At 43.7% G+C, this 60,948-nt stretch overlaps 2 protein-coding genes across 3 annotated transcripts; one reads left to right on the top strand and one right to left on the bottom strand.

Moving 5' to 3' along the window:
• Positions 1-12,817: 12,817 nt before the first annotated feature.
• LOC129333954 (cytochrome P450 7A1) lies at positions 12,818-22,353 on the top strand. The gene is made up of 6 exons (XM_054985884.1): positions 12,818-12,906; positions 15,652-15,892; positions 17,236-17,846; positions 18,596-18,726; positions 19,016-19,191; positions 21,418-22,353. Exons 1-6 carry the CDS (start codon positions 12,818-12,820, stop codon positions 21,715-21,717), a joined length of 1,548 nt encoding a protein of 515 aa, XP_054841859.1. The 3' UTR covers positions 21,718-22,353.
• A 12,352-nt stretch (positions 22,354-34,705) lies between these two features.
• UBXN2B (UBX domain protein 2B) lies at positions 34,706-50,804 on the bottom strand. Of its 2 annotated transcripts, XM_054986014.1 has the most exons (9): positions 50,682-50,804; positions 48,637-48,740; positions 48,135-48,206; positions 46,959-47,121; positions 46,039-46,125; positions 45,450-45,559; positions 40,306-40,443; positions 37,503-37,664; positions 34,706-37,275 (listed from the first exon to the last, which is right to left on the bottom strand). In XM_054986014.1, the coding sequence occupies exons 1-9, from the start codon at positions 50,802-50,804 to the stop codon at positions 37,113-37,115; spliced, it is 1,122 nt and encodes a 373-aa protein (XP_054841989.1). In that variant the 3' UTR covers positions 34,706-37,112. The 2 variants fall into 2 exon arrangements, with proteins under 2 accessions (XP_054841989.1, XP_054841990.1); XM_054986015.1 differs by lacking the exon at positions 48,135-48,206.
• Positions 50,805-60,948: the final 10,144 nt, after the last annotated feature.

The following is a 60,948-nucleotide window of genomic DNA, read 5'->3' as shown; positions in this document are numbered from 1 at the left end:
CACCCAGCCCTGCCCCCATGGCCTGAAGGAGCATAGGATGGGGACTACCACGGGGGCCAATCCATGTGCACTTCCGGGGTGGACGAGCCCCCCCCCCCAATCACCTGCTCACACAACCTACAAAACATTCGGCTGTGCTGCTCATAACCTCAGGTAAGTGAGCAAACAGTCAAAGGCTCTGCCTCTCAGATTCTGCTGTGGGTACTTTGAGCACGAGGCAAGAGAAGGTACTTATGGTGGCAGGCACTGAGTGCACTTTGGGGACTTTGCGAGCAAAGTGGGAGAACTTTGCACTCGCTCAAGGGAAGAAGGGCAAAGTCCAGAATGTATGGCTAACTAACAATAACCACTCAAATTTCCTTGCAGGTTCTCTGACTCTGAAGTTCCAAGTTCCATCTCAGTAAGGAGCAAGGTAGCACTTGCAGGTAAGAAGGAGATGGGGTGGTGGCTAACCCAGCTCGCTGATTTGTGCTGGCTGCCCCATCACCTGGACTCACCTGACCGCTAGCCTTGGCGGGGGAGAGGACGGTGGCAGCAGCCCCTGCCTGCCCCAGAGGCAGTTGCCCAGAAAACTACTCTTGACCAGGTGCTTGTAACTACCTGTTAACTTTCTCCCTTAAAGGTAAAATCACCCCAAGGCAGAGCGCTTCCTCGCCAGAGGGTCTTGCATCAGCTGGTTGCTAGCTGCACCTGTGGGGTTGCTGCTGCTGCTCTTTACTATGTGCATCTTCTCAGATGTTGAGACTGACATTGCCATTAGCCCCTCTCTCAACTCCCTGTCACACATGTCCACTCACACATCCCCACCAATGTATCAAGTGGCACCCTGTCCAGCCTCCCTGCCTCCTTCCTCCCCTCAATGTAACTTCAGGCAGTGGGGTGGGAACTGAAGTGTGGCCCATGAATGTGGGGGGGGGGATGGGGGAGAAGGTGCTGAGGATTTTCATTGTCTGATAGTCTGAGCTGCTGGCATCTGATAAGCCAGGAAGATGGTCGCTGTATGTGGAAAGCTGCTGCCAGGGGGTGGGGGATGTATTTGCAGAAGCAGGGATGGACTTGGCCAATCTGGCATGCGGAGGGCCTGTCAGCCCATGCTGGGGGCGGGGGCATCTCCCCAGTACTGGGACATGGCTGTCAAGGTCCAGCCCTCGTTCTCTCATTGTAGAGATGCAATGATGTGTTTAAGTGGTGCCGCAGCAAGTTTGTGCACGCTTTTCATTCCCCTCACTTCCAACAGCCTCTTGGCCTCCCACGTGGTTCCCAATGGGCATTCCTGTCATTCATTGAAGGCCCCGCCTCCCCCCACCTGCTTCTCTGGAACCTTGGAACTACTTAGAGTTGCCAGTCTCCAGGACATAGCTGGAGATCTCCCAGAATTACAGCTGATTTCCAGGCAACATAGATCAACTCCCTACTATCTGGCCCTACTTTTCAGGGAGGAGGAACCTATTTCTTGTAGTGGTTGCAGTGGTTGGGGGTATTTGCAGGTGCACCAAGCTGCAGCCACCAGCCTGGCCCTCATCGGAAACGGGATGGATGGGCAAGAGGGTGGGTGTTTGATCTGAACCTTCTCTGTCACCTCTGCCCCCCTCCCTGACAGGGATGCCTGCTCTCTGATGGGGGGTTCCTGTTGGTAGCAACGGGGATTGCAGCCTCCCTATTGGCTGCGCTGCTGCTTGCTCCTTGCCTGGATGTCCGGGGAGGGTGTGGCCATTGGCTGGTGTGAGCGGGCGCTCCTGACAGTGGCTGCACCTCACTTTCTCACGCTTGGGCACCGGTGGGACTCTCCTACAAAAGTCCATAGGGAGCCATGTAGCGGCGCCCCATTTATGCCGATGCACGAACGCCGATGCTGTGTTGGGGATTAGGATTGTGCTGTTCCTCTCCATGTGTACAGAACCAAAAAAAAAAAAAAGGTCGCATTTGGGTTCAAAGTCCTTCCTCAAGGGAATATATATCTCATAAACAGCATTCCATCAATAAATAATTCACAAGTGCATGATCTAGTGCAAAATAGTGCTTCAAGAGCCCAGTTTGGATTGGGTCTGCAGCCAGAGGCTGACATCTAGCCTACCTCCCCGTGCCATTACACCAATACAAAATTGCCCCTGTGTTTGTTTTATTTGCCCTGTTGAGTGGCTACATGTACATTCAATGTCTAATTTGGCCCTTAACCACTATACCAACCTGGCATTCAGCTGTACCGTCTCTAGCATCAATGCATGTACATGACTACCAAGAAACTGCAAAGTGCCACTGCACTTTCACACACCATAGCTGCCAAGATACAGCTTGTTGGTTTGGGTAGACAGCTATGGAATTTTATTTTGTGTAGACCTTAACTTCTTGGCTTTTATATAAATGAAGATAGCCTAGTGAAAAGTAAATAAATATACAGAAAACAGAGTTGTCAGTGATGTGTAAATAGTGGTGGGGAAATCTTGGGCAGTGATCTCCAGCATCAGAACTGGAGAGTTTCGTGTCCCAGTTTTCACTGTGAAATGTTGGAAGACATAATATGTCAGCAGCAGTCTTTCAGGTGCCAACCCCAGGCATCAAAAACAAACCTTTAAATTCCACCAAGAAATTAACTGAGATCCATGAGCAAATATTTCATCATGAAGTAATTGAATACATAATCTTAGTACAAAGGTTACAAAGAAACCTTGGAATTCATCCAGGAAAGAGGGCTTAACAGATTTTCTCCTGGAAGGAATGCTGTATGATATTAAATAGTCAAACATATTTCATGAAGTATTGCCTATTTTTAACATTCAGCGTAGGAAGCTCTCTTGCTTTCCCCCCTTTTATCCTCACAGCAACCCTGTGCAGCACACTGTGCCGAGAGGGGGGGGGTGGCTGTGAAATTATCCTTTCGTGTAAAAATTGGCTTTCCTGCTTGAATAACCTGCAATGACTTGTTCTGAAGATGGATCTCTATGCTGACTTAAGACATGTTGGAAATGGCAATGTCTGGTGTACTGCGTTGGCAGTACAGATGTAGTCATATAGCAAGGGCTCTATCCCCATCTCTCTCCTTCACTCTCAAGTATGTATTTCATAAATAAACTTTTTTAGCCTCTTTAATCAGCACAGTGTAACTTCTTTTCTCTGTTTGCACTCCGCTAACAAGACACACGTTGGCATTGTTTGCTTCAATATGGGGTAGGACTGCTTGGGTTAATATTCCTGTATTGAAGAATGGGTCTTCTTGATGCTTGTTTAATCTTTCCAATTTCTGTTGTGTAACATGGGATTAAAGGTATTATGATAAAGCTCTTTGGCAGGGCGGAATAATTCTCCATGCATAATTTTAAAAATAGAAAGTTGTGTTCCATCTTGCTACATTAAAGTCTGTATCTTTGGGCTGCTATTAAAACAAACAAACCATGTCCTAAAAGGGTGCCTTCAGACTTTCTGCTCCATCTGCTCAAGCAAACAACACGATGTATACTGTCACATGTTCTAATAAGAAGAGAGATAATTTCTGTAACTTGGAGGTTATGCAATTTCAGAGTTCCCCTTTCCACTTCGGAGTCATTTTAGAATGCTTAAAATACTGTTGTAAAAAATTCTGTGTTATTAACTCGCATGAAGTGTTTTCTCTTCCATGCACCATCCTGATTCCAGTGCACCAGCTGAACTGATCTGTTGCAGCAAAACCAACAGATACTCCGGACATCAACCAGTCTTGCTGATTTTTGCTTATCCTAAATCAGTGGTTCCTAATTTATTGGTATTATAAGGCCAGAAAAGTAAAAACAGAACATACCACAACTTGTATCATTATTATTTAATAGCCATTTTTAGAAGAAAGTCTGTTTTTTAATGTTCAAAGTTCACATAAGCATATCACAGACACAGTGTAATGAAATGATCATTTCCATCAATAGTGATCTTCAGGGCTTGATTTTAATAAGGGAGTGGAGAACAACTTACGTAGAACTCAGTGGTCTAACAGGAAAGCATGTTTGTTACATGCTGTTACATTACTGTTTTATCAGTGCTTTTTCATCCCTTAATTTCCTTTTAATATGTTGGGGCTGTAATTTCTACCAAAAAAGGGGAAAGCTAGCTAGACTAATTGTCTTTTTCTCAAACCCATTCAGTGACTGAAAATGACATTGTTCTCTAATTATGTAAATATGTTCATGACTGAGGGCTCTACAAGAACACTCTTAGAATGTTTGGCTATTCAAATAGCATTTCCAGTGATAAGATGCCCATGTCCTTAACTTGAAAGTTTAAGACACTGATTTAAACTGAAAAATTAAGTTTTCAAGACAGAGGAGAAAAATGTGTCTAAGAAAAGACCAATACTAGAGACAATGAATTTCTTCTTCAGCCTCTTACCTATATCTCGTTTTTGCTTTAACAGAGTTTTCTAGATTACCGAAATACACAAGAAATCCAGTCTATGGAAAGAAATCTAATGGCTCCCTCTACTGGAACTTCTAAACCCATCCTTTGTATGACCAAATCGCTTCACAGCTGACATTTTTCTTATATACTTCATAACTTCCAAACACTACCATTCATAGCAAAATAGACGCTTTGCATAATATTCACATATCACATGGTGGAAAGATTATATTCATAGAAACAGCCCAGTGGCCAATACAAATCTCAAATTGATGTCAGCTGACATGGAAAGGTGGTATTTCACCTATTCTTTAATCTGTCTGTTGACAAAAAGGCTATAGAGAGGGAAATGGGAAAATGGCCTCTAGATTTAAATAATCTTTTTCATGTAGTTGTTTCCATGTAGTTAGATGCCTACAGAGGGTTTTCCTCTCACAATTGTAACTGAATTCTTTATTAGTCTTTATTGCCTTTTCTCCTTTATCAAAAACATGAATACTCTTCCATTACAAAACTATGAACATAAATACAATTTAAAAATATGAGCAAATCATAATAATAGAAAGCACACGTACCGTATGCTTTCTGTGTGTAAAGAAACCATTGGACATGTACCTTGGACAAATCAAGCCAATGGTCTGTCTTGGCACAGTATTGTCTACTCTGACTAGTAGCAATTCTCCACGGATTCATGCAGGTAAAAGGTTTTTTCTACACTTCTTCGTGTGATCTTTTTTTAACTGGAGATATGATGCACTGAATGTCAGCATACAGAATGTACTCATTCATTGAACCCTAGCCCTTCTCCAACATTTCTACAGTTAACAAACTTTGTAACAACGCTCTCTGTCTCTATCGTACCCTCTGTTTCTGTTTGTCTCTGTTTTCCTTTAAAGTACCCTTTGTAATCTCATCTTCATATTCCCTTCCTCCCACTTCTCCAAAGCTTGATCTTGGTCCTTTTCACACTGGGACTTTAAAGCTCTTCAGCACCTTTTATGCTTCCCATGTTTGGGAGATTTTCATACTTGCAAGGTAGTCATGGGATGCAGAACCGATGTTTGTTTGTGACATCCCCAATTTCCCCCCCCCCCCTGCAAACATACCGCAATGTTATTTTGAAGCCACTGCCCAGTCACATCTGGCCCAATTATTGTCAGTGTGAATTCTCTACTCACCTTCTGTTCTCCTCCCCTCCTTTCCCCTGGGAGCTGATTGGTTTGTGCAGAATTAACCACTCCTACCCTCCTCAGGTCTCTGAACTCCTTGTCTGCCATTTTTTTTAGTAAAGCAAGGTAAGGGTCATAAGGCTGCTTCTCTGCTGGTTTCTTTCTTCCTGGTTATGCACACACATATATTTTTTCCCAAAGCCAGGAACGATTCCTAAGCTTCCTGCTAATTCCCTGCTGGCTTTAAAAGCCAGGAAAGGGTTAAGTGGCTGCTTTTCTCTTCCTCCCTTGGGTATGCACACACACACTTTTTTTCCAAAGGCAAGAAAGGGTTGTAAGGTTGTAACATTGTTACATTGTAACAAATAAGCAAACCCAGCGCATCCTTTCCCCACACACAGAGGAAAAGTGAATGGAAAGCATTCACATACAAAAGAAAAAGAAAATCAGAAAGAACAGAGAAGGCTTGGTGACTTACAGGTCAATCCTGAGGGGGATGAGGGTCTGAATGTGATCAGGAAGCCAACTAAGGGTTATTCTGGCATATCCTGCACATATGGCTGTGTAACCCCCCCCCCACAACTGTGGTGGCCACCCAGAAACAGAACTGGGGCATAAGTCCCTGCTCTGGCACCCAGGGAGGTTTGCCAGGGGTGGGGCACAAGTTAGTTGGCTCCCAAAGTGGCTCCAAGCCCAAGCACACTCCCTGCAGCAGCGGAAAGTTATGCTGCAAAAAACGGCGCTGTAACCCATAGGTGCATTGAACAGGAAAACTCACTCCCAGCCCCACCCAAGCAGCCCAGCAGAGCATAGGATACCAAGTTGCTCATGCCCCCGCTGCAGCTGAGCCTATGCCCTGTCAGCCAATCAGTCCCCCGCCCACCCAACATAACCTCTGGCTGGGGGGGCCATGGCCCTAGGTAAGTGGTGGTGAGGCCGGAGGCCATGCCCAAGAGCTCCCTGACATAGGGACTTAAAGCAGGAGAGGGTGCATACAGTGGTGGAGCAAGAGTGCACTGGGGGAACTTAGTGAAATTTAGGGAGTACTGTGAACTCTCTTAGAGGAGGAGAGCTGAGTCCAGAATGTCCAACTAATAATGTCCTCCTGAATTACCTTGCAGGTTTCCTGTCTCCCGAGTCCTGGCTCAGGGAGGGCTCAGGGCACACCAACAGGTAAGAAGTTGCTGGGGAGGCAGCTCATTCACATCAGTCTCCCCTCTTCCCTCATCCATGCCCCCCCCAGCGTTGACTGCCGTGGTTGAGGCCCACTGAGGGAGGGGTGCTGCTCCTGCCAGGATCCTGGCACAGTGCATGCTTACCAAAGAGTCAGTCGCCTGAGGAGCCGTGCTTGACACAATTGTTGGGGAGGGGACTTCTAGCAGCCCATGTCAGGGCTCAATTCAATCTCCCTCAGCCGGGCTCCCCCCTCAGGCAGAGGAGTGAGTGCGTCCATGGTCAGGGTGACTGGATACTCACTCTTGTAACTCCCTGTCAATGGTAGGCACAACACCCCTCGACTGTCTCCTGCACAGGATCAGAGCTGCAGGCAGCCATGGGAGCAGATCATCTAGCTTTAGCGGAGGAGTACTTTCTTGCTGAAGGGGCATCCATCAACTGATTGCTAGCAGCACTTACAACAGTGGAGCCACTGCTGCTGCTCCCAGCCATGGACACCCTCCCAGGATGTGGCAGACTGGGCTGTGGCTTGCACAAAGCCAGGCTCCTTGCCACCTATGTGTCTTTCAAGCAGGCTGCGACCCATCAGGGAGGCTGAGCACAGCTGGTCCAGCCCCCAGTGATCCACCGTGACTGCTATCTGAACTTGGCTGCAGGAGTGGTTCCCCGGGCAGCCCACATCTCCAACCTACTCCTGAGAAGGCAGCACAGGCATCTCTATTATTCCTGTTTTTGCTCTCTGGTGGCTCAGGTGAACTGAGGGAATGTCAGGGACGCTCGCCCTAGCAACCGTGTTTTGGTGGGAACGCTACTGTGCAAGCGCAGTAGGGATGAGCGTCCCCTTTAACAGATTTTAAGTTAGAAAAATCTCTCCGTGGCTTGCCTGCGTGTGAGCAGTCCCCAATGTGGGGCTGCACAGAAGGACAAAGACGAACCCAGAGATACTGCAGGTGGTCCGTTCATCCCTTCATCCTGACAGGATGCTAGCTACCAGGGTTCCCGCGAACGTGAGTTCCTGCGCTACGGCACAGGAATTGTCACAACTCAGCGCAGAGGTGAGAAGCCCCAGCACATGGAAGGCGCTGGAGGAGGAGCCTCAGCTCTGTGGGAAGAGCTGCGGCAGGCGAGGGAAAGGTGTAGCCTTTCCCTCGCTGGGCTCTGGAGGAGGCACTGCAGCAGCCGCCAGCATGGCCTTTCCCCAGCCCCTTGCCAGGCTTGGGGGAAAGAGCCTCGGGAGGCGCCCGCGCACGGCCTTTTCCCAACCCCTTGCCAGGCTTGGGGGAAAGAGCCACGGGAGGTGCCCGCACACAGCCTTTCCCCAGCCCCTCGCGAGGCTTGGGGGAAAGAGCCGCGGGAGGCGCCCGCGCGCGGCCTTTCCCCAGCCCCTCGCAAGGCTGGGGGGGGGGAAGAGCCGTGGCAGGTGCCCATGTGGCCTTTCCCTGGCCCCTCGCTGGGTTCTGGAGGAGGCAACGCAGCAGCTGCCCTCATGGCCTTTTGCCGGCCCCCCACCAGGCTCGGGGGGGGAGCCGCAGCAGGCACCCAGGCAGCCTTTCCCCCCCCGGGCTCTGGAGGAGGCACCGCAGCAGGTGCCCGCACAGCCTTTCCCCAGCCCCTCGCCAGGCTCGGGGGAATGAGCCACAACAGGTGCCCGCGTGGCCTTTCCCCCCTCGCCAGGCTCAGGGGAAAGAGCCGTGGCAGGCGCCCGCGTGGCCTTCCCCTGGCCCCTCGCTGGGCTCTGGAAGAGGAGCCACGGCAGGCATCTGCGCGGCCTCTCCCCAGCCCCTTGTTGGGCTCTAGGGGAAGAGCCAAGGCAGGCGCCCACGCGGCCTTTCCCAGGCCCCTCGTTGGGCTCTGGAGGAGGCGCTGTGGCAGCCGCCCACATGGCCTTTCCGCAGCCCCTCGGAGGAAAGAGCTGTGGCAGGCATCCATGCAGCCTTACCCAGGCCCGTTGCCGGGTGTGGAAGAGGAGCCATGGTGGGCATCCCCAAGGCCTTTCGCCAGCCTGCCAAGCATCCTCTCTGGCCCAGTGCTGGAGGAAAAGGTGGCAGAGGCAGGCACCCATGCTATTTCTCACCAGCCCAGCGAGCAGCCTCTCTGGCCCAGCGCGGGTGCTGGAGGAGGAGGAGGAGGAGATGGCGGTGGTGTTTCACACTCCTAGGGTTGCCAGCTCCAGGTAGGGAAATACTCTTTTTGTGTGTGTGTAAATTCATGACTAAGGAAATCTATTTTACATGCACACCAAAAATTGACTTCCCAGTCACAAAGGCTTGCATGGAAAGGAAAATTCATGACAGAGCTAGGGTCTGAATCTGGAAATTTTACACGTGCTGGTAAGACAGGCTGTCCTCTAGTTAAATTACTCCATGGGGAGTGGGGAGCTGCGGCCTCAGTTTTACCAGTATTTTTGTACATCAATGGCATTCTGTTTATATCTTTAGGGGAGAATAGATCATTGCAATACAGTGTAATAAAACAGAATGGCAAGCAAGGAGAAGGCAGGACTTCAATGCTGACTTTACGCTTTATGACAATTTCATTTCAAAGATTCCATGACCATAACTCACAAAGAGAAAAGGAAAGAGTTTTAAAGCCATGAAGCCTCTAGGGTGACTAAAGGCCAGTTCTAGGCTGTTCCAATGAACAGCTCTCAGCTGGAACCTAAATAGGTGCTCCCCCTGCAACTTCAGCCAGCTTCCTTCTTCTTTCTGCAGACCTGGCCACAGAAGAGACAGGAAATGCCAATTGACAGAGCAGAGGTAGAGGGAGGAATGACTGCACATCACATTCTGTTTAGGATTTGCTTGTGGGCAAAGAGGAACCCTTACTGAAGCTCATCTTCCTGATGTTGCCCAAAATGCAAAGAAAACTGTGGAAAGAAATGGTGTCTGAGCCATTTGCAGGCATGCTTCACAACACCTTTTTATATAAAACATAGAAGGGAATAGCCAGAGAGTGAGTGCATTGCGGGGCTGGATGATGCACAATTCTTCTCTGTAGATCCAGAGGAGTTAGCCATGTTAGTCTGTAGTTGCAAAATAGTAAAGAGTCCAGTAGCATCTTTAAGACTAACCAACTTTATTGAGGCATAAGCTTTTGAGAACCACATGCCTAAGTGGGTGTCATCAACATATTGATGGCACCCAATACCAATGCCTCAGACAACCTAAATCAAAAGTCTTTTAATCAATCAATGGATTCTGGTTTTCGAAAAGGCACGCTCACAACTTGCAAGTTGCTGCTCACAAATTGGATTTCTGGCTCACAACACTGCACCGCTTAGAGGGAACATTGCTAGCTACTTGCCTGTTTCATAATAACTTTTTCAAGGAATGTTATTCATAACCTATAGTATAAAGAACACACTGCTAATATCATGCCTTAATGTAATCCGATTTAAACAAACAGTAAAAAAAAAATCACTCACAAAAGGCAGTCTCCGCTTCTTCTCACTACCTCCCTTTACTTGGTCAATGAGCGTGTGAATTCTAATGTAAATTGATCTCTTTAAAAGGGAATCTACATCCTTCCTCCGACTACATGCGATTCTCTTAAAGCTAGATGCCCCATTCTCCCTTCTGTATTTGTAGTCCTAACCAATCGTCTACAGATAACAAGAATAATCTATCATAAGATTCAAACCTTGTGGTGTCATGGTATTCATACATCCAAAAAGATTCTCTTTTGAGAAGTTTCTTATGTTGATCCCTGGACCTATCTGTCTTGACAACCTGTAGTACTGAATATCTGAATTGTGTGGCATCAGTATGGCACTCCAAAAAATGCTGAGTGAGAGGTCTTTCCACTATTTTATTTTTAGTCCTTGAAATACATTCTTGGATCTGGACCTTCACTGCTCTTTGAGTGCTGCCCACATACAGTAAAGCATAAGTACACTCAATAATATACACTATGCCCATGGAGTTACATTTGGAAAATTGGTTTAATTGTGTGTCCTGTACTAGTGATTGTAAACTCTGGACCTGTGGTGGCTACATCACAGATATTACACCTACCATAACGAAAATGCCCCTTTGGAGACATTGCTTCCTCATTTGTAGAATGAAACACAGAATGCACTAGTATGTCTTTAAAATTGCGGGTACATCAGAACCCGATAGCTGGTAACTCCGCACACCCAGGTATATGCCTTACTAAATGCCAATGTCTTCTAATGATTCTGCTTATGCCACTAGCCAACTGTATGTAATCTAATGCCTACTTCAGGGTGCTCTCCCTCCTCTGATCCTTTTGATGGAAGAGGTCTGATCTATTTACTCTGGCTGCCCTGGTAACTACTCTTGAAATAACCTTTTCAGGGTACCCCCGTTCACAAAAATCTTTACCAGTTTGGTGTAGTGGTTAAGAGCACGGGACTCTAATCTGGAGAGCCGGGTTTGATTCCCCACTCCTCCACAAAGCCAGCTGGGTGACCTTGGGCGAGTCACAGTTCTCTTGAGCTCTCTTAGCCCCACCCACCTCACAGGGTGATTGTTGTGGGGTAATAATAATAACACTTTGTAAACCGCTCTGAGTGGGCATTAAGTTGTCCTGAAGGGCGGTATATAAATCAAATATTATTATTATTATTACTGAGCTGGTCTCTCTCCCTAGCATAATCTAGTGCACTGGTAGAATTTTGACATAATCTCAAATATTGCCCGTATGGTAAATTATGACTTAAATGGTGGAGGTGATAGGACTGAAAATGTAAGTCAGAATTTCTAGCCGTCCCTTTCTTAAAGGGCTGGATGCCAATTCAAAGACATCCTGAAGGTAACTGTATTAAGAAAGTTGACAAATTTAGAGTTGTAATGCCAGGTAAATCTGATATTTGGATCTAGTGTATTCATCCAATTGACAAATAGCTCCACCATTTCCTCCCACCTGCAGGCCTGGCGGGAGGGTACATGGGGGGTGCCTCTGGCCAGCAGCCAGACCCCTCATCCCCAAGAGGGGAGGCACCCCACTGTCAGGACCACCGCATGGGGCCAAAGTCAACTGGGGAGGGTTGTTCCATTTGTGCTGATTGGGAGTTTCCTTGGGTCGTTGAATTTGGGAATGTATAACTCCAAGATCCATACTGCAATCTTGACCAAACTTGGGTGGTGGATGGAGAAGAGCCTGCTGCACATTCCCTGTGAATATGGGCTCTCTAAGTGCTAAGGGGGCCGCTCTGGCACCAATGAACACCAAACACATTTGGTAACGGGACATGTTCGGTTCTGGTCGGCTGTTCGTGTTTGTTGTCTGGAACGAACTCTGAACAAACTGTTCGGGTTTTTTTCCCCGTTCGTACCAATGTCTAGTCTATAATAATAAATACAACATAGCCATTTATTAAGCTTGTGAATTCCAAACTTAAGATAAAATTATTATCTAAATCACTTTTGACCAATTTCCTAGGATTCTACAGGACTAAAAGATCACATCTCAATTTATGCAGGTACAAAACTTCAGCTTAAAAAGTGTAATAAAGAAACAGATGTATATAGAACAGCATTTTTTTGTTGTGCTGCTACTCTTAAGAGAAAACCTATAATGACTTAGACATGCCTCAGTTTCTCACTCAGTTGTGCCAAATTGGTCCTGTAAGATTCTCTCAGTTTTGTCCCAATCCAAGCCTATATCCCCTCTACCTTGGACCAGCTTTTTCCCCACGCTCCTGGCACCACACCAGTGTTCTTGAAATCAAAAGTTGGCAGCGAAGCAGAAGTCATGACATAGTATGTCAGAGGACCACATCATTAAAGCTGCGATTGAACTATAAACTGTACACAGTCAATCTGCATGTTAGATCAAAATACATCTGAGAGACCTTTAAATTATCAGCTGTCACAGCTCTTTGATTACTTTCTACCTTCACTGATAAGTGTTAATCAGTTCAAGGCCACTGCTTCAATTATCTAATACAGCTTTGTCCTGGTCGTAGCAGAGATTTAGGTCTGGAAGTGTAGAAATTCTGTCCAGAAATGGTTAATTAATAGCTTACATAGGTTATTTCAGTTCAGTGAATGGCCACTCTTACTGAATATAAAAAGTGGCACTTTCACATCTTCTGAATCATTCTCGGACTTTGGTGTAAACTTGTAAATTTACAATAGTTGCTTAAAATGCCTGCAGCGTCTGCACTGCTTTTGATATGGAAAATAGTGGTAATTCTGTGCTGTAATTTGTTGTTTGTTCTAGGAATAAGGCGGAGGTAAGGAGGATTCTTTTTTATTCGTATTTTGATGAACTTTTCCCCTATGATATTGAATATGTATCAATTTCTAAAAATTGGTGTGGTTAATAAAAATAGCCTCTGGTAAAAATAGTGCCTATTAATAACTATAATTACTAGCTTTCTAGGTGAGCATGCATTAAAAATTAGTAGAGATAGACACTTTTAATCCTTCTCACAAATTTCAAGAGAGAAAATGCACACAAGAAAATTTTTTTGTATGTGATCAATTAAATTATACGACTCTAGGATTTTCAAAAGTGGTGAGCATTGCAGTTCAGTTGAAATCAGCCGGTGACATGGTCTGTAAAATGTATTTAGGAATATTCTAACATATAAATTAACATTTTGTCATGTTTGCATCGTATTTTCCTAATTAGATCTGTAATTTATATAAGATAATCATTATAGTACTTAGTTTTTAAAATTTGATTTACTAATAATTAAAATTAATAAAAAGGTTTTAATTCTACAGAGTGAAAGAAAGAAGTGAATGTATATATTTGATATTTCTTCTGTATGCCTTTATCTTGTTACTGTTTTAGTTTCTTGCTAAAAAATAAAAATGTCTATATGTACCATCTGTTAAGTGATAAGGGAATGCACCACTACACAGTGATTTGTTCCTAATGTTCAAACAAAGGAGTGTATGCATTGGTATTGTAATTCAGTATATCCATTAAGCATGTATTTGCTGTTCTGTGCTCATAGCAGTACAGGAAAACTTCATTCATTTCGGGAATGAAGACCAAAGTCTGGAAGCTATCGATAATGCTCACTTTGTCTATCCCTAATGGGTTCAAATAAGTCAATATAATCTGGAAATGTACAAGCCAGTCAATAAATAATTTGATCTCTACTCATTTACTCCACTAGCATGCCATAGTATCATCTTTCTTCCTGATATCTGATTTCCTGCCTATTTTGCATGGGTCCACTATGCTTTCAAAGGGTACTTGGTTTATAATTATTTTATTTTGGGATTCATAGAACAATGTTTTCGGATATACTTCTATATATTTATATGCAATACCGAGCACTGCATGGTATAATATTATTAAGACATTCCATAAATGATAATAATAATAATAATAATAATAATAATAATAATATCCAATAATAATATTATTATTAAGACATTCCATAAATGATATTTCTTAATATGGATTTTAAGGGTTGCAGCTGGCAAACTAAAATTTATATGGACCACTATAAAGGTGAGCCCTGAAGCAGCTATACTAATGGGCAATTAATTGCATTTAACAATTGGTAGCTCTCTGGATGGATCTGCATGTCTATGTTCACATTAAAAAATGCAACTAGTCAGTTCAATGAGATTTGCAATGACCCCCCACAGCCCCACAGTTCTATGTTCACTGTATTTTATGCTTTTTAAATGTGATTTTATTGTGATATATGACATGTGATGTTATCTGCTCGGAGGGCCGACTAAAAAATTTAATAATAAATAAATAAGCAAACAAAGTCACACCCTTCTCAACCCAGTGACTACAATGGCTTTAGACGGGTGTAACTCTGCTTAGGATGGCACTGTTGGAGGAACTGTGGTTGAGTTATACATGAATATATGCACATCAGCCTTAGCAGCATATGTTTTTTTTTTTTATAAAAATTTTTATTGGAATTAGAAATATTTGGTCATTTATAACAATCAAAATACTCTAATATTCCAGTTCTAACCCCCTCCCTTCCCCCCCCCCGTTTGTTGACTTCCAACAGTTTTCCAACCCTTTGTCTATTCTTCCCCTACTCATTTCAACTTATTTTGTCAATTAAACATATACTTTCACACTCTTCTAAGCTAATCTATTATAACACAGTGCTAAGTCAATTTCCCTTCACTTATCAACTAACTAATATATTCCTGGCATATTATTCAATAGTAATAATACTGGTAATATTCTCAATATCCTGTACTCTAACTTATTCATTCTAATGTCATCAATATGGGACAAACAATTTATCCCTCCCTATACATAACTTGAGTACTCATAAGTGGCCTTAGCAGCATATGTGAAAGGGTGCTTTCACATATTGATTTCCTTTGGCATATTGAGGCAGTAATGCATCTGTGGATTACTCAAGCAGGTAGGCACGGTTTCTAAAAAGAAAAAAAGCATATATCAGCATTACCAACCGACATAATGTTCAAATGAGCAAACAAAATGGAACTGTCAAAAGTTAAACCAAACAGATGTTCTATTAATTTTACCAGACAGCAAACTCTTGGCAAATTGTCAAGGTTCACCCAGATATGGCTTCTTTTACTCAAGAAGGAAAACATCTGCCACAACACTCACCTGCTGCCCAATTCTCTTCTGCAGTATTAATTTGATAATAAAATGTATCTTGGAAAATATTTTGCCATAAAATTCTATCTATGTTAAAAATGACAAGTCATAACCAAGAGTGAATGAGGCAGTTGTGATATGTTTAAAATGGAAGATAAATTTCATTGAATTTGATTTAATGTATCTGGTGAATTCTCATTACTGAGGCTATAACAAGCTTCTGTATTGTGCACAAGTCATTATTTGCTAGTTATCTATTGCCTCCTTAGTGGATTTATTACTCAGATGAGGGCAATTCCTTCTAGCAACAATGGAAACTGTGTGTTGTAAATAGAAGCTGGCTCAACAGACCTGAAGGTCAAATCTGAATTTACAGTCCTAATCTGCGCTGTCTCTCTATTGCCGTTTGCAGACGCCTGAATGAGCCACCCTTGGAGAATGGGATGCTGCCATATCTTGGCTGTGCTTTGCAGTTTGGCTCCAATCCTCTCAAATTCCTCAGAGCAAGGCAAAGGAAATATGGCCCCATTTTCACTTGCAGACTGGCAGGAAAATACGTTCACTTCCTCACAGATCCCTTTTCCTACCACTCTGTGATGCAACAAGGAAAACATCTAGACTGGAAAAAGTTCCACTTCACAACTTCTGCAAAGGTAGCACGTTCAGAAAATGAGATTGTTTTCAAAAATAATAAAACTTACCATAAGTATTTTAAAAAGAAAATGGAAATCCTAAAAGTACTAGCAAATAACTAGATAAATCTGGCATTGTAGCCAATGTCATAAAGCTCATAAAGCAGCACCTGGTACTATAGACATAAGGACTATTAGTTTCAATAGATTCAAGCTTAATTTACCCATAATGTCTACAGCTCCATAAGTCAATTTGCCTTCAAAAACGTAAATTTTCTTTTTCACAGAAATAGATCCAGAAAGCAATTTGCCACAGGCCAGTTTGACTAGGGATCCTGATGGTATTTTGCAATCTTCTAGGCATGGAGCAGGGGGTCACTGGGGGTGTAGGAGGAAGGTAGTTGTGAATTTCCTGCATTGTGCAGGGGGTTGGACTAGATGACCCTGGAGGTCATCTAATCCAACCCTATGATTCTATGATTTTGCTTACAGATGCAGACTAATCAGGATAAGTTCTTTTAAGAATAGTCAATCACAGACAACTAGAACATTTACTGTATAATGTTGTAGTTCTCTTGAACTATAATGTTCACATAGCTTCTAAAGGTATCTTACAACAGATTTTTCAGAAACAGTTGTGATGGATTCCCAGTATGTTCCAGGTTGTCGTTTACATGTCCATGTCTTACCTATTTTCTTCTATGAGATTGATTGCTACTCTGAAAACTGGTATCTTCTACATATCGACATGGGATATCTGGCTCCATACATATAATCCTGGGAGTTTCAGTTCATATTAGAACCAGGGCACAGGGCAAGGCTTAGTGCCATCAAGTTTAGACAATCAGTTTAAATTCTAACATAACCTTTTCTAATCAAACACATGATAGATCTTGTAAAATGGAAGAAAAGCTTTAGGATGACTTTCATATTCAGTACTTAATGTCATTCCCATCTACTCTGGAAAAATTAGCCCATTCGCTATTCCAGCAGGAGACAATGAACAGCTTTCTTCAACTTAAATGGAAGTCAGTTAAGGCCATAAGCAGCCATATTTTATTTATCATTATCTATCAGTAGACTGTCTTTAATAATTTCTCGGCCTTGTGTTCTTCGTCTATATCTCTGTTATAAATTATGGATAAAATCATTTGCCTGTGTTTTTTCCTTGTACATTCATCCAAGTTATGGGTTGGCCTCCTCTCCTGTACGGGGCTCCTACTTCTTCTCTCTTTCTCCAAAATCCTCCTAGTGTAATGGGGCTTCTGGCCAGGGTGCATTGGTGTGATGAGAAAGGGATGAAGAGGGTGGAGGATCCTAATCATAGGTTATAATCAGTTTTTATTTGATAAATTTGATGACAGGCTTTTGGACATGGAAGTATTGACCCAAAGGATGGGAACACCACTGAAAATATGCATCAGACCTTCACAAAAACCCTGCAGGGTAAAGCTTTGAACTTTCTCAATGAAGCCATGATGGAAAACCTTTCCTATGTCATGCTGGAATCTACTGCATCAAAAATGAACTCTGGTGACTGGGTAACAGACAAGCTTTATGAATTCTGTTGCCGTGTGATGTTTGAATCTGGGTTTTTGACACTTTTTGGTACAGAGATTAACACAAACTATGATAAGATCCATTCTAACCAAGAAGACCAAAAAACACTTATTCTAAACTGTCTGGAGAATTTTAAAGAATTTGATCAAATTTTTCCAGCACTTGTGGCAGGCTTACCTATCTGCATATTTAAAGGTGCCCATAGTGCACGCGAGAAGCTGGCTGAATCTCTGCTTCATGAGAATCTTCAGAAAAGAGAGAACATTTCTGAACTCATTTCTCTCCGCATGTTTTTGAATGACACACTCTCCACTTTTGATGATAAGGAGAAAGCAAAGACCCACCTAGCAGTCCTATGGGCTTCACAAGCAAACACAATTCCTGCTACTTTTTGGAGTTCTTTCTACCTTATTAAGTAAGTAGCCACAAAAGCCATGCTACAGGAAACAGGATATCTCTATACATGTGCTGTTTCTTATGGCAGTTACCTAAATTCTACCCTTGGTTGATTGCACACCATGTGGTAGCTTACCACGGTGTGCATGTTAATATTTAGTCAAATGCCTGCATCTGCATTAATGACTTTCAGAAATGGTGTTCAGTCATCTCAATGAAAGTTGACTGCTCCTTTTGGAGCAACTCCTTTGCATACACTAGGGTTCAGATCACTTTAAAAATGTGTTAGTTTACTCTATAACATTATGACTTTAGTTCTACTGATCAGTTTATTAAATTGATGCTAAAGTATGGATACCCAAAGGCTTGGACCCCAGAACTTGATTCGTAAGGCATCTGAACTAGGATTGTATTGCCTGCGTATTCCACTTATTCCTATAAGAAGTGCACGAAGTCTGGGCAAGCCAAGCTGGTTGTAGAGTAGGGTACTTGCTGAGCAGCTGTGATGGGCAGGGTACATTTCATCCTGAGGTGGAATGGAGGGTTGTAGCTTGATCATCAGGAAGTTTTGAATGCCGTCCTATTTTTTGCAAAGGCTCCATACTACCACCTGATAATCAGACTACTGTTACTATATAACACCCAGCAGAGGATGTACCTCTGAACTGTGAATGACAGTGATAACTACATAGTTGTCCTTTCTGGTGCCCACAGGTAAGCATTAGGTCACAGCCACTGTTTGCATTGTGACCAGTATGTCTGTTTCAGGAACCCAGAAGCAATGAAAGCAGCTATGGAAGAGGTACAACGGGTGTTGGAAAATCCTACTGAAAAGATGGGCTTGAATAGGAAGTGTGTTTCCTTGAATCGAAAACAGCTGGATGATATGCCTGTATTAGGTATGCTTGTTTATTACTTCCAAGTACTACTCTACTAATAATCAATGAATGATCTGCTGGTATTTAGGAACCATTAAAAATTAGGAAACATCAGTTGTATAATATTCTTATTCAAGATCACATTATAGCAAATGTGTTATACTAGTCTATTTATAGCTATAATAGCATTTGATGGGAAAGAATAAAATCCAAGGAATATTTTCATCCTTGTTGTCAATCATCTTCAAATATATACTGTCTAGGTTAAAGTCTCTCTCTCTCTCTCTCTCTCTCTCTCTCTTTTACACAGACAGTATTATTAAGGAAGCAATAAGACTCTCTAGTGCATCCATGACAGTCAGAGTTGCTAAGGAAGATTTCTGTTTGCAGTTAAGCACTGGCTCCTATAATGTCCGCAAAGATGACATCATAGCGCTTTATCCTCAGCTATTACACTTTGATCCAGAAATTTATTCTGATCCCTTGGTGAGTAATTATGACTTCAGATGTAGCTACACACAGTAAAAGAAAATTGTATCCTTTTTTTAGCAGTAAAACATTTGCTGTCAATACTGTTATTCTTCTATAACTCACAAATTCTATGCTTCTGCTAGACAAACTGCAGTCTGATGAGAGATTTCTCATGGTGCATTGGGATGCAATGAAAAAGAAATATGTGGCAAAGCACGCTGTAACTTTATTCAAAATTAGATTAAATAGTGTAAAAGCATTTTAATTAAAGTAAAGAGAATATGGTACCTAAGGGCAAATTCACATGGCCAGCTTAAAGCACTTTCTAGTCCGTTTCCTGCTATACAAGCGAGAAAAAACAGAAAAGCCATTTTAAATGCATTTGTACATGTATGAAACTTAGAAAATGTAATTGGGTTTTTGAATCAATTGGTAGCCATGCAGGAAGGCTTACTTATAACTGCATTTCAACCTTACCACACTTTACAATACAGTGAAATTTCAGTCTTTGTTTTGCTTATTGGAGTCTAATGCTTCATGATCTGTCAGGGCACATGGACCCCAGCAGTGGACCCCCATGGCTGTTTCTGCTCATGAAAATGATGCAGGAGAGAAAGGCTGAAGGCCCTCCTCTTATGCACCATGCTCTGGAGCAGAATGGGGCCCTGCTGAACTTTTTAAGGTAAGTCCTCCCCATCATTTGTCTCATGACTGTGGGTCATTCGTCTCATGTAGCTAGGGCTTCAAATACTTCCTTATAGCAACAGAGCACCTATGGAGCTTTAAAAAAATCAGAAGGTGAAACTTTTCAAAAGTCCCAGTGGAAATTATTATTTAATGTATTAACTAAGGAGATTCCCTGCTGAGGATGAGCAGGGACCCTCATCCAGTGATCCATTGCCTAAGTTTTCCCTAAACTCCAATTTCAAAAGAAAAGGATACAAAAATATCTCCTTCCATTCTAGAATCCCTCTGGAGAATATCCAAATGCAGCGAGAACAAAAGGATAGAATACAGTGGTCTCTGTGCTCATTAGGCTGAATCCTACTATCTCATTCCATCAGCACTTGTGTGCTCCTCAAGTGCATGGTGCCTTATGCTGATACAAGATGCCCTCTGTTGATGCAAGAACACCTTGCAAGGATCTTTTGGCCAGCAGAACACACTGGTGCTGACAAAATGAAATGGCAGGATCCAATTCAGTAACTGATAGACAGCAAAAACCTTCTAAGATCCCTTTTCCTGCCCAATATCAGAGGCCAGAAAATCAATGGAACTTCCACTGAGGTCAATTGAAAGAGGTTGTTCATGTGTTCTAGTAGTAATAGAACAGGAGAGGTCTTTCAGTTTAGTTGCAAAAAAATCTTTCCTAGAAACAGTTGGAAAGATTTTAGCAGTGGTTTGGATCCTGTACACTACAAAGGCAGTTATGTTCACGGAACAGAAATTTCCAACTGCCCTCTTTCCCATAAAACCTAGCTTGCTTCCTGAAATTCTGTCTGTGGATCAAATCTCCACATCTGCTAAAGAATGTGAACATTATTTTGCTATTGTACCCAACTCCAACCTGCTCAGGCCCAGTATGGTCACGTATATATAAAAAAACAGATGCAGAGCAATATTTTTGTTATTCTAGAATTGACGATTTTAGTCAAAGTAGAGGAGTCACTATGGTTGCAAAACTAAGTACACTCTCCTGGGAACTGAGTACAACAGGACCTACTTGTGAAGACACCTGCTTCGGATTGTTCCCTTTGAGCTCAATGTTTAGAACTCCTCAACATTTTTTCACTTTAAATGCCATTGACATGTGCAGGTACAATTTGGATAGAGACCATGGCATGGAAGAGAGACAGGCTTAATCCTTTCCCTTCCCTCTGTTTTTTTTTGCTTTTGACCCAAAATGGTTCTGCCAATCTGCTGTTTGTTTTGTTGGGACAAACAGATTGGTGCTCCCAGCATCTTATCTCATTTGGTGCTTGTATCTGTTTTAATAGTATGTGTTTTAATAGTTTTGAAAGTTTGACTTGCTTGATGTCTATTGAAATAGAGCGGTACAGAATAATTTTTAGAAAATCTGGAAATCAGAAGTTGTAGAAGTTTTCCATATACAAAAATTTATATTCAAGTATTTAGGAAAAGGGTTGAATATTCAAGTTTCATGTACAAACATGAAATCATCTAATGCTGACCTTAAACAACATTGTATTTATAACTGCATTGTTTTGGACTTTGTTACAGACATTCAAGTATGACCGCTATCTTAATGAGAATGGAGAAGAAAATACCATTTTTTATCGCAATGGTCGGAAGTTAAAATATTACTACATGCCGTTTGGAACGGGGCTTGCCAAATGCCCTGGAAGAATATTTGCAGTTCATGAAATTAAACAATTTTTGACTTTGTTACTTTCCTACTTTGAGGTGGAGCTTGCTGACAAAAATGTGAAGTGTCCTTCATTAGACCAATCACGTGCTGGACTTGGAATTTTACAGCCAACAACCGATGTTGATTTCAAGTACAGATTAAAACCTCTTTGAATATGTGGAACAACATATCCACTCAGATAGTTATGTAATGCACTAAGAATAATGAGAGTTTGAAGCAACTATTAACGTCACTTAAAATAGTTTGTGAAGGAAAGGCTCTCCTTTAGAAATCTAATTGAGGACCACATTTTTACAAGCTCTCAGACGATAAGAGTTATAGTTCAATATATTAAATATTCTAGTGCTACATCTACAGTAGTGCTCTTGAGCCCTGATGTGGTTAAAGTGGAGGGAAGTGTTTATATATACATGCCTCATATACTGGAGAGGTTTGTGAGCGTATAGCTTGCAGCAGATCTCTGGAGAGAGGATTACTTCATCTCTGTCTGGTAGAAAACCTTCCCATCCTGTGGCCCTTTATGTCCTTACAGACAAACATGAAACCAGAGGTTAAGACTGAGGGCTGTTGTTTGTACAAAGCTCACGTTGGCTGATCACAGCAATAGTACGGAATGTCTATATGCAGTACCCTAGACATGGGTGCTGCTGGCTGAAGGCTTCTCTGTGCTGGCTTTCTGTATAGTTCAAAGGGTCAACCTTTCAAAACAGAAATTTTTCCCAGTTGGAGTTTTTAAATTGTATTGTCTTAATGTTGATAACTTTAAAAAATATTTATATGTGTGTGTGTGTGTGTAAGCAAATGTATTAAATAAAAAATCTTTACCTCTTTGTAAATATCATCTCATAAATAGATTGTCAATGAATAAATGACCCTTAAAGGAAATGTTCATCCCTCAATCTAATGTGAATTTTATAATAGTCAATTCTCAGTCACAGTTCCCACTCAGTCCCACTTTGTGATGTCAAAAAGGCGTTGTTAATGTGCACCTTAAAAGATTTTTACACACAAACATTTAAAGGTAGCCTAAAGCCCCAAGAGTTTCAAATGCATTGAGGAATTCTTCAACACAAACGGATTACTACAGACTTGCATGAATTGTCTGTAGGAGAATTGTCCAAAGTACAGAGGGCGGATATGTTTAGAAACAAACATGCACGTATGCGTGCACACACATAGATATAGATTCCAAGGCATCAATAAAACTTCACAAAGCCACAGATAAAAAAAGTGGTTGTATGGATACAGTAGCTGCAACTTAAATTCAAGCTTTACTGTGCTTGAATAATATTGAGGGCTGCTACCTGACTGAAATAATTCAGTTGATTAATCATAGGAGTTTTAATTTCTTACTAAGTAAATCAGCATAAATTTGCATATAAATAAACAATGTTGACAAAAATTTGACACTTTATTTTTAGACTCTGAGTTGCATCAGATGCCAACTAAAAGGATGCATTTCCTCTTCCATGACACAGCTAGAAAAATGTCTCTTCTGAAATGGTACCTGCAATTTTTGGTTTCTGTAAAACAGCTTTTTAAAAAATGTGAAGAAGTTAGTTTTTTCTGTCTTTCCTGGAATGCTCAAGCAGTAGAGGGGTTGGAAATATCCTTCTTCGTCACAGAAATCTTGTGTGTCCCTTTTTACTAGAAAAAGATGATTCTCAAGCAGACAAGAATGCCCCTGCTTCTCTTTCTCCCTCTGGGATGGGATACAATATAGCTTGCCCTGGCCTCTATCTTTACTAAGCCATGATTGTATAATTAAGTGGAAGATAGACCATGGCTAGCCTCTGCTTTTACCCATCCATGCACTCCAGCTGCAAAGGAGATAGTCTGCTTAGTAGGGAAGAAAGCATGGTTCCTGGCACCTCCGGTAACACTGCTCTGCCTGTCTAACACTGGTACAAGCAAAGCATTGCCTTTGGCTTCCTAGCAGATAGGGATATCCTTGGAGAGACAACTTGCAGAGACAAGTCAGAACCTGTGATTATAGGAACAGATCATCCTCCCAAAGCTTGAGACAATCCCATTGCGGAATGCAGAAACCTTGTACACAGAGACCCATTATTCTCATTGGTAAGCAGATACACTAAACTGTTCTGGCAGGACAACATCTCTGTCATGTACTTTTCTACTAAGTCACTCTATTTCTCACTGCATCTGAAGTCATCCAATACATGGGATAATGAAACCAGACTGCAAGACATAACAGCTATAATATTAAAGAATGGGTGAGGTTTGTATCAGCTTTTGATTAGCGAAGTTCCAGTTGTGTGTGTGTGTGTGTGTTATGTGTCTGCTGGAAATGTGGGGAGGGCAGAATAAAAATCGAAAATAAACAAACAAACAAACAAACAAATAAATAAATAAAACTTGCTTCTGACCTAAGGTGACCCTATGAATGAAATACTTCCAAAATGTCCTATCATTAACAGAGTTATTCAGATCTTGTAAATTGGAGGACATGGTTTCTTTTATTGAGTCAAGCCATCTTGTTTTGGGGCTTCCTCTGGAAGTTCCAATTGTACATCCTTAATTAGGCTGAGCAAGGGTACAAAGTGTGCCTGGAGCTGATGAAAACTGGAAATGAGAAGGGAGTGTGATGGTTTCCTGACAATGGTAATAAGACTGATCTATTTTCTGTGGAAAGTTATTCTCTGTAAGAAGCTGAGCAGTCATAATACACTGCTATAGCAAAAAACTGTGTTAAGAAAACCTTTTGGCTTTTTATTTAGGGTACAAATTGCCTCACTTTTAATATCATTAGACAATAGTAACCTCAAACTGCCTAGCTCCTCATCCAGTGTCTGGCTGTCTTTCACTGAAGTCAATAAAACTACGCCCATTTACATCATTTAGCTCTTCTGCTCTTCTTATTTACATAACCTGTAATAACTTCAGCTTACAAGGTTCTTTTGCCCAAAACAGCCAAGAACAGATAAAGGATGTTCAGAGTGGTTCAGCAAAAGGTAATTCATCCAATTAATTCCAGTGGCTAAAAGACTCAAACTTCCAGAATATTAGCAGAGTTACATTGTTTGCAGTGAAACGCAGGGTGTAGGAGACTGAGTGGCTGGGTGTGCGTGGGAGAGAAAAAACAAACTCAGATCTTAAGGTTTAGAAAAAAATGAGAGTTCTTTACTGTATGAACTCCATAAGAAAGAGGAGAGAGAGATTTCTATCTAGCTATTTCTATTTCTGTCTAGCTATCGATCTAGCCGTCGATCTAGCTATCTAGTCTAAGGATGTGAGTGGATGGCAAGATGAGTGTTGCATCCATGATACAAGATGGTTAGAAAGATGGAGAGTGTGACAGAGATGAAAATGAGGTGTCATGAGGAGGAAATCCTGAGAATAGCAATCTACACTTCAAAGGATAATGTCAGGGCAGTAAAGAGCAAAGAGTAAACAGGTCCCTGGCCACTCTATCTTTCTAACTTTCTGGTTTGTCCCCCTCTGAAATCTGAGAAAGAGACAGCATTAGTCTATTACCATCTGTTTATTGGTTTGCAGTACATAGATATGCTTCTTCCTGTCATTGGATCACCTTCCTTCCGAATCCAGTAATTGTTCAGGTGTGTGCAATTCTGTGCATATTTACGGTTTGACCTACTTTCAGATTTATGTTCTGGTTGCCATTGTAAATCACTTCTGCCACCTCACTCAAACCTGAGGCTTTTCCAGGTGTTGCCTGATTCAAATAATGGCTAACTTAATGCTTCCAAGAAGTATTCAAGCAGGGCACAAATGTTTCCACAACATTTTTGACCCAGTAACAAGTATTTGAATGTATGCTACCTCAGTCATGGAAGCTGTTTTCAGCTAACATGAATATGTGTTTTCCAGAAGCCCCTACTGGAAAGAGAAAGATGAACAATGTGGATACTTATGTATCTTATGTTCTTACGGTGATAGACACAGGAGTGTTTCATTTATTCTCAGATAACTTCCTTGATAGGAGTTGAACAGTTGTGAACAATTAAGAAAAAAAGGGTGATGCAAAAGGTGTAACAGTTTACCCAGTCCCAGATTTGTTTAGAACTGAACATAAGAAGAGCCCTGTATGACCAGGCCAACAGTCCTTTTAGTCCAGATGGAGTGGCTAACCAGATGCTTCAGGAAACCCAACAAGCAGATCATAAATACACTAACAATCCTCTGATATTGCCTGCTTCAATACAACTGGTAGTCAAGGAGACAGTGACTCTAAATATGGAGGTTCTGTTTCCCAATTCTGTAGCCAGCAGGTGGCTCAGGGCTCTGTGGTGCTAGAAAATGGAGGTGGAAAATAGCCAAACTACAAGCTGCAAAAAGTTGGGGCAAAGTACCATGAAATGGTGTTAGGACAGCTCTAGTTCTCCTTTCCAGCTAAATGCAGATTGGATGACTGAAGTGAAGGACTGGATAAATAAACTGAAATTTAATACATACAAGATGGGGTTGAGGGTAATGCTGACAAAGAGATAGAAATACAACATGCTCGACATGTCAGGTTTCCAGTCAGGTGGGATGTAGATGGAGAGACAGCAAAGGTTGCAAGAGATACTTTTATCCTACTGGTTCACCAGTTGCTGCCATTCATAGGGGACAATGAAATGGCTACTGTTGGCTGGTTATAAGGAACAAAGCCCTCCCTGTGATTGACCTAAGGACTCCCCTATAATGCCTGCTTCTATTTTCTGAGTTTTCTCATTGTCGACACTGTGACCATTAAACCAGCATGTTGTAATGGTTAGAGTGTTGGAATACGATCTGGGAGACCCAAGTTCAAATCTTGGTTCTCCCATGGGAGCTTGCTGGGTGACTTGGCCAGTCACACATGTTTAGCCCAACTACCTCATAGGGTTGTTGTGAGGATAGACTGGAGGAGAGTTATGTAAGCCACCTTGCATGCTCATCATGGAGAAAGGTGGGGTATAAATAAAAAGTAAATAAAATAAAATAAAGTGTGCTTTTGACTTAATTAGTTGCTATACTGTTGCTGATCCTGTGAAGTTACATTGTATTATACTTGCTCTGCTATAGTATTTTTCTTTGTAGTTCAGAAGGTTTTTTTTAAAAAAAATGTGTTTGTTTCTAGTGATTCAATATATTTTAGCTAATTCTATGTCATTCTCTTTGGGGATTCACTAGGATTGAAAATGGGATACAAATATAATGGTGGTAGGGTACATGGACAGGGAGTCTGGAACCCTACTGTGGCCCACTTCTGATAGCAGAGCTTGGCTAACAAAGGGAAGTTAGGGAATACAAACCAGGAGTTGAGATTAGTACCCCATCCACTTGCTGTTTAAATTAGACTCCTTCCTCTGGTTTCCTATATAATAGCAGCAGATCTAGTGGAAAACATACACATCTTCCAGTATCATGTGTAGTTTGAGCCCCAGACTATAGCAATCACCTTACAGAAATGCATGTCTTTTACAATATGCCAGATAAGGCAAATGATTATTTGATGATAATACCCACCCTTGAACATATAGCCTTGAACAGTGCTAGTCAAGGTCTTTCAATACTACAGCTATCTTTAATCACCAGTATAGTAAACTGTACCATCAATTACCCTTGAACTTTTGAACATCTGAAATGCTTTCCATTAAATAATTCCCAGAAATGTTATAGTGCAAAGCATGTTATATTAACACAGAGAAAAATACAAGCAACACCTTACAGATAAAAGATGTTGATTATTGACACCTATTTAGTACATAAGGTGCACATTCATAATAGTGGTATTGACAGAGGCTGAGGCTTCAGGAGTTTAATGCTTACATTGAGAATGTTTACTTTTTATCAATAAATTCATTTTAAAGATGTAATTATATAATTGCAAAAAATGATTCTGAGGCTGGAATCAAATAAGCGTACATAGATGGAATAGTACCTACATATTTTATACCACCAACTCAGTGGCTCATGGCAAAGCATCACTATGAGATGCATCACACAAACAAATATTATTGAGTATATAAAATATTGTATACCGAATGGGTGAGGATTATGTTTCCAATTTTACTTCCAGAAGTTCCTGTTTTAGGGATGTGATTGTGTTAGTATTTTCAGAAAGTCAGTATTAGCAATATTAGCAATTGAAATAGGCCATCCTGACCTGGATAGTGCAGTCTACCTCCATGGAAGACCAGGGTCACTATGCAAAGGCAGGTAATGGTAACCATATCTATTCGTTTCCTCTCTTGAAAATCCCAGGGGTTGCTATAAATTGTCTATAACTTAACGGTACGTTCCACCTCGATCAGCTGTGTCATTTGGCAAAATGAGGCAGTTGTCTATTCACATATCAGTCAGGGCCGGATCTAGGGTTGCCGGCACCCGGGGCAACCCTAGTCTGGCCTTGTGCGCATGCACAGCACGCACGCGCTCCCAGCGCGGCATGATGATGTCATTTTGGTGGTGTCATCACACGGGGCGCCGGAGGCAGCATGCGGGGCTGGGAACCTGCCCACGCCACTCGCTTCTCCGCAGGCGAATGGTGCGGGCGGCCTTGCAGCCCCCCGCGCTGCCTTTCGCCGCGGGGCAGGCAAAAGGCAGCGTGGGGGGCTGCAAGGCCACCCGCGCCATTCGCCTGCATGCTCCGGCAGCTGGCAGCTGCTCCCCCTGCCCCCCCTTGATTCGGCCCTGATATCAGTTATTCTGTCATCGTGTCTGATGAAGGAGCTTATACTCTTGAAAATTTTTCTTTGTAAGTTGTTACTGGAATCTAATTTTGTTCTGCTACTAAAGAATTACACAGCTACCCACCTGAAACTGTCATAGCAGGACATCCATTTGATTTTCTGTCTCAAGCCCAATTTTTTTATTGACTTCCAAAGAGTCAGAATTGTCATACATGAATATGCCATTGATAGACATCTACTCTGAAGTAACTTATACCTGGATTTAACAAACAGAATTACTAGCTGATGATGCATTGTAGCAATGTGATATAAATAAGGCATCTTGCAGCTATTCAGAGCACCACTAAAAGCTCATGATGACCCAAGGATATTGAATTAACATAATTGAAATTCCCATTGAAGTTACTAGGAATCTCACAGGCATTCAAATAAAAACAGTGAAGAAATAATTACTGTAATCTTCTAAAAGTAACATAATTAGGCCTTAATACAAGAGGGTGCATACTTTGTACCAAAGAAAGCACTTCCAGAAATAAATCCATAAACATAGGCATGAGCCCGTAATGTTGAAATGTTGGACTTTGTGTCCAAATGGAACAAAAGATCCAGTTGCAGCAGCCACTCTGTTCATCAGTATGACTTATCTCACAATGGTGGTGTTATCTCTTAAATAAGCTCCATCGGCTAAAGGTTGAAAATGTTTCCATGTTGGATGGTGCGTTTTTATTTATTGTGGCTACAATCTACAAACTAATTAAAACAATCATTCTCCCATAACAGTTTATGGGACCAATATTAGTTACAATTCAGATTTCTGATTTAAATACTTTGAGAAATGGAGAGTGACATGTTCAGTCCAAAGAAACTAATGGACCACATAAGAAAAGCCCTGCTGAAGCCGACCAACCAGCCCAACATCCTGTTTCATACAGAAGCCAAGGGCTAACAAACAGTGCTTAGGCCTAGACTTTCCTATGATGTTACTTCCATGTCCTGGTATTCAGATGTCTGCTGCCTCTGACTACAGAGGTTCCATTTAGTCACTGCAGCTAATCACCACAGTGTTACATGAATCTACCTAATTCCCCCCCCCCCCCTTTAAACCTATCTGTGCTTGTGATCATTGCTACATCCTCTGGCAGTGAATTCTATAATTTCATTACTCATTGAGTAAAGAAGTACTTTGTTGCTGCATCTATTGCTCACCAACTTCATTTGGTTATAGGAGAGGGAAAGAAGTTCAATTCACTTTCTCCTTATCAAATATAATTTTATAAACTTCTGTTATATCCACCCTCTATTATATCTAAATGAAAAATATCAGGAAAGGTGTTTCAATCCCTTGATTAGCTTGGCCGCCCTCTTCCATACTTTCCCCATCTCTATAATATCTTTAGGGGAGGGAAGGCAGCATGGTAATAACAACATTTGATTTATATACTGCCCTTCAGGACAACTTAACACCCACACAGAGCAGTTTACAAAGTATATTATTATTATACCCACAGCAATCACCCTGTGAGGTGGGTGGGGCTGAGAGAGCTCCTAGAAACTGTGACTGGCCCAAGGTCACCCAGCTGGCTTCAAGTGGAGGAGTGAGGAATCAAATCCGGCTATCCAGATTAGAGTCCCACCATTCTTAACCGCTATACCAAACTGGTATAGCCTGATCTTGTCAAATCTTGGAAGCTAAGCAGGAACTTAATATATTGTCGAAGGCTTTCACGGCCGGAGAACGATGGTTGTTGTGGATTTTTTGGGCTGTATAGCCGTGGTCTTGGCTTTGTAGTTCCTGACGTTTCGCCGGCAGCTGTGGCTGGCAACTTCAGAGGTGTAGCACCAAAAGACAGAGATCACTCAGCGTCACAGTGTGGAAAAGAAGTTGGCAGGTCATTTATATCTACTCAGGAGGGGTGGGGTTGAGCTGAGTCATCCTGTAAGAGTTTCCCAGGGTGTGGAATGCTAATGGAGGGAGGCTTCACTGTATCCTGAGGAGGTTATTTTGCATATGGATTGGTGCTTGATGTGCTAATCTTCTCTGCAGGGCTATTGTCGGGTATAGAGTGTTTTGTTAGCCTGCTGTTTTTCAGGACTGGAAGCCATGCTCTATTCATTCTTAAAGTCTCTTCTTTCCTGTTGAAATTGTGCTTATGCTTATGAATTTCAATGGCTTCCCTGTGCAGTCTGACAAAGTAGTTGGAAGTGTTGTCCAGTATTTTGGTGTCCTGGAATACGATACTGTGGCCTGTTTGAGTTAGGCTATGTTCAGCCACTGCTGATTTTTCAGGATGGCCAAGTCTGCAGTGTCTTTCATGTTCTTTTATTCTTGTCTGGATGCTACGCTTTGTGGTCCCGATGTAAACTTGTCCACAGCTGCAGGGTATGCGGTCTACTCCTGCAGAGGTGAGGGGGTCTCTACTGTCTTTTGCTGATCGTAGCATCTGTTGTATTTTTCTGGTGGGTCTGAATACCGTTTGTAAGCTGTGCTTTTTCATAAGCTTTCCCATCTGATCAGTGATTCCTTTGATATATGGCAAAAACACTTTTCCTGTGGGAGACTGTTTTTCTTTAGTTGTTTGATCTATCCTTGGTTTACTCGCTCTTCTGATTTCATTTCTGGAGTAGCCATTTGCCTGAAGTGCGTGGTTTAGATGATTAATTTCCTCGTTGAGAAAGTGCGGTTCACATATCCGTCTTGCACGGTCTACTAATGTTTATATTATGCCTCTTTTCTGTCGAGGGTGGTGATTGGAGTTTTTGTGTAAGTACCGATCCGTGTGAGTTGGTTTCCTGTAGACCTTGTGACCTAGATGATAGTTTGCTTTGCGGATGACCAAGGTATCTAGAAATGGAAGTTTACCCTCAGTTTCTTTCTCCATGGTGAATTGTATGTTCAGGTGAATATTGTTGAGGTGGTTTAAAAACTCCATCAATTCTTACTCACCATGGCTCCAAATGATAAAGGTATCATCCACGAACTGAAACCAGACTGTAGGTTTGTGGGGTGCTGATTCTAGAGCTGTTTTTTCAAAATGTTCCATGTAGAAGTTTGCTATAACTGGGCTGAGATGGCTTCCCATGGCCACCCCATTCATCTGTTCATAGAATTCGTTATCCCATTGGAAGTAACTGGTTGTCAGACTATGTCTTTTGGTGCTACACCTCTGAAGATGCCAGCCACAGCTGCCGGCGAAACTTCAGGAACTACAATGCCAAGACCACAGCTATACAGCCCGAAAAATCCACAACAACCATTAAGCAGGAACTGTACTTGGATGGGAAGACCCCAAGGAAGACTCTGCAGAGGAAGGCACTGGCAAACCACATCTGCTTCTCACTTGCTTTGAAAGCCCCTTGGTGGGATTGCCGTAAGTTGATTGCAGCTTGATGGAACATGCACGAGAGCACAGACACGTGCGTGCATACACACAGTATCTTTAGAATTCAGTGACCAAATCTGTATACCCAATTCCATATGAAGCTGCACGATAGATCTATATAAGGGCATTACAATACTGCCTACATTATTTTCAGTGTCTCTCCTAATAATTCTCAGCATGGAGTTTGCCTTTTTCATGATGCTTCACACTGAAACAACATCTTCATTGAGCTATGCACTATAACCCCAAGATCTCTTTCTGTCTTAAGTCTCAGCCAGTTTAGGTCCCATCAGCTTATATTTAAAGTTAGGGATTTTATTGTTCCAATGAGCATCCTTTTATATCAATCTACAGAATTACAGCCAGAATGGTGCTCATGGAAAGGATCTTTGCCCCTTATTGTTTTCTTGGGGAAGGGGGCAGCAAGGAGCCAGTCCTGAACATTGGGAGAGTACCATAGGGTAAGATGTGGACAGCAGCTTTTAACAGCACAGGGAATTGGTAGTAGTAGAAGGTTTATTGTATTCAGCCATAGGCCATTACAAGTCACAAACAACAAACAAAACAGAAACACAAGCTTGAATAAAATTGATGTGACATGGTCAAAAGTATTAGGGAATTGGTGGAAATTGCTGTCTCCCACCCCCATTGTTAGCTCTAATATAGAGCAAGAGTTATAATGCAGACAGGACAATTTTCTCTCCCTATCTGCAGCTCTCTGCACTGTTCCCAAAGATCCCCAAACCCTCAGCAATAACTATGAGGTTTATTGTAGCACCCTTTCCATGAAATCCATCTCATTGAGAGTTCTTAAGATCAAATTCTAAGTCAAATTCTAAAAGTGTGGGTATCAACCTTTTTTAAAAAAAATGCTACTGCTAGTTGTTTGATAAGGAAACAAAGGCAGCAAACTACACCAACAGATACTGAAGATATTTGCTCCAGCACCCCCAAATATGACCCAAGGCAATAAAGACAGACACCAATTATGTGGGTTCAACTAGTTTACTAGCCTTCAACTTTAAACTGCTGATCTCCATCAAACGTTTGTACCATAAGTTGACTATTTTGAGAGCAGGCTGCACTAGGCATTCTCCTTGGGTGCCCACCTGGCAAGTCCACCCTGGCTGGTGGCTTTCACCTGCCTTGTTTATCATAGCCTCCACAGCCTCCTATGCCATTAGGTGCCCAGCTTCATTCGCCTTCCCTGATGGGCCGCAAGGCACCTACGAGGTTCAGGGGATGCTGCTCAGTACCCAGGGCGCTCCTTTGTAGCACCACCCAACTGCCCAGCATGTGATGGGCCTGTCTGGATACACGGCCCATCACCTTGATGCCTCAGGCTGTTTGCTAATTCACCCTACCTATCCTGAGCAACCTGCCAAACTAGTTGTGGCCTAACCAGCTTTTAACCAGGCCTATTTAGACTCCCTGCACCACAAACATCATGGAGCAGGCGAAAAACAGGCCCCCTCTCATACCAATCTGAGGGAAACCGTAAAACTTCCTGCTTGGCCCCAACTGGCAACCAGTTAGTTCCATGATGTATCCAAGGGGGAGAAGGTGGGTTGATCTTCTCGTCAAATGGATGCTGAGGGAAAGGGCAGCCAGCCATATCCCTTGCTGCCCTATCCAGATAAGCTGAGCTACCCACCTCAGCTCCCACTCATCGAGCTTTCAGCTATATTCAAATTACGTGGGCCGGGCCGAACTGGTCCACAACTAAATGCCATGAACCTCACTTTTGTCCTGAAATGCATCAATATAAACAGTCTTCTTTAAGGGGTATAAATCCAGAGGGTTTAGCCGTGTTAGTCTGTAGTTGCAAAATAGTAAAGAGTCCAGTGGCACCTTTAAGACTAACCAACTTTATTGTAGCATAAGCTTTCGAGAACCACAGCTCTCTTCATCAGATGAGGGGTATAGAATTCTCTCTTGGTAAACAGCAGAAGGGGAAACTTGCTCACATCTCAAAATTCTTTTTAAGGTAAGGTCCTCTTCAAAAATCCAGTGACTGACACACCAGAAAGCATGCTATTGAAGAATGTTGTTCAAGATAGTATGAGGTGAACAGAAAATCTGTTTCCATTATGGTTTTTGGTCAAATAATGAATATGGATGTGAATTCTTTTGAGGCAGAATTATTTATCTAACCTCATTCTCAAAACAATTTCAGCATGGTGTGCAGTTTTGCATATTAGTTCATCTACGATTCATATGTAGAGACATCACAAACAATTCTAAACAGAGGTTTAAGAAAGTAGTATATGAACAGTTTATTTGTTGTGCTTTCCTCTTGCTCCACTCACCTGCCTCGCTGTCTTACATATGGAGCTTGATACCACAATAGATGAAGGTAAGGCAGAATAGACATTGCTTAACATTTAACAGTTTAAGGCAGCTCCAATTTGTAGTGATGTCCAAACATGGCAGCACCTCAGCAAATTTTTCATGCCATCTCAAAGCAGCTTTAATATCTTCTACATTCAAGCTTGCAGGTTTAAGAGAACTACTGGACCAAGAACTTTAAATACAGAAAGTCTGAACATATCTCTAAACAGCTGTGACAGCAATGCTCTCAACAGTACTAATAAACCTGCAAAAAGTTTTTTCTGGAACTGGCTCATTTGACTATAATCAAGTGCATGACAGTAATAGTATCTTGACAATTAAGTGACAATTATACATAAATGCTTTTTTATCAGCAGCAGCTGAAAGCCGCAGCTGTGCCAATATCCAAGTCACAGTTTGATTGACAACTAGTAACACAGCAAAATGATGACTGGTAAGAAGCCTCCTGGAAGCAGCTTACTCTGTAGAATCATAATTGCAGCTTCTCAGAGGAAGGGGAGGCAGTAAACAGCTGACACTCTAAGCAACTGGCTTCATGGAATGGGCGCTATTTTATGCATCAGACCGAAGGGAGGTTTCCTTCCTTCCTTCCAAAACAACATTGTAGTTGGGCAAAGAATTCATTTACTGAAATGAAATTCATTAACAGTTCATGACTCGGTTCGTTAAATTTACGTTTGTGGACAAGCCACAGACAAACTTGGACGCAACCTTTTTTTCTTTTCTTTTTTTTATTAAAAGCCAGTACAAAGAAAAGTATAAAACCACTATCAATAAAAGCATGTTCTTTATTGATTAACACACATGAAGACTTTGGGATTGGTTAAAACGTGCAGACATTGGACTTACAAAATATTCTTTTGCTTTCAAAGAAAACTTTTCAAAGATGCCCTTAAAAGGTTGTATCTCTGAAAAGTATGAATACATGAGCCAACATTAATGTGGGGAATAGTAAAATAAATTACTGACACAAGCAAAAGCTATCCAAGTGGCAAAATTATACATTCACATGTACAGAAAAGACTATTTACAACGTTCATAAAGGGACATAAACACAGCCCACTTCTTCCATGTCTTCCTTTGAAAAGGTGTACTTTAAAAGCAATTCTGTTGTATTTTTAACGAACATGGAACATGAGTTATATAGCATGTACAGACTACCTCAAAGGTACCTTTCCTAGTAGTTCCTCATGTTAAACTAATCAACTTTTTACAGTATTAATAGAAACTACATTTGGTTGCATTGTTTTGGTGTTACTCTGTAATTCAATGTCAGACAAATTTTAACATATGGTGATCTGAAGATATGGAACAATTTGAATACACAGCTACATAGTTCTAATTGTGTACCCTCATACAATTACCTAGTCCTCAAACTAGGTAATCCACCAGAGCATTTCTGAAGATGGAAGGATTTCTGCCCATGGAATGTGACTTTTTCTCATCTTCACCATTCTGCTGCAGAGCAAGGTGCTGCAGCAGAAGAGAAAGTTGCACTTCATGGGACAGAAACACTTCAGTGGATCCAAATCAACAGATTTCTACATGCAGTGGTTAATTGGGAGTGCTTATCTATGTAATCCTAACTGTTACCCTTTTTTATTTGACTTAGTGGCCAGCCATTATTTGTGGCAGACACCAAATTCCTCCTGCTACTTCTTTTCTTCAAAGCCTGGTATGAAGTTTCTTTAAAAAAAAAAAGCCTGGTATGAAGTGACTAAAAAGATACTTCCCCTCCCATAAGTCTCCTTGCATATTCTAGAAGACTCCGAGACTGCACTCATTTTGTACTGGACTTTTGCAAAAGGTAGATGCAGCATACAGTGAATGATCCTTTCCCCTTCAAGTTTTTTGGGGGGAGGTGGTGGTGGTTCATGGGTTCTCAGGAAGATGACCTGAGCAAGATGCAGGTCTAGGGATAGGAAAGTCACTGCTTGTGAGCTGACAACTGAATTTGGATAATCCTACTTGGAACCTTACAGCAGCTCTGAACTGCTGCACACAATCCCTCTGGGTGTATCCCTCCCTTATTATTCAGATTAGAGGACAATCACAAGGTAAGCCTTGATCTAGTACCAATGAAAATGGTCTTAATATCAGCCAACCAGAGATTCATCAGATCGTAGCTTTGAGAAATGATTTGTGTGACACGATCACCATTGGAAACTGCAAAATTAGAATGCCAAAGGAATAGCCAGCCATACAAACATCTCACTCAAGATTTGAGTGTGTGTGTTTTCCAATGGGACTTTTAGATGCATAAAATTCTGTATAAATTTAGAAGAAGGGAAGCCATCCATGCATTTAAAAATGAGTGTGTAGATTAGGTGCATGAAATACAGCATCTGCTCCATAAACAGTGGATAGTAGGGGGGAATATAAATTAGCCCTCATGTATATTTCATATGACCATGAATCTCTCTCAGAACTTTTAACTGTGGACCCTGAGGTTTTTATTTTTAAAATCATCCATTATGCTACCATGCATTTTTGTCTTATAAAAGGGTTCATATTCTGCAACATGAAGTTGTCATATAAAATGTTCTTACTCTAATTCCACATCTATTCAGCAGTTTTAAAGTTGAAATCATCCTTGAGATTGATGGAGAATGCTTGAATGAGTCAAATATTTTACCACTACAACATTACAGAATGTATTCAAATCTTGCTAAACAGGTGGGAAGAAATCAACCTATGAACACAATTTGGGACATAATATACCTTCTAAATGGGACTTAAATATACCAAAACTGATAAGGTTCAAATTTTTTTAAAATGGCTGTTAGCTGATGCAGCATGAAGTTTATCTGTAGTTCAAGTCTTATCAAGTCTCAAGAAAAAGAGCTGTCACTTCAAAATTGCATTTACATCCTTTAAAACAAATTATCCCTCCTCCCACTCTCTACCAAAATAAATAGTGAAATTCACACCAGTTTTTGCAAGTGTAGTTTTGGAAGAGTATCAAATAAATTAACTTGTATCAAGAAAGCTCCTTGAAATCCAATTCAGATGAATTGTGACTGGAAGACAGAACAGCATTAAAAGCTGATTGATCTTCTTAAGAAACTGTTGGTTTCTTCTTGCTTTCCTCCCTCCCCCCCCACCCCCAACCTTACTGGAAGCATTGGCATAGAATGATATGGCACATTCTCCATCTTGCTATATTGCATTCAATATTTACTTTAGCTGCTGAAGAATCACAGTGTTCAGGATATCAGCTTCCTCTAGCGTTAGGCTTTCATCTGTAAGTTCTTTATGGGGAAATGTAGTCAGAAGAACAAAGTCCGTGGTTGCAAATGAAGGACGAGACTGGATAATAAAATTTCGAATATCTAAAATTCTGTTGGCAAGTAAAGGATTTATATTTTAGTTTTTGAATCCATTTAATATTTGTTGCATTTAGTAATTAAATCGATTCTACATTATTGCCTGGTACACTCTGAAAAAGCCTAAAATGATTCTTGCTGTGAACACCAATGATGTCCTTTGCATGGAAAGAAAGGATAATAAATTGGAACTAAGATCCATTGGCACAGTAAACATTTAAACAGTTACACATTAGCTTACCTGTGTGTTTGATTGAATCTTTGTATTAAACGGCTTCCATCTGCAAGTCTAATTTGAATTTTAGTTGTTGGCATGGAGTCATCAATCAAAACAACAGCTTCAACAAAGGATTTTTCTTCTTCTTCAGGTGAAGATGGTGTGCTGACAATCTCAGGAGTAAGGCTAAAGAAATTGAAGCAAAAACTTATTTAACTGAAGGGAATTGTGAAATATTTATACAAATATGTTCTACTGAAATAAACCGGAATCACCTGCAATAAAATATATTTAGAATTAGGACAAAAGATGTGCTCTAAACATGCCTGCCTCCCTGCTCCCACTGATCTCTACAAAATATTTCTCATGGGAGATGGGGACCCTGAGGAAAAACATGAGAGATGCCTCCAGTGGGAAAGGGGAATTGGCAGAAATTGCAAATGTCAGCTTTCTGGTTAAAGTCACCGCATACAGAAATATTCTCAGGTCAACATGCAAACTATCCATCTCAGCACCATAGGGAATATTTCACACAGGTTCTAGGGATGGTAGGAATTAATTTGGTGTCTTTGGCAGAATGATGGGAAAGATACGAGAATGCTGTGGAACAGGAAACTAACTGAAAAGATGAAACAAGAGAGAGAATTGGCAAAAGGATATCAGAATAGGCAGTGAGCCTTGATTGAAAGGACAGGCAGAACTCCAAAGAATGTAGTGCCAAAGAAGGATAGAAGAGACTACATAGTGGAGAAACTTCTCACAAAGCCTAGGACTGTATGCTTTTGGAAGGAAAGGAAAGGTTCAGTAAAAGAATTGCTAAGGGCTGAGCCAAGAAGCAGAGGACTGGCTAAGTGAATGTGATGTCATACAATATTCAATAATCTACCTGCAAAGGCAGGGAGAAGAGGTTTCTGTCATAGAATATTAATATTATATCTTTGGCAAAGGATGTGAAAAACTTCACATGAGATCCAAGGACAGTCAAAGCTACCTGCTACTACTAAATAATACAGAGAGAATTATCTTTGCTCCATCTATTAACTGTAGGATGCACAAGATTACCGTTTTGAATAAATAAGCCAAATTTGCAAGTAACCAGGCAAAGTTCATTAGATGCGTATGTTTAGATTCTCAGCAATAATTAAACTTTTGATGTCTATTTTAATTAAGAGCAATTTAAAAACATTATCAGCATTTTTTTTAAAAAACTTTTGTCAAGTAAGAAACTGCAATTCATAAATTCAATTCTCTCACATAAGACAAGTTACAGATCTATTTGAAAGTTTTTATTAAAGGAGGAAAGAAGTCAAGCTGCTTATGTTATCAGAAGGCTCAATAACATTATTTCATATATCCAAAACCAAGAAGAGAAGTTCATTTATCCCACTACTGCCATGAGCTCAGTAGGCGGCCTTGGGTAAGCCACTCCTCTCAGCCCAAGCTCTCCAGCTGTATTGTGGGGATATTAACTAAGGATGTGTGATCTGAGTTTCTGAATCGGGCCCAGAATTGGGAACCCCGAATCAAAGCTTCCCAAAGCAATTCGTATCACTGTGGGAAGCTTCGGGTCAAGGGGTTTAAATGCCCCTTTCTGTGCCGCTTTGCAGCGGCATGGAGAGCGGCATTTAAACCCTGGGATCAGCTGCTTGGCTGGGGAGATCCCCACCAAGCAGCTGATCCAGCTGGTGGGGGTTTAAATGCCTCTTTCTGTGCCGCTGTGAAGCAGCATGGAAAGGGGCATTTAAACCCATGGATCAGCTGTTTGGTGGGGGCGGAGGCAACGCGGGCCCCAGAGGAGCCAACTCCAGCCTTCGACGACAGCCAGCTGGCTGCTGCAGGGGTGGAGGAGGCAGCGCGGGCCCTGGAGGAGCTGTCTCCGGCTTTCCCTGCTGACCAGCTGGCTGCTTCGGCGGCGGCGAAGGTGGCACAAGCAGCAGAGGAGCCGGCTCCGGCCTTCCCCACTAGCCAGCTGATCAGCCTCCCCTCTCCCTGCCGGCCAGGTAAGTGGAGTGGGTGGGGGTGGGTGGGTTTGCCCCAGGGGGAGTGGGAGGTTTGCTCCCTCTCACTTCAGTATGCTCCAAATCTTTACGGAGCATACCGAAGTGAACTAAATACCAGAATCCCGAAGTGGCTTGCTGCTTTGGGGTTCTGGTAATTCCAGACTTTTTTCCCCACTTTGGGTAAACCCAAAACAGGAAACCCAAATCTTTTGGGGACATACACCCCTAATAATAACACTAACTTGTTCACCACTCTAGGTGAGGCACTAATCTGTCTAGAAGAGTGGTATATAAACACAGTTATTGCTGTTGTTATTATTATTTCAAGAAAGTCTCTGGCTAAAAACATGGAATGCTGCTATACAGCCTGGACTGATTAATCTAAATCTTTGACAGTCATGGAGGCATTCTCCCTTCAGTCCTCCTTCAGTCTCCCTTTCACAGCAGCCTTCAGTAGTAAAAGAAGCCCAGATATTTATAAGTTAACTCATATAACAGATGTATTTCAGTAAGCAGTGCAGACCACATTTGTCAGTACTACTAATAAATGATAGTCAGCAAATATTTAATACAATATAAAATCAGTTGAATATATGTTGATTTAAACTATTAGAGCTCCAACTTTTGCATTAACTGAACATTACTAATCCCAAACATTTTACAAATCGGGCCAGGTCTGCGTGCATGAAGCTGATCTGCACCTACACGTGCTTTATTGGACAGAACAGTCTAGACTCTATAGTATTCTCTACAGCCATCTTCAATTGCAAAGTGCATGGCATGACATACCTTTAAAAAAAGACAATTAAGGATTAAAAAAAAATAACCTTCCAAGCTTCTGGCCTTCTCCACTGAAAGCTTTGAATCTTAATCTAGGCCTTATATATTCTTGCTCCTGATGATCTTCCATATCTAAATTTACTTGGCCTCCATGCACCAATCGTTGAAGTTCTGCAGGAATCTCTCTGGATAACAAGCAAAATCAAGATCAGTGTTATACAGGAATGCAGAGCACAAATTAAACAATGGGAGCAAAGAGCATTGCCGCAACCCTAATTCTATTGTCTGTAAATATACATACCTTATTAAAAAGAGTAAGCATAAGCTTAAATTGTCCTCATTTAAAAATTATCACAACAATTTCCCATTTTTCTTAATAAGATGAAGTGTTTTATCGTGGCTGGATCATATGCTTTATATACTGAATCTGGTGTTATGCATCATTACTAATATTACAAGCTTTTCTACATCTTCATGTATGCCCCACAAGATTAAATAAAGTGTCTAGTTAATTACCAGTATGATAAAATGCCCCAGGTTGCAGAAAAATCTAAAATCTAAAAAAATAAAATTGAGGGATTAAAAAAACACCAAAATGATAAAAGGAGTGCCTGTAGCTTTAAAAAGGTGCCCTCAGTGGCTGTTGCTAGGCAACCACAATAATTTAGAAAGTATTCCAGGCTTGGGTTCTGTCAGTAATAGGTAGGGAGAGGGAGCAGGGCCCTTTCTGGGGCTGATTTGGCCTTTGAGGGAGGACTCATTGGGGCTGGGCCTAGAAGCAACCACTAGGTATCTTGATATCACAAGACTTGCATGATTTACCCAGGACCAGCTGCTTGCTACTGTTCAACAGCGGACCACCCCAATATAGACAGTGAACTGTAATGGTTATAGTTTCAGAGTAGGATCTGGGAGACCCAGGTCTGAATCATCACTCTGTGCTGTAAGCTCACTGGGTGTCTTTGATTCAGTCACACACTCTCAGTGTAATTTTCCTCTCAGGGTTGTTGTGAGGATAATATGGAGGCAAGGAGAATGATATAAGTTGCTTTGGGTGAGAAAGGCATTATATAAATGAAGTGAATTACTAAATATAAATGAAAATGGGGGGGGCAGATAAAAGATAAGTTGTTTAGTGGATTTGAAGGAGAGACAGGCATTGGTAAAGGTGAGCTTATGCAGGCATCCAAGAGGAGGAAAAGAGGAAATAGTGTTGGAAGGGAACACAGGGGAAACTGAAGTACCGCAAGTACCCCAGTTCCCCACCAAGCAACTGGGCCTGGCTCAGCCAGCACCACTGTGATAAGTCGACCCTGGCCTCTACCATTTTGAGAGCAGCTTATGATATCACACAGCAACGACCTTTATTGGCATAAATAATACAGACGGAACAGAAGAAATGTTGTAGAATAAGTTCATAGGGCAGCACAATCATGTCCCCAGACAGCAAAATTAACTCGAGATACAGCACAGTCATAGGAGGCTTTATAAAATATTACCCTTGACTTCCACACATAAGCCAAGAATTCAGCAATGGATAGAGTTATTGCTGGACTCTTGTCTGCTAAGAAAAATTTTAGATCCTTATCCAAAAAATCCCTCTGCACAGGAAAAAGGGGACGAATCAATAAACTACGCATAACAGAATATTTGGGGCAGCGAAAAAGATTATGTGAGATTGAATCAGGTTCCCTCAGAGTACAGTCACACAGTCTATCCCTATACGGAATACCCCCGTATCTGCCTGTGACCACTGCTGAGGGATAGAGATTGAACCTCGCTAACATAAAAGCCCTCCTAAACACTGGGTTTATCAGATCAACAATATACGCCGCCATGGTGGTATGCGAGGAATAGAGGGACAGTGAATGAGGGGAGCAGACTCTGGAGCTGCCGGCATTAATAGTCTGCACCTCAATATCCCAGATTCTCCTCTTGACCACCTGCAGAACTGCCACCTCACACTATTATATAAAGGTTCCAAGTCGATTCCTAAGGAACCAATCTTTTCCACTACAGCCTGTGACCAATCCAAAATAAAGGGATCAGTTAAAAGTTGAGCCATTAGGCTGGTAAGGGAGGATCGAAAATGAAGACGGAGCCAAAATTTAATCGTAGTGATCCAGGCCCGAGATTCTAATCAGGTGCAGATCCAATTCCTTACAGAGGGTAAACAACGACACTGAATTGGATAGACCAAGGATCCTACACAGGAAGACAGAGTAAATACGCTCGATTCTTTTAGTAAAGGACTGTATCCAAATAGGAATTCCGTACAACAGTCGAGAAATAACTGTTGCTTGAAAAATCTTAACCACTGCTGGGACAAATAGATTGCCCTTTTGAAAAAAAAAATGAATCAAGGCTGCAGTCTTATTCTTGGCTAAACTTAGAGAGTGCTCTCTATGTGGGCACCAACTCAGATTGTAATGGACTAGCAATCCTAAGTAGCGGAAAGATTTTACCTGCTGTATTTCTTTTTTCGCTATTAGCCAGCGGTTGCGTTTCCAAGATTTAGAGAAAACCAACATTTTTGTCTTGTCAAAATTAATAGAAAGAAAGTTCCGAGAGCAATATGCATTAAACTCGGATAAGAGATGAATAAGGCCGATTCTTGTAAAGGAAAGGATAACCGCATCATCTGCATAAAGCAGAACTGGCACTGCAGCCGTATTTAATTTAGGAGGGTGGCCATTAATCCTATCCAAACAAGAAGGCAAGTCAGAGATAAAAGGTTAAAAAGGGAGGGGGCAAGAATGCACCCTTGCTTGACTCCTTTAGAGACAGGTATCCACTTAGTGAGAGACCCTTTCCCATCAAATCTTACCTGGCAAAAATTGGACGTATGTAATTTCCGAATCAAAAATAAAAGGCGTTTATCAATCCCCAGTTCGATAAGTTTATCCCATAATAAAGATCTATTAACAGAGTCAAAGGCTTTACGTAGGTCAACAAAGGCTGCATAGAGTTTACCACGCAGGTGGCAAGAGTACTTTTCGGCTAAAAAAGCTAGAGTGGAGCAATGGTCTAACGTGGATTGATTCGCTATGAAGCCAATTTGTTCACGTCCTGGGAGATTACGATCTGCCATCCATTTGGATAATTTGATAAGAAGATGTTTGGCATATAGCTTCCCTAATACGGAGAGTAAACTGATCGGTCTGTAGTTGTCAATATTATTGGGATCCCCTTTTTTAAAAAAGGGGACTACAACAGCACTCAGCCAAGAATTAGGGAGGACACCGTACCAATCAATCAAGGTAAACAGGTGTGCAAGAGCTCGCGACCACCAGTCAATGTTATCTTTCAATATCTCCGCTGGGAGCCCATCCAAACCAGGGGCCTTATTAGATTTGAGGGATCCAATGAGATCGACAATTTCATCTTGGGAAACGGGGAGCCAACTGGGGATATCAGAAGGGATTAATCCAAAATTATTCAAGTCTAAGGCAGAGGACTCGTTAAATAGGTCGTTATAATAAGAATACCATCTGGCCGAAGGAATAGCGCTAATGGGGGCAACACCAGTTGAGGCATTAAGTTTACCAGCCAATAGCCAAAATGCTCGATTATCATTAATTCGGACAGCATCGAAAAGTTTAGCCCATTTTTTCAAATAGAAAGCATGGTTTTTTTGGGCTAACAAATGACCATATTCCCTTTTAAGCTTAAAAAACAAGGTAGGGGAGTAGGCAGAGGATCTCAACTGAGACTGACGAAAATATTGTCTAAGTTTGCTTTTAAAAAGCAAACATTCTGTATCAAACCAAGCATTTGGAGAGATGATTTGGTTATTAGAAGTCATTGGTTTGGCATAAGAGGAGATATTAATTATAGAATTGTAGGCTAAAAATGCCTTTTCCCATGACTCAGCTTCGATTAAGCTGCATCTTAACTCAGAGCCCTGGAAGCTAGACATCCAGAGGGAGATCTGTTCCTGGCTTATGATATAAAAATCATAAGCCCCTTGAACCTGATGTGGCTTGATCCGCATTAGGGAAATTTCAGCCAGCTGAGCAAAGTGTTGCCGGATCCTGCCTGGGAGAATGAGTCACCGACTAGAAGGTGAATTCAAATGCCGAGGACTGGATGTGATTGGCTCACCACCTTCCCGCGCTGTGGAAGTGTTCCCAATCCTTCCTGCCTTTCCGTGATTGAATCCCATCCTAAAGGCTGAGGGCCATCTATCAGCTCTGATAAGTTTACAACTCCTTGTGAATATTTATTCAAGTCTCTAAATTCATGAGTTAAACTCTGGGAACACTCATTAGCAAACCGTTCCTTTTAGCAAATCGATTCTTTTGTCACACCCCAGTAGCACCAATAAAAAGTAATCAAACCTTTGTCATTCCCAGAAGCTGACCTTTAAGGTCTTTGTCCCCAGCCTCAGGATATGATTTGCCCTATAAGAATCAGGGCTCTGCTCCATTCAATTCATGCACACTTTCCTGGATCCAAGTGCTGTACTCTTCGGGTCTCCCTAAGCCTCTCCTGGTCAAGAATGCTGGACGTTTGAAACCCTCTTCCTTTGTGGATTGCTCTACCCCGCTTCATGGATAGGTAATTATCACCCGAAATCCCTCAAATCTATTCCACTTTCACCACTGATTTTCCTAGGAGTCTTGTGTGCTTGTGAACAATCTCTTGTGTGTATGTTTTCCCCTTTAAATAAAAATTACTCTTTAATTCAATACCACAGACTTGTCAGTTTCCTTGGGGAGAGGACCCCGTAAAACTGGTGGAGTATCCTGCTGTTACCCCTCTCGCATAGCCTATTCTTTGCCACTAATTCACCCTACTCACAAGGAGTCCCATTTCAGTAACATCATGCAACTGGGCCATACGGAAGAGGGCGCTGGGAGTAGGAACAGGGAAAGGTGAAGACAGGGAAGGCAGATAAAGATGGTTGGGAAGGAGAGAAAGAAGCAGGAAAAGGGGGAGATAATATGGGAGGCAGAGAACAGAAAGATGACATAGTGGGGGAGAGGAAAATGAGATCCCCTCTCTCCCTGCACGTCCTTGCAGATCCCCATATGTATAATACTAACAGCTTTGATCTACAGTACACATAGCCTGGGATTTTGGTTGGCAATTAAATTTCTTCCATTCTCTAATGATACCTACACATTGACCAAAATGATTAAAATCCACAGTTACAAAAAAATTCACAAAACTGATATCATAAACTTACCCTCTTTTAACAGATTCAAGAAACTCAGCATTTACTGGATCTGTGTAAGATCTCAGCTCTCCATCGTCTAAACTGAAACCATTCCTCCACAGTTTAAGCAATATTTGAATCTATCAATAAATAAAATGTATTTTTGTAATAGCGCATCCCTCTCTCTCACACACAAAGAAATAACTTTGGTTTGTTCATTATATAAATGACTCGTATAAGTAGGTCTCAACAATTACCCTCTGATTCTGTAAACTTAGCTCTAAAAAATCATATTCCTAGTTCCTTTTCTACAAGCTGTACCTGTACTATCTCCATTAAGATATTTTTCTTTACATTAAAAGGTGTAAAAGAATTCACATTTCTTTATGTTAAGAGTTCAAATACTTATGACTGGAGCTATGATTAGTGGTTATATAATATGATATTGTAAAATATATATCATCAGTTCAATGCAACCCATGAGAAGCCAATCTTGCACCCAGCTATGAGCTTCTGTAACTACCCCTTGAAGGCAGAGATGGTTTATGAAGGACAGGTTCTTTGGTGGTAGCATCTATTGCGCACAACAGGGAATTTTATTTTGCAGAACGTAACTTACATCTTGCCCATGCTGATTTTCTCCATATATGTATTCAGAACGCTTTCGAGATGAGCTGCCCAATCTGTATCCACCACCAGAAAATGACTAATAAAATATTTTAAACATAAATCTGTATTAGAAAGCAACAATACCAATTTACACTTATTTAACTATAAACTTTCACCATATCTACTTCTATTGTAAAGTAGTGCAGTTAATAAAGACAAAGGACTTACTTATACAATTTCTAATGAGTCAGTTAAGGAAATACTTTGTAAAATATGCATCGTGTGGAATAGAAACAATGTATATTTAAGTTATAATAAAAAAGATTTGGAAAAAAGTCAACAACAACAGACTGAATTTAACATGATTAAACAATGTAATTAAGTAAGCACAAAGTACTATTTTCAGTCCTGGTGACACTTGCCTATGCTCCCCTCATAATGAGCATATTACCTGAACTCAGAGTCCTTTAATATAGCTGCTGAACTATATCAGGATTCCTGCAAATCTTTTACATAAATAAGCAGATGTACTCCTTCACTAACTGTGCAATTCTAAACAGATTGCTTTCAACAGGACTGCACAGCAATTTTAGTAAGAGAAAGAGGACACAACCAAACACACCTGCTGCTATTTACCACTTAACAGAAAGAGCACTCTTTCCTCCTAGTCCCTACCAATAGTAACTGGGATTGGGATACTAGCATCATTAAATAATCCTTTCTGGCAAACTTCAAAAAGGAAGCATATGCACTTTACACCTGACCCTTTCCTCTGCAAATTCAGTTCACATTTTTTAATGAAAAAATGGAAGCATAATAATTTAAAGTAAGAAAATCAAGTATGCAACTTTTATAAATGGTTTGCTAAGTAAAACACTCTGAATTAAAATGACTGCTCACTCCCTAACTAAAATTACTTCACATACGCACTTTAGCTTTATGACAATCCCCCGAAGCTCTTGATACTTCATCCAAAGGGACTGCCCCATGTTCTCTTGCTTCCTTGAAAAGTTCATCAACAATTTTGCTTGGAGTTTTATTAGACGATCCAACTACCTGGAGCCCCCTATATTCTGAATCACCTGAATAATATCTTTAAACACATCAGAGTATTAATCAGTGTCAGCTTTTCAGTAATACTCAAAGATAACCACATTCCATCCAAAATACTGCTACCAAAACAAAGGCAAATAGCTTTGAACTGCCAACAATTCTCCAAGCAAATCTTGTAGTTCTCTAGACTTTTTAAAAGAACTGTAATACACTGTACATCAGTACAATGCTGATGGAGATTAACTACTGATGACGATTAAGTAAACATACTACAGATGATCACTGCAGGACTGAAAAATGATCAGGTGCCACAATTCAAACTGTAAAGCCAAATAAATCCAAAGTTCAATTTACCAATTAAATAGAAAGTTTAGCAAAAGGCTTTAGGTTAGTTTGTTAGAGCTTTTTTGATTGCTTTGCTAAAGGATAAGGCATGTGGAAACTCAGAATCTGGACAGTTAAACAATTGGAAGCTGATTAGAAGGTGCATTCATCATTAACCCACAAACTCAAGTCTTCCTAATGGAATATATAATGGAATTTACAGTAACCTTCAACTAAACACAGCTTCTTATATGGTAGTTGCAGTTGTGCCAACATAATCCTTCAAACGTAACAGATATGTCAGCTGTGTGGAACATCATCCATGTATTTTAGCTCCCTGTGTGCTTGATAAAGCTCTTTTATGGTTTTAAAATAAAAGGGCAGAGGTATTTGTCACCATGTAGGTTAGAAAAAGTGACATGAGAATAAACTTTGAGTAACAGTTCTAAATGGCAAAAATTTAAACACACACACACACACACAAAGGATACTGAAGAAATAATGCAACATTGTTATATACAGAACCAGGCAAAACATAATCACATATCTAAAACTTGTGTCTTGAATTGGAAGCTTATCAAGGCAACTCAAAAGTAACATAATATTTCTCTCTCCATTTGCAGAAAACAACAACAACAAAATAAAGGAAATTGACAGAGGAAAAAAATGTAAAAACATAAGTTAGTAATGAATGATTTATATCAATTAAAGTTTGTTAATTTACAATACCTTTGGTTGTCCTTGTCATCACTCATACTTCTTTCTGGTTTTCTCAAGCTTCTGAAGGAGTCAATTTTAAGACTGCCAAGAAATATTTATGTAACATTCTATTTATTTTATTACACCACCAGCCTTATGTTAAATTATGTTGCCAGGAACACTGTGATATCCTTATGTAATTTACATAACTTATATCAGACACTTCCAAATCTGAAGAACCCAAAAAATAATTTTAAAATGAGTCTACCCTAAATCAGCATCTTAATCACCAGTGGTGTATCTCAGTTTGTTCAGCATTTTCTACAAGCTTAAGTGGAGGCTTTGTTGTAGCCTTTTTGGCCTATCAACAAATACAACCATTTAGTAATATATGGACATGCACCTACCTCTACATAAAGAAACCTTATTGATTTAAATCCTTGCTCAATATTAGCATTTGTTATGCCCTATTTACAAGTTTCACCACAGATAGTACTACATAGAATATAATAAGGGTTTTGGGTTTTTTTACCTTTGAACTGGTAATCTTGGATGACTGGCCACTCTAGCTGTTGGATTATCAGATTGCAATGGTTGTCTTTTAATTTCATCTTCATATAAACCAGCCAATGCAAGCTATATGGAATGTTAATGTTTACAAATATAAGATAAACTACTAAAGCTCAACAATTATAAGTCACAGTTCAAACACTACTTTGTGTGTATGAGAACTATTTTCATATTCACGTCATGTTGAAAGAACAGTTAAGCAAAGTGTTCAAGAGACAAAGGACAACTCATCAGCAAAATAACTCTTCCTTGTAACAGCTGACACTTATAAGATTAGATTTTATTTTACAATCAGTATCCGTGCTTTTTTATTTTTTAAAAAGGTGCTGGTACTCATATACCAGATTTCTACCAATTCCCCACTCAGGACTTGAGTACCCTGAAAAGGTACTCAGCACTGACATACCTGCACAAAAAAGCCCAGACAAACTTCAATACAATAAGAGCAAATGTAGAAAACTGAACAAAAAGAACGTATTTAGAATGATACATTAACTGCTATAGAAAATACTTTTTAATATTTTACAAACGATATCATATTGACTAGATGAATGATCTTCACAAATTTTATGCTCAAAAGGATAAATTGTTAGTAAGACCCAAACTACAGGATAGATCAACGTTTTCATATCTAAAGCAGAAGGGCGAGGAGAAAGTATTACTTTTCAACCAAACTACACCAATGTTATGGCTATCTCTTGCTTTCAGCATCTTTGTTCTAGCTTGCCTCACCTTCTACAACTGCATTAGGCTAAGGATAAAAATGCTAAGGTCTACAGAACATAGTGAAGTAAGATGATTCAATTTCCTTTGTCCGTGCACTCACTTTTGTGTCACAAAAAGTGTTCTCCTATGGTTTAGGTACAAGAAAATATAAATACATTTGGATTCTCCACATCTAGTTTGGTCCTTAAACATACAGTCGGATACATACTGCTGTGTTTTTGTACATGTACTATATTGTCTTCTGTGTTGTCCACAGCAATATGACTGGTGTATGTAGATCAGGAATTTGACAAAGATATCGTAGAACTAAATTTATGTCTGTGCAATTTCTATTGTAGATATATAATAGGGCATTTGGCCCAAGTCCCCACTTTTCTACTACAGTCTTGTGCCATGGCAGATGCTTTCCTTTTGTGCCACATCTGGAAGAAGGGCAGGCCATAATGCAAGAAGGGGGCATAGTGTGCTATCGCAACTATGAAATAAAAAAGAATGCAGCTATGTGTTTTGAATCTTCCTTCAAAAACCAAAAAGTATTATGACTGGACAGCGTTTCCTAAATGCCAACACTCCATGCAGTTGATTTTGCTGATCTATAATTCAACTATAACAGGAATTAAAGACAGCAAAAATTACAATGAAGTCAGTAATTTCAATAAATAACTAAAAGTAGATAAAACATTGATTTTAGAATACAACAAAATACCTTACCCATCCTGACAAACTGTGTGATATAAGAAGGTGGGATTTCAGCAGGCCTAACCATAATAATTTCATTATGGAGAAAAATCCTCCCGTGCATTTGTTAACCAATTTGTCAAGTATTTTTAAGGGGCACATCAAATACTCAGAAACTGAACAGCCAAGCACCCAGTAGATCAAAGTGACACATTGTTCACTGAGAGGTCTTCAAGACCATTTGGTAAGTGATTTTATGATGTTACAGAGTTTGGTGAAAATGCTGCTTATATCCTGTAACAACCAAGCAGGCTGGCAGAGATGAACGTATATAACTCAAGGAAGAAAGTGCTCTTGATATCATGCCAGTTAAAACAATGCACTGCCTCCTCCCAAAGGAGAGTGTCCCTTTCCTCCTGCGGCCCACCACTGGCTGGGTCCCCTCCCCACTGAAATGACCTAAAACGGGCACTTCCCTTTCACCCCAGCGCTCCTGCTGGGGCACGTGAGAAGCAGCGACAATCAGGAAGGGGAGGCGACACCGCCAAGGCTTGTTCCCTGCGCTCCCGCCTCCCGCGACAGCATTCTCCCTGCCCTCCGCACCTGTAAATCCCGGACGGTGGGGGGTCGGCCGCTCCCCCGGGGCGCTTTCTCGCGCCGGGCCCCGCTTGCCCCAACGGCCGCTTCCTTCTCTTGCTGCCCGGTAGCCGCTCCGTCGTCCGCCATCTTCAGCAACAGTCGGAAAAGAGCCGCTCCCTGCACTGGAGCGAGCGGCGTGCCAGGGGGAGGGGCGGAATCTGCGAGGAGTTCTTCCGGCCGCGACGGTCGTCATAGCAACGGGCACTCAGCGGCAGGACCATTTCGGGCCCTTCCAAAGCCTGAAGGGATGGGGGGGAGACGGCTCTGGAAAAGGCCCCGCTCCGCCTCACACCCAGGGAGGGAGCGTCTGCCCGGCTAGGTCGAAGCCAGGGACGCCTGTCCAAGGCAGCTGGGCAGGGTGAGGTTCCTTGGCAAGCGCGGTAAGGTCGGGCAGCCCTCTCCTCCATCCCACAGTGAGACCCAGGAGGGCGCCTAGTCCCAACTCGCCCAGCGAGATTAGGTTAATCCCCGTCCTTTGCTGCAGCAAGGCCATGCGGAGGGTCCCATTGCTACGGTGAGGCGACACTGCCTCGCCCCTCTCCAGGAGAGCTGAGGCTGGGTGGAGTGCTGCCTGAGGCAAGGCTGGAATGAGCGGCCTCCTCCCTCTCCGGGCGCCGCCGGAAGGGATGTACTAAAACGAATGACAGGATTGCCCATTGGAAATAATGGGAGAGGCTTGAATGCCCATAGGAAATAATGGGAAACTGGAATGCCCGTTGACTTGCATGGGCTCCATTGAAACACATTAGAGCAAAAAAAGAGGTGCAAAGAAAACGTGGAATGGATTTTGAAGGAAAGTGTCTGGCCTCAGATAACCTGTTCTGGGACTGGATTGACAGGCCCCATGCTGGAATGACGGCCCCTGGGTGTGCCAGAAGGGCTCTTGGGACTGGAATGACAGGCCCCATGCTGGAATGACGGCCTCTGGGGGTGCCAGAAGGGCTCTGGGACTGGAATGACAGGCCCCTGACTGGAATAACGGCTCCTGGGTGTGCCAGAAGGGCTCTGGGACTGGAATGACAGGCCCCATGCTGGAATGACGGCCTCTGGGGGTGCCAGAAGGGCTCTGGGACTGGAATGACAGGCCCCTGACTGGAATAACGGCTCCTGGGTGTGCCAGAAGGGCTCTGGGACTGGAATGACAGGCCCCAGACTGGAATGAGGCCCCTGGGTGTGCCAGAAGGGCTCGGGGACTGGAATGACAGGCCCCTGACTGGAATGACGACCCCTGGGTGTGACAGATGGGCTCTGGGACTGGAATGACAGGCTCTATGCTGGAATGACGGACCCTGGGTGTGCCAGAAGGGCTCTTGGGACTGGAATGACAGGCCCCATGCTGGAATGAGGGCCCCTGGGTGTGCCAGAAGGGCTCTGGGACTGGAATGACAGGACCCTGACTGGAATAACGGCTCCTGGGTGTGCCAGAAGGGCTCTGGGACTGGAATGACAGGCCCCAGACTGGAATGAGGCCCCTGGGTGTGCCAGAAGGGCTCGGGGACTGGAATGACAGGCCCCTGACTGGAATGACGACCCCTGGGTGTGACAGATGGGCTCTGGGACTGGAATGACAGGCTCTATGCTGGAATGACGGACCCTGGGTGTGCCAGAAGGGCTCTGAGACTGGAATGACAGGCCCCTGATTGGAATGACGGGCCCTGGGTGTGACAGAAGGGCTCGGGGACTGGAATGACAGGCCCCATGCTGGAATGACGGCCTCTGGGGGTGCCAGAAGGGCTCTGGGACTGGAATGACAGGCCCCTGACTGGAATGACGGGCCCTGGGTGTGACAGAAGGGCTCGGGGACCGGAATGACAGGCCCCATGCTGGAATGACAGCCTCTGGGGGTGCCAGAAGGGCTCTGGGACTGGAATGACAGGACCCTGATTGGAATGATGGTCCCTGGGTGTGACAGAAGGGCTTGGGGACTGGATTGACAGGCCCCATGCTGGAATGACGGCCCCTGGGTGTGCCAGAAGGGCTCTGTGACTGGAATGACAGGCCTCTGACTGGAATAAAGGCCCCTGGGTGTGTGAGAAGGGCGCTGAGACTGGAATGACAGGCCCCTGACTGGAATGACGGCCCCTGGGTGTGCCAGAAGGGCTCGGGGACTGGAATGACAGGCCCCTGACTGGAATAACGGCCCCTGGGTGTGCCAGAAGGGCTCTGGGACTGGAATGACAGGCCCCTGACTGGAATGACGGCCCCTGGGTGTGCCAGAAGGGCTCAGGGACTGGAATGACATGCCCCTGACTGGAATGACGGGCCCTGGGTGTGCCAGAAGGGCTCTGGGACTGGAATGACACGCCCCTGACTGGAATGACGAGCCCTGGGTGTGACAGATGGGCTCTGGGACTGGAATGACAGGCTCTATGCTGGAATGACGGACCCTGGGTGTGACAGAAGGGCTCTGGGACTGGAATGACAGGCCCCTGATTGGAATGACGGGCCCTGGGTGTGCCAGAAGGGCTCTGGGACTGGAATGACAGGCCCCTGACTGGAATAACGGCCCCTGGGTGTGCCAGAAGGGCTCTGGGACTGGAATTACAGGCCCCAGACTGGAATGAGGCCCCTGGGTGTGCCAGAAGGGCTCGGGGACTGGAATGACAGGCCCCTGCCTGGAATGACGGCCCCTGGGTGGGCCAGAAGGGCTCTGGGACTGGAATGACAGGCCCCTGACTGGAATGAAGGGCCCTGGGTGTGAGAGAAGGGCTCTGGGACTGGAATGACAGGCTCTATGCTGGAATGACGGACCCTGAGTGTGCCAGAAGGGCTCTGGGACTGGAATAACAGGCCCCTGACTGGAATGACGGCCCGTGGGTGCGATAAATTATATCTTGGCTCCTTGCTAATGCTATTTCTTTAAACTTGAAAATATTTGCCGTATGGTACTCTATCGTATTAGGACAAGCTTTACTCTATAAACTCAACATTATCTCCACTGACCTATCAAAATATGCAGAAAAAAGTTAACTCATTCAGCCCCTACTCCTCATAAAGGAACTAATTCCAGTAAGAAACAACTGAGCAACAAAATGGAAAGCATTCCAGAGTGAAGAAATTATTTTTTCCCCCATTTCCTTGCAAGCCGTATAAGTGGGGAAGGGGGGGAAACAATCCAAACTTAAAAAAAAAAACCAGTTTAATATGTCACTAGCAGTTTGTGCTACCCAGCAGTATTGAGGTTCGGGGGGGGGGGGGACATTTTCTCTTGCTCCCAATAAAGACAGGCCCTTGATTTTGCACTTTTGTTCAACAGGCCCAAATGAGTTCACTTTCCACAGGGTCTCTCAGAGGCTGTACATATATCATGTTTTTTGATTTAGCATTTGGTATGAAAATTGCTTTCTTATTAATTTGAGTTCAATAGTTTTTGTTATCAACATTATATTGCCTTTTCAATGGGTGGTGGGTAGGGGGTGAAGTTTTGTTATTTTATACTAGAAACAGAGCCCGTTGTGCAAATAAATACAATGGGCTCTAGAAAGCTGGGGCTGCGGAGGGCTGGTGGGAAGTTGTGGTTAGAAAGGGCTGGCAGGTGGGGGGCAAGGTGGGTCTGGGGAGAGGTGAGAAGCAGGAGGGGTCTGGGGAGGGATGGCAGGTACGGAGGCAATGGAGGTTTGGGGAGGGCTGAGAGGCAGGAGGGGTGTGGAGAGGAATGACAGGTAGGGAGGCAACGAGGTTTTGGGGAGGTCTGAGAATCAGTTGGGGTGTGGAGAGGAAAGGCAGGTAGGGAGGCAATGGGTGTTTGGGAAGGGGTCAGAGGCAGGTGGGGTGTGGAAAGGAAATGCATGGAGGGAGGCAATGGGTGTTTGGGAAGGGGTCAGAGGCAGGTGGGGGTGGGGAGAGTAATGGCAGTTAGGGAGGCAATGGGGTTTTGGAGAGGGCTGAGAGCCAGGTGGGGTGTGGAGGGGAAAGGCAGGTAGGTAGGCAATGGGGTTTTCGGGAGGGGTCAGAGGCAGGTGGGGTGTGGAAAGGAAAGGCAGGGAGGGAGACAATGGGGGTTTGGAGCGGAGTGCCGTGGCTCCAGAGGCCTTGCAGGGCGGTGGCACTCCGCTCACGCCGCCTTTTCCCGGGCCCAAGGAGAGTGGAGAACTGCTGCCCTGCGAGGCCCCAGGAACCGTGTGCACTGCTCTCCTCGAACCCGGGTCGAGACGCTGCAAGAGGAGCACCGCTGCCATGCAAGGCCCCGGGTCTTTGCAGAGTGGCGTGCCCAGCTCCGGCAGGGCTGACATGGCAGCGGGTGCTTTGCCCTCGTCCTGTCCCTGCTGAAAGCAGCGCGGCGCGGTTCTGGCAGGGATCAGAGGGCAGCAGGCTTCTCTCCTGCCACGGCTCCCCTGAGGCTTTCTGACACGCCGCCCTTGCTGCCCTTCCTGCGCCACCGCGGGAAGGGCTGAGAGGGGCACCGCTGTGGTGCAAGGGCTGAGCGGAGTGCTGCTGCCATGCAAAGCCCCGGATCTTTGCAAAGTGGCACACCTGGCTCCGGCAGGGCTGATGCGGCAGCGAGCACTTCGCCCTCGCCCTGTCACCCCGTCCCTTCTGAAAGCGGTGCGGCTTGGCTCCAGCATGGATCAGAGGGTGGCGGGCTTCTTTCCTGCCGTTGCTCCCCCAGGGCTTGCCGACGCGCCGCCCTTCCCGTGCCGCTGCCACCGCCCTCCGAACGGGCTGCGAAACCTGCGGCATCGAGCGGCACCCTCCAGAAGCGGCCTGCCTGGTGCACTTACTGGTGCATCGGAAACCCGTTAAGGGAATTATAAAGTAGGACTAGCAACAAAGCCCGTTGTGGGGGGAAAAAACCAACAGGCTCTAGAAAGGGCAGGGCAGGCGGGGCAGGCATTTCCTCTTCCACCACAACATGATCTGGTCAAGGGGAGGGCCGGGCAGCCGGGCCTGGCATTGCCCCCTCTGCAGCACCCCAATATGGGCAGGGGGAAGACAGGGTGGCTGGGCCTGGCATTGCTCCCTCCCCAGTGCTGACGAATCATGTTGGGAAAGGGCTGGGAGGCGGGACCGTCCATCCTGCCACCTCCTCACCCCAACTGGGCTGCAGAGGGTTTGGTAGGTGGACCCTTCCCTCCACCAGCCAATCCCAGGCCTGATTTGGACACCGCAGAGCCAGGAGCATCCCTGGGGGGGGGGGGAGAGAGAAGGGCCCTGGAGTGCTCCTGTGCACTGCAGCCACCCGATTCTGCCCAGAATTGGGCCACTGTGGAGACCAGGAGAGCTTCTGGGCAGGCAGAAAGGGCCCAGGAGCACTCCTAAGCCCTGCAGCAGGCTTATTTAGCCCTGATTCGAGCTGAATCGGGCAGCTGTGGAAACTTGGAGTTCTATCTGTGTGGGGGGCAGAAATGGCCCTGGAGTGCTCCTGCACTCCACAGTGCGTCGAATTGGGACTGCTTTGGTCTGAAATCGCCCTACTGTGGTGCACAGGAGCATGCTGAACCATCAGAGAGTGTGCCCAGGGAGCAGCATTCCCCGTGCTTCCCCCAATTGGCCTGGCCCTGCAAGTATATGGCAGATAGACCTGAGCTGTATGGGTCTGGAGGGCAGGTCAACTCACTGTGCAAAGCTATGGCAAGTAGATGTGGCCTTGAGACATGCAGGGGCCAAGTAGCCATGGCAAATAGATCCGGCCTTCAGAAGTGCGATCAGATCTACCTGCTTTGCAATGCCATGGCGAATAGACCTGTCCTTCAGACATGTAGAAGCCAGGTCTGCCCCCCCCGCCCCCACCGGGCCGTTCAATGCCATAGCAATTAGACCTGGCCTTCAGATGAGTAGAGGTCAGGTCTACCCACCAAACAAAGCCATGGCGAGTAGACCCAACCTTTGGATATGTGTGTTGGCCAGGTCTATCTGCCTGGCAAACCTGTAGCAGGTTGATCCAGAGGCCAGGTCCACTTACTGTGCAATATCATGGGAAGTAGACCTTGGTTCTGCACATCTGGCATGCAAGCTGCGTTACCAACTGCACACACAACCTCTCCATGCAGCAGATCGAGGCGGGAAATGGAGGTGGAGCTATGGAGATAGAGGGCAAGCAACACTCTCCACACCTGTGCCCTCTTCCCCACAGCAGACCGAGGCTTGGGCAGGATCCTTGGGAGGTGGAGCGCAGTCAAGCCAGGCATGCCCCAGGCCTCCTTGACCCAATCGTGTCTGGTGAGGGTGGAGCCGACAGCTCTGCAATGCCATGGAGAGTAGACCTGGCCTTCGGACATGCAGGGGCCAGGTGTTTTCCCCTTGCAATGCCATGGAAAGTAGACCTGACTATCAGAAGAGTGGAGGTCAGGTCTACTTACCAAAGTCTTGATGAGTAGAGCTGGCCTTCAGAGGTGTACAAAAGCCAGGTCTATCTGCTCTGCAAAACAATAACAGGTAGATCTGGCCTCTGCCACTTCGGAGGCCAGGTCTACTCCCTGTGCAAGGCCAAAGGAAGTAGACCTGGGCTCTGCAGGTCCATCATTCAATCCACATTACCTGCTGCCTTCTCCTCCTGCCTTCTCCTCCACTGCTGGGGGGAACCTTGGGAGGAGGATCACAGGGAAGCAAGGCTTGCCCCATAACTGCCGGCCCATAACTGCGCTGAGCAGATTTTGAAAAATATTCCTTGGGCATCAGCTGACAACTCATTACAGGGATCTTCACCGTGTGACCAAAGGGACACTGCACCCAGTCTTTGCTTGCTCACTCACCTGCTGTAGCAGTCATTTAGTGTCTGCACCCACCATGGTGTGTCAGAATCACAAACATGCCAGCAAGCTCCAAAGGGTCGCAAGTTTGGGGACCCATTTTTTTTACTCTTGGATTTATAGTCTGTTATCACTGCAACCTGACCAAAAGTGGATTAGAACAAACTCAGTAAATAGATAAAACAGCAAAAGCATGCAACAAAATAAGACCATGAGTTTGTCAACTGTTAAGCTAAGGTATGAAATGGTTTTTTTTCACAGAGAGACGTGCTCTGGGCCAGTGGTCGACAGAATTAGCAAAATTGAGCAAGGAATTTGAGTGGGGTGTGATACTTGAGGGGGACATGGAAGTCTGGATGGCTGTGGAAAACGCTGTGGGAGCAGGAAGGGAGAGAACAGAAGGATTTATGCCTGAAAATAGAAGAGGTGGCTGATATAGACTTCATGAAATTGTGATGAAACTGACCAGGCGAGAGGAAGGATAAAGATATAGGAGGATCTGAAACGATGATAGCTAAACAAATCCCTGGAATATAAATTGAAATGTTAAGTGTTAGATTCCAGTCTTGGTGACTTCAGTTGGAGACAACTATCTCCATAAGAGACCATTATTCCAGTCATGGGTATGCCATTTCAGCCACAGAACAATTCTACAATTTTTAGAGATCATTAGTCCATACAGGGATGATTCAATTAGCTCCCACAAAGCTTCCACCACACCAGGGGCTTTCAGGACAATGATGGGACTGAAATTCAACTGCAAGACCACATCTCTCACAACCATAGACCACTATTCCAGTCGAGGGTCTGTCATTCCAGTCCGAGAGCCCTTCTGGCACACCCAGGGGACATCATTCCAGTCAGGGGCCTGTCATTCCAGTCCCCGAGCCCTTCTGGCACACCCAGGGCCCGTCATTCCAGTCAGGGACCTGTGATTCCAGTCCCCGAGCCCTTCTGGCACACCCAGGGCCCATCATTCCAGTCAGGGGCCTGTCATTCTGGTCTCAGAGCTTTTCTGCCAAACCCAGGGGCCGTCATTCCAGCATGGGGCCTGTCATTCCAGTCCCCGAGCCCTTCTGGCGCACACCCAGGGGCCGTCATTCCAGCATAGAGCCTGTCAATCCAGTCCCAGAGCCCATCTGGCACACCGAGGGCCCGTCATTCCAGCACAGAGCCTGTCATTCCAGTCTCAGAACCCTTCTGGCCCACCAAGGGCCCGTCATTCCAGTCAGGGGCCTGTCATTCCAGTCCCTGAGCCCGTCTGTCACACCCAGGGGCCGTCATTCCAGTCCCAGAGCCCTTCTGTCACATCCAGGGGCCGTCATTCCAGTCAGGGGCCTGTCATTCCAGTCCCAGAGCCCTTCTGGCACACCCAGGGCCCGTCATTCCAGTCAGGGGCCTGTCATTCCAGTCCCTGAGCCCTTCTGGCACACCCAGGGCCCGTCATTCCAGTCAGGGGCATGTCATTCCAGTCCCCGAGCCGTTCTGGCACACCCAGGGGCCGTTATTTCAGTCAGGGGCCTGTCATTCCAGTCCCCTAGCCCTTCTGGCACACCCAGGGCCCGTCATTCCTGTCAGGGGCCTGTCATTCCAGTCGCAGAGCCCTTCTGGCACACCCAGGGATCGTCATTCCAGCATGGGGCCTGTCAATCCAGTCCCAGAGCCCTTCTGACACACCCAGGGCCCGTCATTGCAGTCAGGGGCCTGTCAATCGAGTCCCAGAGCCCATCTGGCACACCCAGGGGTCGTCATTCCAGTCAGGGGCCTGTCATTTCAGTCCCAGAGCCCTTCTGTCACACCCAGGGTCCGTCATTCCAGCATAGAGCCTGTCATTCCAGTCCCAGAGCCCATCTGGCACACCCAGGGGTCGTCATTCCAGTCAGGGGCCTGTCATTCCAGTCCCAGAGCCCTTCTGGCCCACCCAGGGCCCGTCATTCCAGTCAGGGGCCTGTCATTCCAGTCCCAGAGCCCTTCTAGCACACCCAGGGGTCGTCATTCCAGCATGGGGCCTGTCATTCCAGTCCCAGAGCCCTTCTGACACACCCAGGGCCCGTCATTCCAGTCAGGGGCCTGTCATTCCAGTCCCCGAGCCCTTCTGGCACACCCAGGGGCCGTCATTCCAGTCAGGGGCCTGTCATTCCAGTCTCAGCGCCCTTCTCACACACCCAGGGGCCTTTATTCCAGTCAGGGGCCTGTCATTCCAGTCCCAGAGCCCTTCTGGCACACCCAGGGGCCATCATTCCAGCATGGGGCCTGTCAATCCAGTCCCCAAGCCCTTCTGTCACACCCAGGGACCATCATTCCAGTCAGGGGCCTGTCATTCCAGTCCCAGAGCCCTTCTGGCACCCCCAGAGGCCGTCATTCCAGCATGGGGCCTGTCATTCCAGTCCCCGAGCCCTTCTGGCACACCCAGGGCCCGTCATTCCAGCATAGAGCCTGTCATTCCAGTGGGCCAGTGCCACAAAAAACAGTGGGATGTGTTAAAGACACTCCAGAACAATATTTTAGAAATGATAACTCTGGATTGCCCCGCTTTTATTAACCCATTCCATGCCAAAAAGCTCCCGGAACAGCACAAAACAGCCCGGAACGGGCACTAAAGAAAGGCCAGTGCCACAGAAAACAGTGGGATGTGTTAGAGACACTCCAGAGCAATATTTTAGAAATGAAAACTCCGGACTGCCCCGCTTTTATTAACCCGTTCCATGCCAAAAAGCTCCCGGAACAGCACAAAACAGCCCGGAACCCGGCACTAACGAAATGCCAGTGCCACAAAAAGCAGAGGGATGTGTTAGAGACACTCCAGAGCAATATTTTAAAAATGAAAACTCTGGACTGGCACACTTTCATTAACCCATTCCATGCCAAAAAGCTCCCGGAACAGCACAAAACAGCCCGGAACCGGCACTAAAGAAATGCCAGTGCCACAAAAAACAGTGGGATGTGTTAGAGACACTCCAGAGCAATATTTTAGAAATGAAAACTCTGGACTGGCACCCTTTAATTAACCCATTCCATGACAAAAAGCTCCCGGAACAGCACAAAACAGCCCGGAACGGGCACTAAAGAAACGCCAGTGCTACAAAAAACAGTGGGATGTGTTAGAGATACTCCAGAAAAATATTTTAGAAATGAAAACTCTGGACTGGCAAACTTCAATTAACCCGTTCCATGCCAAAAAGCCCGGAACGGCACTAAACAGCCTGGAACGGGCACTAAAGAAAGGCCAGTGCCACAAAAAAGAGGGGGATGTGTTAGAGACACTCCAGAACAATATTTTAGAAATGAAAACTCTGGACTGGCACCCTTTAATTAACCCATTCCATGCCAAAAAGCTCCCGGAACAGCACAAAACAGCCTGGAACGGGCACTAAAGAAATGCCAGTGCCACAAAAAACAGTGGGATGTGTTAGAGACACTCCAGAACAATATTTTAGAAATGAAAACTCTGGACTGGCACCCTTCAATTAACCCGTTCCATGCCAAGAAGCCCGGAACGGCACTAAAGAAATGCCAGTGCCACAAAAAACAGTGGGATGTGT

Source organism: Eublepharis macularius, chromosome 7 (assembly GCF_028583425.1).
Source record: "Eublepharis macularius isolate TG4126 chromosome 7, MPM_Emac_v1.0, whole genome shotgun sequence".
NCBI lineage: Eukaryota > Metazoa > Chordata > Lepidosauria > Squamata > Eublepharidae > Eublepharis > Eublepharis macularius.
Note: the sequence above shows the minus strand (reverse complement) of the source record. Positions and strands in the feature narration are given on the sequence as shown.

Excerpts from the sequence above, each read along its gene's own strand:
- LOC129333954 (XM_054985884.1), top strand. The coding sequence starts at position 12,818 with ATGCCTGCAGCGTCTGCACTGCTTTTGATATGGAAAATAGTGGTAATT. Across the intron at positions 12,907-15,651 it reads GTTCTAGGAATAAGGCGGAG|ACGCCTGAATGAGCCACCCT; the intron begins GTAAGGAGGATT and ends TGCCGTTTGCAG. Across the intron at positions 17,847-18,595 it reads AGTTCTTTCTACCTTATTAA|GAACCCAGAAGCAATGAAAG; the intron begins GTAAGTAGCCAC and ends TGTCTGTTTCAG.
- UBXN2B (XM_054986014.1), bottom strand. The coding sequence starts at position 50,804 with ATGGCGGACGACGGAGCGGCTACCGGGCAGCAAGAGAAGGAAGCGGCC. Across the intron at positions 47,122-48,134 it reads GATGACAAGGACAACCAAAG|ATATTATTCAGGTGATTCAG; the intron begins GTATTGTAAATT and ends ATGTGTTTAAAG. Across the intron at positions 37,665-40,305 it reads GAAGGCCAGAAGCTTGGAAG|CCTTACTCCTGAGATTGTCA; the intron begins GTTATTTTTTTT and ends CAATTTCTTTAG.